This window comes from Mirounga leonina, unplaced genomic scaffold (assembly GCF_011800145.1).
Source record: "Mirounga leonina isolate KUSES-001 unplaced genomic scaffold, KU_Mleo_1.0 Mir_169, whole genome shotgun sequence".
NCBI classification, from domain to species: Eukaryota; Metazoa; Chordata; class Mammalia; order Carnivora; family Phocidae; genus Mirounga; species Mirounga leonina.
This window is the reverse complement of record NW_023270431.1, coordinates 1,539,815-1,611,903: the sequence shown is the minus strand read 5'-3', so window position 1 is coordinate 1,611,903 and position 72,089 is coordinate 1,539,815. Positions and strand designations below refer to the sequence as shown.

At 39.4% G+C, this 72,089-nt stretch overlaps 1 long non-coding RNA gene and 1 pseudogene across 1 annotated transcript; one reads left to right on the top strand and one right to left on the bottom strand.

The window, feature by feature from the left end:
• The first annotated feature begins 34,259 nt into the window (after positions 1-34,259).
• Positions 34,260-60,012, top strand: LOC118017405. The gene is made up of 3 exons (XR_004681143.1): positions 34,260-34,270; positions 47,526-47,659; positions 58,987-60,012. It is a non-coding gene; the product is annotated as an uncharacterized LOC118017405 (long non-coding RNA).
• A 2,460-nt stretch (positions 60,013-62,472) lies between these two features.
• Positions 62,473-72,089, bottom strand: part of LOC118017287 — a 12,584-nt pseudogene continuing 2,967 nt past the window's right edge.

Genomic DNA, 72,089 nt, shown 5'->3' with positions numbered 1-72,089 from the left:
GAGACCTGCAGCCTGACCTGGGCTTTTGCCCAACCGAGGTGACCTCAGAGGAGGCTGATCCATCTGCCTTCTGGTTCCCAGATCATAATTATGCTGCAATTGAAATTGCGCTTCACGGTAACTTGAAATCATCGCTTTCCAGACTGCCTAGAGTCATCTCAGTGTAGATAAGGGCACCATTATGTTGCATCTTGGAAATCTGGCATCACCCATTCTTCTGACATCTTCATATCCTTGCAATTGAGTTATGGTAAGCATTGCTTCAGTGCTGGTGTGTAGGAGACTTTGTATTAAGTCACCTGTGAGCAATCTGTGTTGTAACAAGCCCTCCTGGTGATTTTGAAACATGCTAAGTTTGAGAGTCACTGGTTTAGGTAATTAACAATAACTGCTGGAACAGACAATCCCCAAATCTCAATTGCTTCACACAACAAAGGTTTATTTCTTGCTCACATCACAGTCTAATATGGGTCAGATTGGCTCCGTCTGTCTTGTAGCTAAGACATCTTGAACACCTGGCTTCCAAATTGCTGAGGAAGGGAAAGAGATCTCTAAGATTGCTTGGGAAGAGTTTATGGGCCAGGTTTGGGAGCGGCTTACATCACATCTGCCCACATCCTGTCTGCTAGAGTCTAGTCGAATAATTGCAACATCCTACAAGGAAGGCTGGGAAAGGTAGAGGAGCCCATGGTTATTTGTGAGAGTTAACAATTGGCCACGAGCAAAATCAGAGAAACATTATATTCCTTCCACCAGGCAGATAGGTTGTTCTAATTTCTTGCTTTATTATTATTATTTTTTTTTATAGCATCTGTGAAGCCCTGGGTACTGAACCATGGCCTTGAAAGACATCTTCCTAAATGTATTTGACCCTTCAACAAGGATGAGGTCTCTTCCTTTTTTCCTGAAGCTTTATCTCTGAATCAGTCTGTGGTCAGGCTAGGGCCAGGTAAAACATAGTCATAGACACAGAAATACAAAGACAAATAGACACAGAAATAAAAGAGATGGCTAAAACTGTCCTGAAAGGGAAGATGATTATCTCCCAAACCATACTCTCCCTGCCCTTGATCTCATTTCCCCAGAGGTACCAACCTTGAACCAGGTATGATTCTTCTGGTGAAGAGGCAGAGTCCAGTCTCACAGAAGCTAGGCAGGTGATGTGAACAGATAAAGCAGGGCATAAGTAACAGCTGGAGGACTGCAGAGTGTGGCCAATCGCATAGCATGGGCTCCATCTAAGGGAAGGCTGTTTGCCAGCTCTGGCCAGTTGCCCCTATGCAGGAATGCAATCTCTGTGTTGCTAGGTCTTTCTTACACTCTTTTTTTTGTTGTTTTTAAGAAGAACTAGAAATCTGAATGTTTTGGTTAAGTTTCTTAGTTTTACAAACATTATATGGGACATAAAAAACAAACAAAGAAGGTCTCTTCTGCAGAGTTAGCTTGTCGGCCACCAACTTGGACCGCCTGTGTTACACTGCACATTCAGACCTCTATTTTACATTAACAGCTTACAATCATTGAACAATTATAAACCCTCAAATTTACAACTTAAAATATCTCTGCGTTTTTTCATGTGGAAGCTGATGATTTTGCTAACTTACACTCCCTCTCCTTCCAATTGATTTCTGCTCTCTTAAGTTTTTATTTTTCGTGTTATTGTTAAACTTCATGTTTTCTTCATCCAAGTTGATATCTATTACTCCTTAGCTCCCATTATTAAGATAAAAACATTAGTGCTTCTTCACACCATTTTTCTCCCTTTCCTCCATACCTAGCTCTGTTAAATATGCTGTTATTTTTATGCTGATCAAATTCATACTATTAAATTCTGTATTACCATTATAATTAATTATTTAACCCTTTATCTATACTTTACAATATAGAATTCAGAAGAAATGTTTTCAGTATTATAATTGCAGCAATTATTAATCACCATGGAACTTGGTAGAATGAAGTAATCTTATTTCACTAAACCTGGCCCACTTGACAAATGATGCTCTAAGAGTGAGGTCAGGAGGATCTCTTTCCTGCCACATTGTACCTTTCTTCATATTTGATCCAAGGGCTCCTTATACAGTTCTTTGTTCTTCCATGAATTTCTAATTTTCATTTACTTTTCTTTATTTTTTTTTTTAGAGATTTTATTTATTTATTTGACAGAGACACAGCGAGAGAGGGAACACAAGCAGGGGGAGTGGGAGAGGGAGAAGCAGGCTTCCCGCCTAGCAGGGAGCCCAATGCGGGGCTTGATCCCAGGACCCTGGGATCATGACCTGAGCCGAAGGCAGACGCTTAACGACTGAGCCACCAGGCACCCCTACTTTTCCTTATTAAAAGAGGAAGCATACACCTTTATTTCAGCCCCAGAATGATCCTACGTTTTGGCTATACTGTATGTCAAAGCTAATCCATTTTTTTTCTTGAAAACCTCGTGGTTAGAACCTTCTATATTCATTTCCCAAGTTTCTTCTCACGTGTTGCAGAAATTCCTACTCTGAAGGAATTTCCTCTCACTGTACTTTTGTGTTGGGTGTACTATTTCTGGGGTCCTATGGCTTCTCTTTCTTCAATTCCTTTTTTTGTTGTTCTGAAAAGAATCCACACTTACCTTTTCATAAAAAAAAAAAAAGGTAAGTGAAGACAACTCATTGTGTGTGTGTGTTTTTTAAAGATTTTATTTATTTATTTGACAGAGAGACACAGCGAGAGAGGGAACACAAGCAGGGGGAGTGGGAGAGGGAGAAGCAGGCTTCCCGCGGAGCAGGGAGCCCGACGCGGGGCTCGATCCCAGGACCCTGGGGTCATGACCCGAGCCGAAGGCAGGCGCTTAACGACTGAGCCACCCAGGTACCCCTCATTGTGTGTTTGAAAATATCTTTGTTTCTAGTTCCTGTGGGTGCCTAGATATGAATGCTTCATATCTAGGTGGTACTTGGGCATTTCTTGAGCTCTTACAAATTTGCTCCTTCTTCTCCTCTGCCTTCTCCGTTTTCTTCTGTTTAATGTCTCCCACTTCCATTCCATTCTACTCTCTTTGTTGGGAATTTCTCTTAGATAGGGATATTGAACCTCTTGATTGAGTCTGCATGTCGATTCATTTTTCTTTGGTATATATATAATACAAAGTGTATATGTAATAGAAATATATATAATATATGTAACAACAGGTATATATGGAATATATATTCTTTATAATACAAAGTATATTATGCTAAAGTTATATATTATAAATTAATATGTATGTTTATATTTAAATATATTATAGATGTATACATTTATATATAAAGCTACATATATATTAATCATGTATGTACAGAGGAGCCATTAGACTGAGGAGGCTCTCAGGCCTTGGTAGTCTATGGAACAAATTGAAAACTAAGCCAGAGTCAATGCACTCGAATCTGAGAAAATGAAACTTAAGAATAGCTGATCACAAACTTTCAACTGGGCTTCCCCAAATAAGGCAACAGCTTAAGTGGTAGCCAATCAAATAATTTCTTTGCTTCGCTTCCCATCTTCTCTATAAAAGGCTTTCCCCGCTTGTCAGGAGAGCACTCCTAATTTTCAGTTAGGTGCTGCCTAATTCAAATGGATGTTTGCTCAAATAAAGTATAAATTTTAAAGTGCCTCAGTTTACCTTTTAACATATATATTTAATCATTGGGGCTTTGGCTCTGGGATACAAATTATAATTATTTTGATTTATATTACAGTATTTTAAAAAATTTGCCAGTCATACAGCTAATTTCCAAGAATGCTCATTTTCATAGTGATCTCTTGATGTGCTAGTTTTTTTTGGGGGGGGCAACATATTCTTGAATCTCTCTGAAAGACTGATTACAAGTCTGTTTCGTGAATTATTTGTTTTCTCAGGGGTCACTTGTTCTGTTTGTTCATCTTAGTCCTTCTTCTGACCCTCTGGTTTTCCTCAATTGAGTGGTGTTCTTTGGTTTGTCCACTTAGTGTTGTGAAAAATAGATTCAATTAATGAATATAGTACTAGGGCTGGGTTTTCTCTGCCAGGAATTGTGTGTGTAAAAAACAGCAGATGTATTTTAGAGAAGAAGGGCAGGCAGGCAGACCTTTTCCTCCCCACTCCTGGAAAAAAAAAAAAAATGAGAACGATGCTTCGCTCTAGGGTATTAACTCCCACAGGAGCCCCTAATTCTGTCTTGTCAGGAAGTTAGTTCCTTTAGAAGCATTTACTTGAAAGATGTCTCTAGATTGCCATATGGCTATCTGATCTCAGAGATATTTCTCAACCTCCTCATGCCCTGCTCCACAGAACAAGAGCCTTGTTTCTTAGGTTTCCTTGTCAGTTGGCTGGATTCAGGCAGCAAGAAGCATGGGTAAAAGACTGGGGCGTGGGAAGAAGAGAGGAGCCAGGATATTTCTCACTGTCTCTGTGTCCCCGGCAGCGGTACCCTCTCAGGTAATGTTTGAGGAGCTGGCAGAGATTTCATACCTCTCCTGCCAATCCGTCCTTTCTTCTGTGGTCTCAGCTTCTACTGGGCAGGCTTGCCACGGGGTCAGCTTCTGTAGATGGCTGTAGCTTGGGGCTCTGTTGACACCACCTTGGCCTTTGGTCCCTTTAGCCCTTAGGCATGGTAGAGGTTTACTGCAATTACCAAATCTGAGTTACTGCAATTACCAAATCTGAGTTGCATCACCAGCTCAGGCTCGGGAATTCCCTGTTCTTCCCATTATCAGGATAACCTATTCTCCGTAGCAGTTGATTTCTCTTAGTTTAGAATACCTATAAAGGTTTTTTTCTTCCTTCCTTCCTTTCTTTTTTTCTTTTTTTAAGGTTTTTGTTTTTCTGGTTAGACCCTGACTGATACCATTCCACAGCCCATTCCTTCTCTTGAATCTGCTGATTCTCAGCTTCAAGTTTCTCCAGATCCTCACCTAAGAGGAAGGGTCCTCCCTGAGATACAGCATTCTTCAGTGAGCATACATTCTGTGGAGTATATGGCTTCCTCCACGCTGGGGGTACATTTCCAGGTGACCCCCATCTGCTTTCATTGTTTAATTAGGCCACTACTTCTACTCTCTATTAGCTCCTTTTATGATATCATTACGAACTTACTCTTTTTTAAACACCCTTACACTCAGGCACCTGGGTGGCTCAGTTGTTAAGCATCTGCTTTCGGCTTGGGTCATGGTCCTGGGGTCCTGGAATCCTACTTCTCCCTCTCCCACTCCCCCTGCTTGTGTTCCCGCTCTCGCTGTGTCTCTCTCTGTCAAATAAATAAATAAAATCTTAAAAAAATAAACACCCTTACTCTCATTTCAATGGCATTTTGGGAAAAAAGATGACTGTGTGCTCTCAGTGTATTACCTGGTCATAAGAGGTTTTGGTCAGTTAATTTTGAGGGGTTACTTGTCTTAAAAAAAACAAAACTGGAAACTTGGCAAGAGTGATTTTATTTTTACAAATTTACTTATGTTAGAAACAACAAGATTCAATAATACTTATTTCTGTACTTAAAGGCTAGAGGCTAATTATTTTGAACTAAGCAACATTAGGAAAGAATTTAGGGGAGCATTTTCTGACTTACCCTTTCATCTATGTCCAATTACATCCTCAGATCAGAGGCTCCTCCTATTTGATGTTTCTGTGTATTGGAAACTGCCTCTCTTGAGGTTACATGGTTTAATCGATTATTCTGTGAACACACCAAAACTATTCAATTTGCTAATTTGGTCCTGCAGTGATTTGAGTATGTCTCTTTCATTTAGCGACTCTGTTATGACACAAACATGATTATAATGTAATAAGAAAAGACATTTCCTCTGCACATTTTCTTTAGTTCTAGTTACGTTGAACTGAAAACATCAATCTATTTGGGAAAGAGGAGAAAATTACATAACAACCAGCTAAGGTATGGATACAATCAGCCCTAGTGATTTTATAATGGCCAGAAAATTGTGGTCTAAATTTTTAGGACTGAATCTACTACAAACTGATTAAGAAACTGAGTCCTTAATATTGCATATTTGGAATATCTGGCAAAGTTGTAACATACAGACACTCTAACTGATTTCCGTGCAAGAAAAAAATTTGGATAAGAACGTGTATGGAATGGACAATCACTGGAACATCTGTTCAGTTAACACGGACTCCTTTTTGCTGAGAAATCCACCCCTAGGTGTCTCTAGCTATTCTTTTTTTTTTTGGTGTGTGTATAAGACCTTTGCCACTTTCACTAGTGATTGGCCCAGAGTGGACACCTGACCGTGCTGAGCCAATCAGATTCTCTCTCTAAGCCAACTGCTTCTCAGTCATCTAGTTAGTCTCTAAGCATGGCTAGAGACACACAACATGTAACATGTCCCTGGATGAGCTATCCATCTTTCACCATGTGGAAAGAGAAACAGAAATGACAAAAAGCAATAATGGAAACAGGCAAAGAGAATGGAGGAGATGAGACACCATGGAGAGAGAGAGAGAGAGAGGCATTGCCTAAGAGTTTTTATTTCTGACTCCAATTCCTTTAGAGGTATAAAGTTTGTGAGACCCTGAGATCAGGACCAGTGCTTACTGGACTGTGCCACCCAGGCACCCTGAGACTCTCTTGAATTCTTATAATTAAATCTTTCTGCTTAAGCTGGGTTGAACTGGTCTGCTACTTGCCACCAAAAGAGCCTAAAATACAACAGAGTGCACAGCAGAATGGGTTGCCTGTTTACTGCCAATACATGAAGAGAAGAAATGCAGACTGCTGGTGTAAAGAGAACAAAGTAGCTGCACTTTTTTGCTCTGATTCTTAGTTGGCTTCCACTGATTTTTTTTTCTTTATTAATACGTAAGAAATGCTTCTTCAACAATTTGTATAATAAGTCCTGAGCATGCATCTAATTCCTGAAAGTTGTTTAGAAGATTTACTTCACTTGGTTAAAGTGTTATAAATTTGTGTAATATTTTATGTAATGTAAATAAGTTTTGATAAAAACAGGGATTTTTGATAAAACTCATTAGATAATTCTGAATGAGCTTTGTAGAATCAGCACAATGTCTGGTAAATAATATAGATGCTCATTAAATGTTAGCGCATGTTCCCTTTCATTCTTAAATTAGAAAGTGTTTCATTGATTGAGTGCTTCATTTACTAAGGAAACATTTGAACACCAAAGACTATACTAAGTCCTGGGACTATGGAAGTCTTAACATCAGGAAAGAATCTAGTTAGAACGACAGAGGAGACACATTGAGACAGATGTTTTTAATACTTCCTGCTAAGGACTGCAATAGAAGGATGAATAGACATTTACAGGAGCACAGAGGATGAATAGCTGCTTGGCTGTGAAGGCGATGGTGGCAGATTTGCCAGTTCTGCCCTCAAAAAGAATCCTGTACATTCTATAGTCCCCAGTTTAGTATTTGTAAAATGAGGCTACTAAGAATTTCCTCTTTGGTTTTTGTGATGGTTAAAGGAGATAATAAGAAATTAGTACTCCAGAAGTACAGGTACTACCTGGAGAAGTTGAGGAAAAGCCACAACTGAGAGGTGACACTTGAACTGAGTCAAGTGTTTAGTGAGTCGTGTTTGGTTAGCAGTATACATTTTCCCAGGGAAGAATATTTTAGAAAGAAGAAGCAGTATATATAAGAGTAGCTCCTCTCCAGTTTCTGAGTGAGGTGTTTTCAGGCTGTAGGGAAGAACTTTATGTGACCCAATAGAGAAAGTGTTGGAGAGGAGTGGTCAAAGAGACAGGTTGGGGCTCATTGGGAAGGGCCACCTATGGAGATGGAATTTTATTCCATAGGTGTAAGAAGCCAACAGAGGTTTTTAAGCTGAGCATAGCAATGTGGGAGAGGAAAACTTTTCCCTCTACCTAGCTTAGTTTCATTGGCTGAGGCTTTGTAAATTGGACTAACAAAAGACAGATTAACAAGAGAAAAACAAACAGAAATTTAGTAATGTGTGCATACACATGGAAGTACCTAGTGATGAGTAACTCAAAGGAGTGATTAGAGCTTGGGCTTATATGGCATTTTAACAGAAGAACATTTTTGTAGAAATGACAAGACAAAGGAAAGATAACTGAGTTTCTGGGGTGAGGGGGCAAATTGTGGGAAGGTAAATACATGGGGAAATTAATGGAAAATAAAGGCTAGTTGGTAACATTTGTTATGTAGTTTCGTCTGGTGCCATCTCTGGGCTGATAAGGATCTAGAGTTGTCTCTAGTGATTAACTTCTGTCCTTCCTGGTGGAGAAGAGAGGGGAGACATATTTACAATTTGTGTCCTGCTCTTAGATAAATAGGGGTAGGGTAGAGAGCTTTTGTTGTATCTGCTTTTTCTCAGTTGTCCTCAGCTCAAAATAATCTTTATGCCAAGTGGCATATTTTGTGGTGGCACATTCTGCTACCCTCTAGCAATCAAATTCATTTTTAGGATAATGAACTGCAGGATTTGTGGAGAAAGCACCAGAAAGAAACGGGGGAGAAGTCCAGTTAAGAATTCTCTTAAGATAATAATGCATCTGTTTTCTGTGTTTGTTTCTTAGGGATCATTTATTCTTAAGACTCAGAAGGCTAATAATGATTGCTGTGGAAAAATACTACCTTCCCCAAGTGCTTATGGATTTAAAGATCATCTTAAATACAGAGAAGCAGAAACATGTGAGCTGAAATATGAAGGAGGAGAAATATTAAGTGGTTTTTTTTAATTTGTAGGAAAAATTAAAAATGCAAATGGCTAAAGTGACTTAGAGAATGCAGCTCTTTAAGGATGGTTGAATGGATTTATTGATTGTTTCCTGGTGGAGCCCAGGGCTGAAAGCTATTTAGCCAATCTGAGCAACAGGAATTGTCTTATACTACACAACTATTTGTGTCCTCAACTTTTTCTTTCTGAACTTTATGATAAACTTTAGTCATGTATTTAATTTGGGTAATGGTTATAAAGCCATCAACCATGTGGTCCAGTCTCAGAATGTACCATAGTTAAAGACAAACTCAGAAACTGAAAAGTCATTTCAAAACACTCAAATATCTTTACTTCTGTTTCTAGAACACTACAAAGAGAACATGAGTCCATAGCATTACTTGTTAATCCATCCATATATGAGTGACTTATCTATATTAGTAAATTAGACCAGAATGAACAAAGTATGAGAAAAGAGTTATTCTAGAGAAGAGGGTCAAGGTGAGGTATGGGATAATTTGGCATATGTAAGTTTAGTCTTTGGCCTTATAAACTTTACCTCATTCCATTTTTCATACTGAGTCAATGAGAGTGAAGAGTCTGAGGTATCTGTTATATTTTTTCTCACTTATTTGGATAGAGTGTGATTTTATTTTTCTTAAGCCCTTAGATGGGGAAATAGAGAAAGACAATTTATAAATAAATAATAAAATAGTTAATGTTTATTGAGTGTTTATTAAGGGCCCATCATTTTGTACACATTATCCTGTTTAATCCTCATGGAGATCTTTGACAATATACTGTTATCTCTACTTTATAGATAAAGTAACTGGCTGTAAAATGCTTGAATAATTTGCTCAAGTTGATGGGGTTAGAATTTGAACCCAGGCATTTTTAGTCTAGAGTTTGTAATTTAACAATTGTGTTGAGAAAGTGTTGTAAACGTTTTCTTCCACATTAAGTCCCTGGAATGGGATGAAGGGAAGAGAAAAAGACCATAAAACACATTAAGGTTGTTGTCTTACTCTGTGATACTTCCTCTGAATTGTTAGCTTTTATAAAAATGAGACTAGGGGCGCCTGGGTGGCTCAGTCAGTTAAGCATCTGACTTTGGCTCAGGTCATGATCTCAGGGTCCTGGGATAAAGCCTTGAGTAGGGCTCCTCACTCAGTGGGGAGTCTGTTTGTCCCTCTGTCCCTCCCCCATTCATACTCTATCATTGTCTCTCTCACAAAGATAAAGTAAAAAAAAAAAAAATGAGACAAATTCTTATGAATATGAAGATTGGCTAATCTTAGAAATGACCTTTACTAATGGCTAATAGAATGATTTGGCAATAATAACATCTTCGGGAAGAAATTACTTTAAACACTATTTTTAAATGAACAAGCATTTTTTGAACACCAGCTGTGCCCTGTATTTTGGAATTCAACAAGAAGTGTAAAACTTTGATCTTGTAAACTGGGATAGCATATATAAAGTATGTAACCCATTCCATTGTTTATAGCAGGCCAATTAATGTTGGTTCTCATCCTTGTTCTCCCTGGTGAATTTAAAGTCTAGTTGGGGAAGCATGACTAACATATGTGACATGCACATGAGCTAGTGAAATAGGACTAGTATAGGTGATACAAGCTATACTTCAAATCGAAGTGAATAGTTAGGTAAGACTTCCCAAGAGAAATGGGCACTGAATTGGGATTTCACCATTTGGTAAGATTTACTTAGTTGAGTTGAGAACTTATTTTAGGAAGATGAGATCATTTAAATGTATACAAGATTAAATATGAGTTTAGGGGAACATTGAATGTATTTGATTGGCTGAGTTAGACTCCTTTCTTTAAGAAAAATTCCATAAATTTCTAGCAAATGATAACATTTTAAATCTTTTCACTCACTAATTTGGGTTAAACAGCATAATCACAATAAATGTTTTGGTGGCACATTATCCCAAGTGAATTAAGGATTATGAGTGGAGACATCTGACCCCAAAAGAGCTTTTGAAACAAAACAAAGGTACTTATCAAATGTTTGGTTCTACTCCAAAGAAACCTCAGAATCTAGCTAAAGGAAGTATTTTAAACATGTTTCTTAGGATAACAGCCCAGGTTTTAGGGCTCTTCCAAGTCATTTGAAGAAGGGACTGTCAAGATAAGAACATTATCTTAGAGACTATCTAATCAAGTATTAATTTGCCCTTACAAATATAAACCTTTCCCCTTGTCCTGAAATATTAAATTGGTCATCACATGCAATTTTCACTACTCGATATGTTTATTACTCAGGAAGTCACATACAAATCAGAATGTACAGTTTGAAGCAGTGATTAATGAAACACCAGTACATTATAAAGCAGCAATTGTCTGTAGCCACACATTTTTGTTATTTTACAATCTTGGCATTTCTTGTGTATTTTTAAGGGAATAATTTTATAAAATGAAAGTCTAAATCTTGGGAGTGACTTTTTAGTTTAGAGGAGAAAATTGGATCTTGCTAAAGCTGAGATATATAGTCATTAGTCCTGTTGCAGTACATCTTGAAAAGACAACAGAATTACATTTCAACTTTCATATTGCCATTCTCTATTATGCAAACTTCCAATATTCTGCATGGTGCCTAGTACATTCCAGAAGAGAGAAGAGCCAAAGATGATAACATTTTAATGACATTAGGTCATAGGAATTTATTTTTGACACAATGCACATTGGATGAAATACATAATCTTATTAGAGCTAATTGAAATCCCATGCCAAAAATCGAACTATAGTTCATTGTCTTTAGCTTGTCCAAGTGCCATTTAATACCCAAAATATTTCACAATTAACTTGATTATTTATATATTGTATATTGTGTCTAGTGGGTATCAAATGAAATAATATATATTAAAATGTCCTGTGCATTAAAAAGGATTCTAAAATAAAAGGTTTCCATAATAATAGCTTTGACCAGTGTGTTTTAAAAGAAAAATGTGGTTTACGCCTAATACTTTTTATTGTAAATCTTCCTTTGGCTATCTGGTTGATGACTGATTCCAAATTATTGTCTTTATTGAATCTATTGGTACTGTAACTTTCAGAATAAAAATATGAAATAAAATAGACCTAAAACTAAGATACTTTACTTTTTCCCTCAAAGTGATTTTGAAAGAAAGGTAGACACAATTAAAAATTCAGATAAAAACTGTTTAAAATGTATTTTATCCACATTTAAAGATAATACCTTAAGGTAATTCGTGCCTCATTTTGGTCTCTGTAAACACATGGAACACAATGCTAGGAAATTGTTGGCTCTTGAGTCTCAATGTCATCACTTTTCAGATCCAACTTCTAAAGAATATAATCATTTCTAAGCACAACACAGAGAAAATAGCACTAGTGGTCATGACTATGCACAACAATCAATAGAATTGACACCTTGGTCCTTAGATGGAGACAAGCACACTTTGCTCTGATATATGTCAAATTCTTCTTAGCTCAACTTAAATTGAAGAGCGTATTTCCCAGCACATCTGGGTTTGCCAGATTCCATGCCCAAATTTCTTTAAATCCTGGCAAATAAGCCTATTGATCTTTCTCTTGCTACACCCTCACCCACGGGATTCTTCCAATTCCACACTCTGGCTGAAGTCTTGTTGGCAGAGCATTCTGACCTTTGTGACAAGTCCTGGACATCCTGACCTTAGTGGCCTGACCTCTTGGTCAAGGAACCTCTGACCTTTGGATCCCAGTCTTTCAGGAGAGCTGGGAGACACTTCACCTTTGAAATCTGATACCTGCCAATTTTACAACCACAGGGTGAAGGGCACTGGGCTCTAGGTGGGCAGTGTTTTTGCTTGATTAGCAGATAGCTGTGCCACTCTCTAAGAGGAAGAACAGCTATATTGTTCTGAACGCAATTTCTGACTATTTGAAATTCTCCGTTTATAGGAACTTCTGTCCTTAAATTCAAGGACTTAAAGGGGTGAGCAAACCCAGTGGGAAGTCCTCTTAGAATTGCAGGAGCTCAGATATGCAAAAGTTTTGATCAGCAAATGCTTGAAAAGTGCTTACTCTTCTCCCTGTTGGGATTGGCCAGTAACTCACTTCTAGGCATTCTCAAGTAAAACTGTTTTTCTGGTTGCTTCAAAGTCAGTCAACGAGTGGCTTTTCATCAGCAAGTGTTAGTAACACTCCCCCCCCCCCGCCCCCAAATTGCCAACATGAACTCCTTTAGCAATAGCTCGTTAGCATTTGTAAGGGACAGCCCCCTCGTATCCACTCAGAGTTCCTGGATACGACAGTCTTCTATTTGTTCTTTTTGTCTTCAAATCTCTTCTGCTTCACTAGATCCTATACCCAACTGTGTCTGAAATCTTCAATACTCACTTTCTGTCATTGACTCAAGAGCTGACACTGGGATCCATGTCCCATCTTGGTGACCGCCTGCTCATCATTTCTCACCAGTATTTCTCGGCATTATTATTTTGTCACCACCTTCAATATATTTCAGTGTTACTTACCTGCTCCTGGCATCATTATTTTTACCTCCAGTAAATTTTTTTCTCTGTTCTAGGACTTCCGTTTGCATTACACCTTTACATTTTAATATCACCTTCCTCCAGAAACTCTGCAACTGTTTACTTACACCTGACCCATCCCTTTCCTGTTCATTACATCCTTAACATAAATACATGACTTTTAACTTCATTCATAGGAATATGAAATTTTACTTTATTAGATTTAAGCTATTCTTTAACAATATTAATAACTGCCATTTTCCAAGTCGTACTTCATTTCTTCACATGTCACTTTTTATCATAGCGACAGCTCTCTGATACAGATTTATTTATTTTATAGAGGAGAAAACTGAAGCTTAAGGAAATGCCATAAGGGTATCTGCATAGTAAGGCGCTCAATGTGAACTCAGATTTATCTAAAAGTAGAACATATGTACTTAATTACTCTGTTGTGCTTCTGTCTACTTAAGCACTGAACCCTTATTAAGCATCTAGTAGGGACTAGACTCCACAACTGAATGCTGGAGATAGTAAGAACGCAGTTCCCGCCTGCCCCATGGATATAATTGGGAGCAAAGAGATAAATGGTAAAACATGTGGAAGGAGGTATAGATACAAAGGTGTAGAAGGAAGAAGGGTCTTGATGCTCTTGAGAACACAGGGACCTGGGTCAAGATTAGTCACAGAAGAATTGTGCAAGACTATTGAATCACAGATCTGTACCTCTGAAACAAATAATGCAATATATGTTAAGGAAAAAAAAAAAGAAGAAGAAGAAGGTAGCAGGAGGGGAAGAATGAAGGGGGGGAAATCGGAGGGGGAGACGAACCATGAGAGATGATGGACTCTGAAAACAAACTGAGGGTTCTAGAGGGGAGGGGGGTGGGAGGATGGGTTAGCCTGGTGATGGGTATTAAAGAGGGCACGTTCTGCATGGAACACGGGGTGTTATGTACAAACAATGAATCATGGAACACTACATCAAAAACTAATGATGTAATGTATGGTGATTAACATAACAATAAAAAATTAAAAAAAAAAAAGATTAGTCACAGAGGAGACTTCAGAGGCAGAGAGGCTTTGATTCCAAAGGGCATGTGTAGAGTCTGAGGGGGTTGGACTTTCTCCTCTGACATCTGGTCACCTTTGTAACACATACTTTCTGCATGATTTTTTCTACTGATTAAATTGTGAAGGCTGTGAGGACAGGGTCATTATCAGCTCTATCATTTGTATTCCCACCTGGATGATCCTTCAGGCAGAAAGGGCTCCATCTGGCCAGTGGAGACCTTGGATTCCTTGCTGGTTTTGCTTAGTGTAAACCTGGTACCATCAAGAAGTACTGGGTACACTTATTCGGGGAGGTGTTAGATGGCTCCTGAATGTGCGGCATCCCTGTTCCAAAAGTTAAAGTGACCATCATTCAACCATGGGATGCTTATGGAATCTGTATGAAAGGTGCGATTTACAATAGAAAGTGAGAGAGCCCCAACAGTGTCAGTGTCTTTAAAAGAGAGTGTGAAACTGGAGGGGATGAAACAGGAAGGTATAGGAAGAAATAGAAAGGGAGTGGAGGCAGGGAAAGGCATCATAATCGACACTCACCAGCTTTGCTCCGGTGAGGGGTGCTATTTTTATTACCATTAAAATAAGACCACTCCTCAAAAAAAAAAAAAAAAAAAATCACTCCTCTGCACTCGGTCAGTGTGGGGAAAAAAAAAAGGCTTCAGGAAGGAGGTAATGTAAGTTGAAAAGTGAGAGGAAAATCAGAAAAAAAAAAATCCAGGAGTTGGACCAGTAATTCTGTGAAGGGAAGCTGAACTTGGGTGTGTTTTTAATCTGTGATAGAGACATTATCCCTTCTTGCTAATGAAAGGGATGTGCGTGGTCTTAAAGATTTATAACCATGTAGTTTGGGACCCATGCTGTTTTAACTGCGAGAAGAGATTTCTTAGTGCTGTGTGTTAAAAGACCCCAGAAAAAATGGAATTGTAGCATTCCAGAAAGCACCTGGATCTCACCTGGGATGAAGTCGTCTTTGACATTCCAGTTTCTGGCAGGCTTGATGTAGGAAATGTGGCATTTTGTCCTCTTTTACTCTGGAGTCTCAAAACAGTTCTATGTAGTAATACAAACTTGGGAGATTGAAGCAGAGGGAATCAGTGTGGCTAAAAAGAATAGAGCAAAATGAAATAGCTATGTAGTATTCCTTCAATGACAAAGTGATATACAAAGGTTTGAGATTCAATACACGAAATCATGGAAAGTAAATATTTCAAAGATGCCTGTATGCTGCTCAAGTTCAGATACCTATTCTACTGCTCACTAGCAGTGAGGCCCTGGGAGCAGGGTCAAAACTCTGGCTTCTGTTTCTTCATCGATAAGAGAGGGGTAAACATGGCACCTCCTTCTCGGAGCTCCTTTGAGAATTAAATACGTCACTGTGCATAAAGCAATTGGAACAGTGTTGACACACAGGAGGGCCTCACTAAATGTTAACAATTGCTTTTATTCTTTTTGAGTCTATAAAGCTCTTGCGACAGTATAAAGATTTATAAAAGAGGTGTCATTTGGGTGTATAACACAATTGTTTCCAAGATGATTAAGTTGATAGTTTGAACAGATTTATGTATTTAATTTTTTAGTAGCTGTGCATTGGTATCAGGTGTTTGAATTTTTTCTCTCTCTCTAAGAATATATACGTTCTTCTGCCCCCTTGTCTTACCCTAAGGCAAATGGTAGCACGTATAGAAAGAGAGGAGGGGGTTGACCACTACTATATTAAAATTTAATAAGCACACCCATACACATTCTAAAGTAATATTTCTCAACACATGACACTCTGTTCATCACCCATCTCTTCCCTTCAGCTACTGAATCAGGAAAAACTGGAGAGGCCCAGCAATCTGCTCTTTGAACTTACGACCTCGTGATTCTCATGCACAACAAGGTTTGAGACTCAATGTCCTAGAATCGTCAGTTGAACTAATGCCAAGTAACCAACGTTTTATATGCTCTGTTTCATAATACCTATTTGGTGCTTAATGTATAAACTCCAAATTCCAATTCTTTAGAGTAAATTGTTTTTTTGTTTTTTTGTTTTTTTTTTCTTTTTATAAATCAGACTCTTTTGGTGGCAGGTGGAATGCAAGTGTCCAAACAAGCAGTAAGGCATGTTTATGGGCTCAATCCATATGGGTTCCACCAATCTCATCAGGGATTATGTAATGCTGGTCTCATGATATGGCTATTTTCCTATTAAAGACCGAAAGGAAATGTTTCCTGTAGCTCAGCAGAGGTGGGTCCCGGTGCTGAGCTTAATTTTCTGTGTTTCTGCCTGATTTTGTCTCTGGGCCATGTCCTGTTGAAATGTTCCCAAGATGAATATTTGCCTCAAGGCCTTCCTCTGCTAACACCACAAGTATGCACCTCAGCCCTCCAAATAGGCACAGCACTGTCCACAGAAGCCTTCGACTGCAGAAGGACCTGCCTTTTATGTGTCTCATGAATACGGTCTAACTGTTCCAAGCTCTCCTCTCTGACCTTTGTCTATTTAGTGGCGTTCAGTTGTTTTCCACATTTATTTAAGCTAATGATAGAAGCATTAAGCAAAAGTTGAAAAAAGGGACAAATGGATTCATCATGAAAATGCACTGTGCCATAAAAAAGTCCATACACCAAGATGCTATTCACAGTGGGTAGTAAATTTATGAAACTCATTGCCTCGCAGTATTATATAGGCTATTATATATAAATAGGTTCAAGAAGCTCTACAGCAGGTTATTAAACAAAATTGGGATGCCAAGAGTGGAAGTGGCAGGCTCATCCCTTACCTTCGGGAACACTGTGGAAGTTGCCAGAACATTGCTCAGTGCCTTAGTCACAGAGGTATTTAACTTGGGTGTATGTGTTTCCTGTGGCTGCTATAACAAATGACCCTAAACTTTGTGGCTTAAAACAACAGAAATGTATTCTCTCACACTTCTGGAGGCCAGAAGTCTGAAATCAAAGTATTGGCAGGGTACACTCTCGCCAGGGGCTCCAGGGAAGAATCCATCCCTCTTTCGCTTCTGGTGCTTGCCTTGGTATTCCCATCTCCGCTTCTGTCTTCACAACACATCCTCCTCTGTGTGTCTGTCTTATAAAGATACATGTGATTATATTTATGATCTGGGATAAGCTCTGCCTCTGAGATTCTTAATTGCGCCTTTTGCCATATATGATAATATTCACAGGTCCCGGGGATTAGGATGTGGGCCACTGCAGGGAGACATCCTTATTCTAAGCACTCTAAAGTTTGTCTCGTTCCTCCTGTGTCTCTAGAGTCAGAGGGCTACCCCACTCCACTCATGTGGTTGCCATCACAGGACTGTCACCTTGAACTTTAGGTTATAACCCGCCCCCTTCCTGCATCAGTATGTAGTACTGGTTCTGCTGGATGTGGTGAAGCTGTTGAACGAAAACAAGAGTAACTACACATGTTTGAGAAACACTGGATCTAAAGTAACACTTAATAACACTTCTCAGAGACTTGCTTATACCAGTCCGTCTTTGTGAGGTTCCCAGAAGACAATATAGTCTGCTCTTTTCCCAAATGCTCAACCACAAACTCCCTAGCTAACGTTCCCTAGCATACGCTTTGGGAAACTATGCTTTAAAACTAATGCTCGTGAGAATAACGTTCAATCGAACTTCGTTGCTGTTTTTCTTTTGGGGGCCAGATGTCAGTCTAGGGCCCTCCCGGTCTCATTTAAAGGTTGTGATTTCCTCACCATTATTGGAATTATTGCAAAATGAGCTTAGTTGTTCTTTGACTTAAGTTCTCTCTGGATTTGAGCAGATTTTCTTTCTTTTGAGTTTCCCATGCAAGTCAAGAACTTTCCCTGGAGCCATCCAGCTACTGTAATCTAAACATATACATCGTCCAAGAAAAACCGTATATAGGCTTCTGGGATTTTGCTGGCTCATTCTGGGTAGAGAGCCAGTGCTGCCTGTAAGAAACTCCCGGGTACTCGTTTTGACTCTTTCAAGTCAGGCTGCCAAGTTTACATCTTTTAGAGACAGAGCAGATCTTAAAAAAGAACACTATACCTATTCCCCTAACATCTTTTCACTTTTCTCTTGGAGTCAGGTAAGAGAAGATGATTATTATTTTATCACAATAGGGTTAGTATATTTTTAAGTCTTTGACTTTTCTTTTAAAAAGTTCTTTATAAATGCTTTTATATTTTTTTCACATGGTCATTCAATAAATACTCAGATGTACCAGAACCTGACATTGGTGTGGACTGGGGAACGATATATAAATCTGGATGAGATTCTGCCCCATCCTCAAAGGGACTCTCAGTTTAGTGGAGGGCATGCAGCATGAAGGAAAGGTATATATCATGAAACACACTCAAATAGCAGCATGAGAAATATGTGATAACACTGAAGAGGAGAGAAAATGAATGCTGCTTGGGAATGTTTTGCAAAAGTAACATTGACACTGGGTTTTGAAGCATGAATAGAAGTTTGTTAACTATGGAAAAGTACAATCCGGGGTGCAAAAAAACAATATATTTAGGGGAACAGAGTCTTAGATGGGTCTGGTGTACTTGGGGAGTGGTAAGAAGTATAGAATTACCAGACAGGGTAAAAGGAGAAGTTGAAGAGGTAGGCTAGTGTCTAATTGGGAGCATTCTGATTGCCTTACCAAGAAGCTTAAACATCACTGGGCGGGAAATTGGGAGTCTTTGGAGGGTTTTACACAAAGGAGTGACATGATGAGATTTTGATTTTATAAGGCCAATTCTGAAAGTTAGGACACAGGAAAGATTTTCTTTAAAAAGAATAACCTGCTAGATTACTAGTAAAGAAACTTCATAATACTCTGTTTAAAAGGTGAAGAGGGCTTGAATGAGGGCAGGGGCATTTGAGCTAGAACTAACAGGATTTATTGACCATACGATTGATAGTCCAGTGAATGAGGGAGTAGCTGAAGCCAACTCCAAGACTTCTGTCTCCGTCATTTGGGTGGATGGTGAAGATAATAAACAAGACAGGCAAGGAAAGGAGCTGCTTTGGGATGAATCCTAGGTGGGAGTACATAGACAAGTACTAGGTTGTAAATAGGGAGGGAGATTAATCTGGTCTTTTGTGGTAGAGTATGGATTGACTTCCCTCACCCGGTTTCCATTCCACCCTTTTGCAGTGTGCCTAGCTGTCCTATATCCTACACCATATTAGAATGCAATAGCGCTAAAAATCTACATTTCCCAGACTTCCTTGCAGGTATCCATCAAACGTATACCTTTGAGGTTTGGAAGGTGGAGGTGGACATCCTGTGGTGGCTACTGTTCTCCGGTTACTTTCAGCTGTTTCTACTGGCAAACGTGACCTTTAGTGTTTGTTGCTTCTGTGGCCTCTATAGTAGAGTTGCCAATGTCCAGTCTTTAGCTCGATAGGGTTGAAAGGCAGTGTGGGGACATTCAGTTTGCTGACAGAGGTTGGGGGAGAGGTAACATGGTGGCTCTGGAGCTAACAGCCTCCTGCTTCTCCAATCTCCTGACCATTACAGAGGCATTATCTCCCAGAGAGGTACCCAGAGTCTTATTCTGGAAGTCCATTTAGGGCCCATGCCTCCAGTCTTTCTACAGATCTTCAAGCACCAAGATTTTCTCCTTTTAACCCACCTGGAATGGTTCCAGTTATCTTCATCTGATCTCTAATTCACCTTTCCAGTGGAAAAGTACCTTATAAGAGACTTCTTTAAATGTTGTTCTTATAAAATCATTAAGTATGCTTGACATTATGCATCGCTAACTGCTACGGACGACATACAGTCTTCTCAGTTGTGAGATTATGATGGACATGACCTTGTCTTAAACACCTTTGAGTGCCCAGTGCCTAGAAGAGTGCTTTGCACTTGGTGGTGTCCAATAAGCTCGTTAGGTTTCATTGCATTTAATTGAATTGAACGAACAATTTGTGCTTCTCCTAATTGTGTCATATAGTACAGCTGGCAATCTCCCTGAGTCTGATAGTTGTTTTATATGATAAATTGCCCATATTGTTAGTATCCAAAATACTTTGATCTTAAATTTCTTCAGAATTCTCAAATGCATGCCATCTGGCTTCAGTGACTCATGGAAATTTAATGTCTTGAGTTGTATTCGCCACCTGTTGTTTCTTTTCTTTTATGCTAGTGAATCATCTTTGTTTTCAAAGAAAAGTATTCTTTAGTAAAGATTCTACATCTATCTTGTCAGTGAGGATCACTGATACAGAGAAACAATTCAACTTTCTCTGACCCTTAAATGCTCCTGTCCTCTCCAGTGATGTGATTGCATTTTGAATTTTTTTGGAAGGGCCAGAACTTTCAACCTTCAGACTATTCTTACAGAAGAGCGGTTTTTGCCTTATGGATTTTATCTGAATTTGATTGTTACAGTTTCTCGCATTTCAGCGACATTCGTGTCTGGTATTCTAGGCCAATATTACTGCCTCTTCCATATGTTGTATTTTTTTTTTTTCTTATGGACACTTAATGATTTTATTACTTTCCAAGGCAAGGTGAATTCAAATGTGTCCCCACACATTTCTGTATACTAGAGCAACTAGAGGACATAAGGGGATGGACAGAGGTACTCTTTCCAAAACTTCTAGGAAGTGACTGAAACCCAACTCAAACTGGATAAAAGGTAAGTGGAATACATTAAAAAAAGTACTGAGATAGAGAAGGCTTCAGATATAGTTCAACTGGAGTTCTTATTCCATTTCTTTGTGATTTTCTTGGTTCTCTCCCCTCTGTGTTGGCTTCATCTTTAGGTTTTCTGATAGTTGCAGGACAACTATCAATAACAACAGGAGTTATATGCTGCCGTGTCACATCCAGTGAACAAAATTTCTAAGCTTTGCTTTCATTGGGCCACCCTCTAATAGCGGGGATGAGTCCATCCCTGGAGCGTCTGCATGAGCTGTACTTCATGAGTCTTACCCAATGAAGGACATTTGAAGGAACTTGGGGAAAGACTGTATCTCGTCTTCCTATGACCCAGTTTGGCCATGGTCTGATCTAGACTCCAGGAGGCCAACTGGGCATATTTCCCAGTATCCTCAGGGTCAGAATAACTTCTAATATATATTGTTGCATCATTTTTACTGTATGTATTTTTCCTGTTTCCTCTGTTAACAATGCAAAACCTGAGGGCAGATTTCATCTATTTTATACTTTTATTATGGATGCTTACCAGCTACAAACAACAACAGTCTCTTCACTGCAGGAAGCCAATAAATGTTCATTATCTTTATGTCATTCCAATTATATGGCCTTAGAATAATGCAATTTTTAGATTTTATTTTGTATAATTCTTGCCTTAGGCTTTACCTCTTCGGTCATGTTAACCAGAAATAGGGAACCATCACTAACCACATATTAAGTGCTAGTGCATGCCATGCATTTGGCAGGAACTTGAATGGGGAGTATATAACACATGTAGTATCTCATGAAAATATTTCAAAGCAAACGTAAATGAATGATGCTTATTTCCCAGGTCTGTGCCTCTCCTATCACTTTTGGAATTCTCCTTACTCTCTTTGGTACTCTTCTCAGATTCCCAGTGCTATCGTGTGGATTGCCCCATGTCCTTGCTTTCTACAAGTGCAGCTTACAAGCTCTGGGAGGGCTCCTTCATCTATCTGTTCATCAAACCATTATGGAATATGTAGGAGGATCCTGAGATAACTGAAGCACAGGTCTTGCCTTTGGGACTTTATAGTCTAGCGAAAGGCTTATATACAAATAATAATGTGATGTGTGCCAGGACGCAAACAAGCATTGGCTCGAATCCAAGCTCCAGAACAGGAAAGTCAAGGAAACTTTCCCTGAGACAGTGATGACTATGAATTAAAAAAAAAAAAAAAGTAAAAGTTAGTCAGGTGAAAAAGCATTGCAGTTAAAGGGAACAGCATTTCTGGAAACCATGTGAAAGAACCTAGCTTATAGGGAAATACAGATTATTTTCCGTATCTCGATCATTTAGTGAATGTGTAAAATTGCTAAGAACAGCCTCATTTTCTATGTTCTGATTCCAATGCTGTGGCTAAAGTTTTTGGTGATCCTGAGGTCACTCGTTGACACCAAGGGGAATGATTTCCCTCATGAATATAGGAGGAAGCCATACTCAGAAAAAAGCCTAGGAGTATCTTTCTGCTCAGTAGGAAGAACAATTTTGTCTCCAGAGCCAGGCCTACATCAGAGGAAGCCTATTAAGACAACTCCTTGCCTGGAGTGACTTAAGAGGATTTCTCAGCAAAACATCTTCCCAGTGGGGTCTCCTTCCCTTTTTCTCTGGCCACAAATTCTCAACAGTCAACTCACTAAGTGGTGAGGTCAATCAAAGCGGAGCATCCTCTTCTATAGAAAGTCTTGGTGATAATGCAGCCTTGCCTGAAGAGCACATTAGCCTAGATTAGCTCATTATCTTTGAGATGAACTGCAGAACAATTTCCGTTCAGTGGAAAAAAGAGGATGAGATCACAGGGTACAAAGCTAGGCAGAGCAGAGAGAGGAGCAGTCGGGCCTCCAGGAGGAAAAACACATTCAGAAGTTATCAGTTCTGCTCTCTCTTCTGTGATTGGTTGGGTCCTGAGGTCTTGATTTCTCTTTCCCCACTTCTAGTTCTTTCTCTTTTGTAGCAGACAGAGTAATGCTCCCCCTCCCCAAAGATGTCCACATCTTAATCCCTAGAACTTGTGAGTATGTGACCTTATAGGGCAGAAGAGAGGTCACCGATGTGATTTAAGTTGAGGATCTTCAGACAGAGAGATTATCCTGGATTCTCCAGGTGAGCCCAGTGTAATCATAAGTGTCCTTCTAAGTGAAAGAGGGAGGTAGGAGACTCAGAGATCTGTTGACAGAAATGGAAGGCTGACACAGCCATGATCCAAGAAGCGTGGGCAGACTTTAGAAGCAGAAAAAGGCTCCCCTAGAATCTCTAGAAGGAATGCAGCTCTGCCAACACTGTAATTTTAGCCTAGAAGACCCATTCAGGACTTCTTACCTCCAGAACTGTAAGATAATTAATGTATGTTATAAGCCACCGAGTTTGTGGTGATTTCTTACAGCAGCTGTGGGAAATGAACACATGTCTCTTCTGTTGACATCCATGACCAAGGAAGTCACCCTTCCCCCATCCACTACCATCCCCTCCATCAAATCTGTTCAGGGTCTTTGATTCCGTGGGCTAATGCTGGGATAGTGTCTCAGGGTCAAAACTTTCCCAGAGCCACAAGTCAAATGCAAGTCACATTGCAGGGAAACATGAGACGAACGGAGGACCTGTGGTGATTGGGTCTGTGGCTCACCACCAGCAAAGTGTCAGAAGGAGTCGTGACACCAGAAAAGAACATTAACCAGCTCTTGCAGGAATGGAGGGCTTGGATGGGGCGTGAAGCAGGGATAGCCAAGAACATTTCAGCCTGACTGAGACATGTATTTTTGTTGGGTTCCACAATTTGGAGAACACAGTGATTCAGGTGTGAAAGTATGGTGATCATATCCTTCACTGTTACATCTTTAGATAAATCAACAGAAAATTTAAAAAAAATCAAGAAATGAGAACTTAAAGAAACGATTGTTTTAATGTATACATAGATATTTGGCTTGAAGAGTTTATGGAAGCTCACATTATATCCAAAAATACCTATTAAAAATTTCACACAAACTTCATTTTCCATTTGATAGTGACATGGAGTCAAACTCTATGAAAGGTCGGCTAAAATGACTCAAATTTTGACCATAAATACTATCAAGGAGGATTTTCTTTTGCTTTTTAAAAAAAACTTCTCAGAGATGTACAATAATATAAATCACTTTCTGAGGACATTCATCTTCCTTAGGTCCTTACTATCACCTTAAAAAGTAGCTTGGAAAAGCATTATTGTTACCACTTTGCAGGAAACTGAGGCCCAGAGAGCTTAAGTGACTTGCCTGGAGACACAAATTTGCAGGAAGGAGAAGCTTAAATCGTAACACGTATGATTACCTCACTAAGTCCTCACAGTATGAGATGAAGGAAGTAAATGGTATTTTTTTTTTCATTTTAATATTTGGGAAATTAAAGCCAAATTGGTGAAACAACCTGGTTAGCAAAATGCAGCAACATGAAAGGGTTTATGACTCATTGCCTTTTCATTCCTAAGTACCTGAGATGTCAGTTTTTCTTCCCTCCTAAGAAACAGTTTGTAAGATGTCTTGGCTCCTTCTCTTCTTCTGGAACTAAATCCCAAGTAAAATGCTGACAGAGGATCCAGTGGGGGAGTTCAGTGACCTTTGCTCAGCTGAAAGGCCCACAGAATCACCAAGGAGACAGGTTCTGGGTCAATGCCTGGAGGAACCTTCCCCTTATTAACTGGATTAACGGCTCTGTCCCTTCTTCAAGCAATGATTGGAGTCTCAACAGATGGTGGGAGTCCCGTTGCTGAAGTGGGTTGGGAACACAGTCTAGTGGGGAGGTCTGTTGGAGCAAGGCCAGACGTGTACCGTGAGCCTCACATTTGTTTTGAAAAACTGGAAGGGGAAGATTCTGTTCTTTGATAGGTTGTTCCTTGGGTTACCATGGGTCACATTAAGAAAGAATACCAATTCAGGAAACCAGTTCTCCCTCAAGTCAGCCTCCTCTCTATCCCTGAGAGGTCATGGGTGTGCCCTCTATGCTCCATATCAGCACTTTTCAAAGTGTATTCCTTGGAACGCTGGTTCTGCCAGGTGGCCTGTGAAAGGGAGATCCTGTGGTAAAAGAAGTTAAAAAATGTTACCACTATGACCTCACAGCTTAGACTCCCAAGTGAACAAATTAAAGGCTTTGTTTTACCGGGAAGAAACCTTTCTCAAACTTACTTGGTCATGGAACACGAGCTCTCTCTCATGCCCAGCCCTGCCATAAAACCAAATATAAACATAATATGAGAAACCTTCTCTTAATTTAGCATCAGGGTTTTTTCACCCTATCATATTTTTGTAGGATTTCAGAAGAAAGAGGATAGAGCAGAAAGGAAGAGAGGTGAAGTTCCTACCATTCTGTTGTTGCCTCGAGTAAAAATTAGAAAACATCTTCAGTTCTTGCACGGTAATCTGTAAGATGTGTAATATTTTCCTCAATTTACTGTTTTGGGGATATTGTAGTTATCATTAAACTTTACTGAAGTGACAGAAAATAAAACGAAAACAATTCAAACACCTTAAGAAGATTATTTTTCAGAAATGACCTTAGCAAACAGCATATAATACTTTGCCCATTTAAAAGACCAAATTGTGGTCGTATTTATGTTTTCTTCAAATCTTAGGTGGAGCTTAGAGGCTTAATTTCCTACATTGGGTTGTGTATAGACTTGAGAGAGACAATCAGCATTTTGCAATAGCTGAAAAAAGAGAAGACATCTGAGGGATGAATGATGTGAAAAGCATGAGAATATAGACAGTTTATTTTCTCACAACCTAAATACATTGAGTTACTTTTCAAAGGCTGGTCCCATGGGAGAGGTAAAAATGTATTTACTTAACTGCTATATATGGCATAACATGGAAAATATATTTCTTGGGATACTGAGGTGCCTGCCAAAGATTATCTTCCTATGTCTACTGACTATTAATCAAATCAGTTAGCTTAAAAAATAACTGGTAGTTTAGAATAACAAGTAACTCAGTAAGTTTAATGCTGTCAATTCACATCATTCCATAGTTTCCTCTCATCATGTGCTGGGGGTTAAGGGAGGCACAGTGTGTGAAAAAAGCTTGCGTATCCTTTAGTGTCTTTGAAATATGAACTACTTCATTCACTCGCTATTTAATACCCTCCTTGAATTAATACTGTATAGAACTATACAGCAAACACATCAATATTGACCTTGTGTCATGTTGAAGTATTTACAATAAATCTCTTAAGATACAGACCCAGGAAGTTTGAGGGTAGTGTTTTTGTTCAGGCCTGACCCTCGGAAAGTAATACAGAACATATGAGTTCAAGCTGTTATTTTCAACAAGTGCTCCCCAGTTGCTCACAGCCTGAAATGAGAATCCCATGCCTTTCCTTTTAAGACCCAGCACAGGCTGCTTTCTCCCTAATTCCAGGCTTAGTTCCCATGGCTCTGAAGCATCTAGTCTTTGCGCCAGCCAAAATCCCTAGGACACACATTTCTCCTATCTCCACTTCTGAGGCCCGTGCTTCGGCTCTCCAAACTCACCTCTGACCATCTGAAACCTATTACTATTATTAGAGTTTAAAACATTCGTCCCAGGTCACCAAGCAAGGAATGGGAAAAGATTACAATTCAAAACCTGGCACTACGCCCACAGTCTTCACAACGCCACTGAATTTGTAAAAGGCTGAAAGGGTGGTATGGACAGAGCTGGACTTGAACCTTGGCTCTGGGCTCTGTGGTTCCCAGCGCCGTGACTGGGGGGGGGGGGCGGATATTTGATCCCCATAATCATTAGTTTGCTTATCTGTAAAATGGGAATAATTATAGACCTTCCCTCCTAGATTCCTATAAAGGTGAAATAAGAGGATTTCTTGCACTTGGCTTAGTGCCTGGTCTATAGTGAGGACCTAAGAAACTGCAGCAGTTATTTTTACAACTTTATACTGTAAGATTTCTCCTGCTCTCCCATGTAAATATGTATATCCCCCCCAACCAGATTCTATGAATCAAGAGTCCTGCGTTTTGTCAAATCTGTTTGGAGCATTAAGAAGAGTTCTTGAACTTGCTAAATATATATATTTTTAGTGGATTTATTGGCATTTAATCACCTGTTATTCTGTGTGTTAAGATTTTCTGGTGGCTCATTAAGAACGCTATCATTAAAGCCTTAGATAATCGTTACCTATCCTCTGATGGGATGGACACTTCTCAATAATGTAAACGTTTTAAGTAATCCTCTGGTATTTTGTTAACATTCAGTAAATATTTTTAAATGTATCTTCCTGTGACAAATAGTATAGCCTAAGAGTTTTTATATTTCAACTTTCAATCTTTTTTTTTCATGCCATAGGAAATGTTTGGTTAATATTTTATCTTAGCCGAGCTAGTATGGTGAATTAATTTATTGCTCACATGGATACATACCACATGTACTTTTCTAGGTGTTTCATTCTCATTTAGCTTTAGCTAATGGGCATTTAAAGTCTTGCTGATTTTTCCCCAAAGACCCATAGTCATCTATAACGTTCTTGAATAATTGGGCTTTAAGTGGAAGTTAATAGGGTTGACTACTTCCAGAAATATGCAGAAATATTTTTTGCCAGTTTGAATTTAACACTTGCATCACTCTTAAGATAGCAAGTTTTAAAAGTCTCCCCTCAAAAACTGCAAGTTAATTAATACATGAAACGGAATGACTTCGATTTTTATTAGAAGTTATTTATACAAGTCCTATCTTTATAAAAGTATTATTCAGTATCATTGTAGTTCTTCCATTAAAACACCACCACCTGAAACCTGCAAACTGCTGCCAGAATAAATCAAATGTATCATTAAGACTTTTAAGAAGCCTTATTTGTAGGATATTCTCATTTCAAAGTCTACAGTTGATCTCTGCTCTAGAGCCCTTTCCCTTTAGATCAGCATGTACGTGTTGACATTGTTTAATTGTCTAAGAATTGGCTGACAATCATTTGTAAAATAAAGTCTTTCACATATTCAACTGTTTTTAAATCGAAGTCAGTATCTCCTGCCGTGGTGACCAGCATTTGGTAGAGCGGGATTGGAGTGTCTCCATCATGTAGTTCTTCTCCATTTGGGGAGTGGTTTCAGGGGAAAGTGAAGGGAAGGAATGATGGTGACTGGGAGGGAGAAGGCAGGAGAATACTTCCAACTAGTATCCACCAATTTCACAAGAAATTATATATATATTTATATATTTATATATATAAATATATATAAATATATAAATATATATATATAAATATATAAATATATATATATATATATATATATATATATATATATATAGTTTGTTTTGTTAGGAATAGCCCACCAGGCTCCAAGAGCAAAATATCAGTAACCTCGTATTTGTTACCTCTTACATCATCTCCTCCAATAACCACAGCAACCCTGTGAATTTGGTAAGTTATTATCACCCTCATTTTACAGTTGAAGAAACTAGAACTAGTTAATTTATGAAGATCACACATGATTAAATGGAGTACCCATGACTTTAATAGAGGTCTTTGACTTACTACTTTACTTAGATGCATTTACTACTCTGCATATTGCCTGAGCTTTTCCAAAGAAATGGAAAATAAAATCATTGGCAATTTAATGGATACATCTTTAATAGTATTACTAATTATAATTGTGCTACATGATAATAATGGCATAACAGACAAGCAGTGCACATAAGTGGCTGAAATTAGCATGATTTTTAAACATAGCCACACTTAGTATTTTTGGCAGCTAGGAGGAAGGGAGAAAAGAAGAGAGCAGAGTAAGGAGCTGCTAAGATTTCTTTCTGGATCTGTCACTTGCTCTCTGGATTTGGGAAACTGAAGGCTACAAAATTCATTTTTCCACCTTCCTATCAGAGTCCATTGAAAATAAAGTCTATGCATTGCAATATGAGAAAGAGCATGGGCTCAAATCAAATCCACTTTTGTTTTAGGGCAGTGTAATTTCATTAGAGAGCGGTTTCCTGCCTTCATCACTAACTAGGGTTCTTTCTTTCAAGTAATTCAGCAGCGTTTTTCTCTTCATCCTTAGAGTGAGGATGGTCAGTTTGTTGAGACCAGGACAGAACCAGAGTTGTTCCTAAGATCAAGGTAAGATTTTCTAAGATCTAAGAGAGAGGTAACTTCGACAACCTGACGTCTGAATTTCTGTCTCCACCCACCCTCCCTACACACACATCAGGTCTCCATTTTCTAGACCTCCTAGTGAGAACTAGAGCCCTCATTCTGTTTGAAACACTGCCCTGAAGCGTTCCAAAATTCTTCTGATTCCCCAGTTTTTTTAAAGATTTTATTTGAGAGAAAGAGAAGGGGAGAGAGAGAACGAGCAGGGGGAAAGACAGAGGGAGAAGCAGACTCTCTGCTGAGCAGGGAGCCTGATGTGAGGCTCAATCCCAGGACCCTGAGATCACGACCTGAGCTAAAGGCAGCTGCTTAGCTGACGGAGCTACCTGTGATTCTCCAGTTATCTTAACCTCAAAGAAAACTCCCAGCCCCTTAATATAGACCAGGACTCAGCAAACTTTTTCAGTAAAGGGTTAGATGGTAAATGTTTTCACCTCTGCTGGCCAGTTGGTCTCTGTTGCAACTACTCAAGGTGCAAGTTGTAGTGTGAAAGCAGCCCCAGACAATATGTAAACAAATGAGCACAGCTGTGTTTCAATAAAACTTTATTTACAAAAACAGATGGCGGGCTAGATTTGGCCGAAAGACCATAGTTTTGGTGATGACCTCTGACATAGACCATCTCCCTCATTATACCGTGTTCTCCGGTCAAAGTAACAAAGAGGAGGAAGGTAAAACTGACATGTGGTTCTCATTTAGTCAATATCAGAGCACCCATAACATGCCAAGGCCTGTGCCCCATGCTGTGGATTTAGTGGTGATTAACTCAGACTTGGATCCTGGATTCATGCTGCTTCCCTTCCTTCTTCCAGAGGAAGAACAGTACTATCTCATCACAGGATGGCAATATTCCAAATTTGTAACTCACTTCTTTTGCAACAGTATACATGCTCTGCCAAGAAAGCTCTTGGTAAACTTACAAACTAAACAAAGTTTGCCTATCTACATTCCCTTCTCATTTTTATCTTGTGCCTTATCTCTCATCCCCAGATAGTCAGTGCCTTTGCTCTGTCGCTGTCTTCCCTCCTCTGTCTTTCACACTCTTCCTTCTCCATATTCGTCCTTCCCCACAAAATCATCCTGATCTTTTCAACCCCAACAAGAAGACTTTAGCGTCCTGAACTTAACAAGTTAAATGTATTAATACCACGGTATGAATGAGACAGATTTTCCTGTTTAAAAGGCAAGCTTGTGAGCCCAAATTATACCGCAGCTGGTATGATCAAGTGTGCATCTCCACACTTTGCCTAAGCTGTCAGGGATCAAGTTCTTCTTTTCCTGGCTCAATAGAAATTAACTTGAATCCTGAATAAGGAGAGACTCTGGTGCTGTTTTCAGTTTTCTGGAAGAAGAGAGAAAAGAGAGCAGAAGTGCTTATTAGGGGAGGTGCAGTCAGTTCAAGGCCTACCTTACTGTTCCAGCTGAAACAGAAGGGATGTGACAGATTAATTCAGGCCAGCACACATCTTACTGGGAAGTATGTGCTAATAGGGGAAAGCGGAATTCACTATTTAAATATGTCAAAATACAAAAGTGAATTGTCTCTACCCCCTTGTCATTTCCTCTCTCTTAATTTTCCAAGGATCATCTTTGTCTGGAGATGTAGGTATTCAACTCTGACTCATGTGAAAATTCAAATGTCTTTTGGACTGTAGCCTAGGTCTTGGGCAACTGATGACTCCAGTCATGTTAGATGAAAAATAAAAATTTAAGTGAATACTTATGAGTGAATAGAAAAACATCACAAACAATTTTTGTTCATAGAAAGAGAGGTGAGATTCCGTCTGTCTGTACTAGTCCGAAGAGAAAAGCCAGTGGTTATAGTACTAGATGACAGAGGATAATGACGTATATAAAACAAAAAAGGGAGTCTATAAAAGTCAATCAACTTCTATAGGCTTGTTTGATACACACACACACATACACACACACACATATACAGGGAAGCTTGGAGTAGCTCTACATTTCAGCAAACGCAATAGATATTGGCCTTCAGCCTACTCCATTGCATTTATTTTTCTCAAGGGAGTTGTTTTTATAGCCCAAAGAACTGGTCTAAAAAGAGTTGGGGTTACTTAGGAAGTGGTGATTTACTATTTAGTCCTGGAAGGGCTGAAATGGCTTGGAAGTCTAATCGGTACCTGGCATTACCCGAACGAATTCATCTCTTTTGCTTGATAGGTGTGTTCACTGGACAACAATGAAATTACTGGGCTAATTATGATGTCAGCTGACGCTGGCAGAATAAAGGCATCTTAAAGTTGGATTCAGCCTAGTGAAAGCAAAATGAGGACCATATTGAAAATGGAAAGTAGAAATTCACCAGCATCTTATTTCCCCGAGGTATAGAGTCTCTCATCTGTGCTTCTTTATATCTACGTCATCTTTCTTCTCCATGTGAACCAAAGGTTACTAGGCATTTTTGTGCTATGGATGCCCTTGGCCCTTTGAAGACACCTGTGGGAACCTTCTCAGAAAATGCTTTCAGTTTATAAAATACATTATATAGAATTGGAAAGGAAACCAAATACATTAAAATACCATTATAAAATATTAAGTTTGATTTGATTTTTTAATTTAACACTTTGTAATTTATTAATATATGTACTTCAAAGTGTAGTCACTAAGAAGATATGGCAGCATGTCAGTAATTACCATAATTCCAAAACAGGGATAGATTTTTTTGAGGGTTCCAACATAAAAACATCTGTAATTTCTACTGGAAATAAAATCATAGGTATTGTTAGCACTACTGTAGTTTTGCCTAAATTCATAATATAGTTAGCAGCTGTGAAAACCAATGTAATTTTTTTCCCCTTCCAAGTTCATGAGCTCCCTGAATTCTCTCCCTGGATCAGGGATACCTAGGTTGAGGTTAAAAGGTGCTGCTATTGACTGTCTTCCTTTTTATCTCTGTACAAACTGGGAAGTGATGGGCTAGCTTCAGGGTTGCTAAATCCCACATTCAGAGCCCCAACAACTGTCACATGATTAAGCGTCCCCATGCCAAATCCCTAGAAGAGTCAGTCTGATTGGCCAGGGGCCAGGTATCCATTCCTATTGCCCAAAACAATAGAACGAATGCAAAAGATCCTGTAAAGCAAGCATATCCTTGACCCACTCTTTTGGGGAACAAGGAGAAGGAGAATTCCAAAGGTAGGGTATGTATAAGACAGATACCCCCCAAAAGAAATTTTACAAATATGGATCTAGGATCATTAAAAGCAATTTGAAAATTCCTTAGCCTTACAGATATAATGAGGGCATTCTTCTCCCTCATTGGGAAGAAAAGTTGTCTGTGTACGAATAAAAGTTCAGATATTTTCAAAGTCTGATATAGCACTGTCCAACAGAACTTTCTGTGGGGAAAGAAATGTTCTTTATCTGCACTGTCCAATATGGTAGCCACTAGTCACATATAGTACTGAGCAATTAAATGCAGTTAATGTGATCAAAGAAGTAAACTTTAAATTTCATTTAATTTTAATAAAAATTTAAATTTATATAGCTATACGGGGCCAGGAGATATTATAGTGGACAGCCCAGGTCCAGCCTGTTGAATCTGTATCTGTATCACTTTCCTTGTAACCATGACACGCTAGTCAAACTAGCAAAGAACTACCTTTCTGACATTTGTGATGACCGCCAGCAGCCAGGCATGCACTTATAGTCTATCCATTTCTCTAGGTGGTTCCACGATTCATATACCTAGCTCATATTCCACCTCCTCTGGAAGCCTTTTATTATCAGCCTAGCCTTCTGAAGTCTTAAGGCATCAAATGTTGCATCACTAATTGGGACAAATCAGATGCCACTTTGTACTGATATTTATACTTTTAAAAATGTTTTCAGTTTACCTTCAAGTAGAGTGCATGCTCCTCTGGGGGAAGAAATGATTTCTAATATATCTTTGAATACCTAATCTTGGTATATAGGTTTTCAATGAGACTTTGTTGAAGATGAGATCAGGAGATGATTTAGAGAAGAACATGATGCAAATAAAAACCTAAATCCACTAGAGCAAAGATAACCGAAGGTAGAGAATCATTATGTGGAAACAGATAACTGAAATATGTTAGATCAAAGAGAAACCAAGAAATTATTTGGTGCTATTTTTAGGCAGATAAAGTAGTCTCCTTTCATGAATGAGACAGCCAAGCTCTAATGATGTTGAATAATTTACCTAGGATCATATGCCAATAAAGGATGTAGGGGAAACTGGAACTCAGGTCTCTGGCATTCAGCAATGTCTACAAAGCAGAATGCTAGAAAGATTGGGGAGATCTTAAGAAGCAAGGAAGAGGGGCCAATAGAAGAGGACAGCAGGGGGAAGATTCATGAAGAGAAATGCAAGAGAAGGTTTATGATGGTTGTCCTTGGTCTGTTCAGGTTGCAGAAAGCCTAAGAGGCAATTCCCACAAAATTAAAGGAAATTCAAATATGTGATGGATAAGGAAGTCCTTCTAACTTAAACACATGAATCCAGGTCTAATAACTAGATATGCCTAAGATATCCCTCCATGCTCCATGGTGTCCAGGCCACGTTCTTTCACCTGATAGAGGCTTGGGGTGCATATCTCACTGTGCACTTGCATGCTAAGTGAGGTATGCATGGATGGAAAGCTTTGTCAGAGGAGAAATTATATGACCACATTTCCTATAAGATTTTTATGTGAAAATTGGAGACAGTGTTAGAAAAAAATGATCATAAATGTTAGGTATGTAGTTCAAAAAGGAGAGATCACCCATCCATCTATCTCCTAGGCAATAACAGCGTCATGGAGAGAAGATAAAATTCAACAGTGGCTAAGCAATTGCATAATAGATTCCATATACCCACTGGACTCTTTTATACAACTACCTCAAAGCTATTCTATCAGATCTGATCCATTTGTCTTTTTAGAATAGAGATAGATAGGAGACAGAAGAAGGAAACTCTTAGATGAGTAGATAGATAATAGATGGGTATTTCCATGTTTAGAGAAAGGAGACTCAAAAGTCAAAGAATTGAATTATAGATGCCCTTGATTCGCTAAGAATGTGATATGCTAAGAATATTCTTAATATCCAGGCTAAACAAAGCACTGATTAAAGCATTTAGACTAAAGTTTCGTTACTATGCAAAATGGTTCTCAACCTTTAATTGGGAGAATGTGCTCAGTAATCTTTTTTTTTCTTTCTTTCTTTAAGTAGGCTCCACACCCAGCATGGAGCCTAATACAAGGCTTGAACTCAAGCCCCTGAGATCATGACCTGAGCTGAGATCAAGACCTGAGCTGAGATCAAGAGTAAGATACTTAACCAACTAAGCCACCCAGGTGCCCCTTGCTGAGTGATCTTTTAAAGTAGCTAGTGTTTGGAATGTTCTTACTGAATGCCTATAGCGTTGCCCTAAGACCCCCAAATAGTAATGCTACTTCACATGATGCCAAAGCCAGGGGGTTTTCATGGGTCACAGCCTACTTTTGCCACTTAGTCATAGACTGGGAAATTTTCAAGTCATTTCATAAGCTCTTGGAATATGTGCAATCATCCTTGATGTGGATATATTTGAAAAGCCAGCTATCAAAAGGAAAGAATATTTAGGGACATAATGTTATTATGGATAGACAAGGAATAACTTCATTTACCAAGAGGAGTCATTATTTAAGAGAACCAGCCTATAAATGGAATTGATGGAGAATAATTTCCAATGGAGAGTGAACTTGTGAGTTAGGGAAAGTAAAAATGACATTTTGGCCAATCAAGGTGACCATGCATATGTCTTGCAAACCTGGTGTTGTGCTTTTAGGGTAAATGTTAGCATCACTTTGATAAGAATAATGATTAATAAGCATTATGTGCTTATGATATGCCAAGTCACTTTGCTAAATACTCTTGAGGATGATTCCATTTAATTCTTACCATGACCTTAGTATAGATTATTTCTATTATTTTTATTTTATAGATGAGAATACTGAGATGAGATAACTAGGTAAATTGCCCACAACACATGGGAGAGGATGGAGCTAGGACTTAAAACCAGATAGGCAGACTCTCAGTACCCATACTCTTAGATACCATGCTATAGTTTGTACCCTGAGAGCATCAATTTAATAATCCAATTTTTATCAAGTTTAAATAATATACAAAAGTTTATTAGAGAAAAAAAATTGTGTGAAACTCCTCATTTTGAAAAATAATGACTTCCAAACCTAAAGTCACATTCTATGAAGAAGATGTTATGGACTGAATGTTTGTGTCATCCACCAAATTCATATACTGAAGCTCCAACCCCCACTGTATTTGGAGATGGGGCCTCTAAGGAAATAAATAAGGCTAAATGTGGTCATAAGGGTGGGGCCCTCATCTGATAGGATTAATATCCTTTTTTTTTAAAGATTTTATTTATTTATTTGAGAGAGAGAATGAGAGAGAGAGAGAATGAGAGGGGGAGAGTCAAAGGGAGAAGCAGACTCCCCTCTGATCAGGGAGCCTGATGTGGGACTTAATCCAAGGACTCCAGGATCATGACCTGAGCCAAAGGCAGTCACTTAACCAACTGAGCCACCCAGGCACCCTAGGATTAGTATCCTTAGAAGAAGAAACCAGAGAGCTCTCTCTCTGTGTACATACGCCGAGAGAAGGCCATGGGAAGATGGGGAGAACGTGGTCATGTGCAAGTGAAGAAATCCAATAGGCCAGCATCTTACTCTTGGACCTCTAGCTTCCAGAACTGAGAAAATCAGTTTCTGTTGTTTAAGACACCAGGTTTATGGTATTTTGTTATGGCAGCTGAGCTGACTAAAACAGAAGCTTTAAATGTAAACTCTTCCTTCAAAGGAGTTACATGTGTTTATAACCTATAAAATGATTTTGAAAGATAACTGTTGAGGGGAGCCTGGGTGGCTCAGTCAGTTAAGTGTCTGCCTTCAGCTCAGGTCATGATGTCTGGGTCCTGGGATTGAACCCCGTGTCTGGCTCGCTGTTCAGCAGACAAAACAGTGACAAAAACATCCATAATAAATATAAGGGTCTAATAGAATGTTATAAACTAGGCTGACAAAGGATCTGTTAAGATTTTTTTAAAATCTTAAAAAAGCCTTTGAAATGAAAATCTGAAATTAAAAACTTCATAATTTGGCTACTGTTGATAATGCTGCTATAAACATCAAGGCGCATGTGTCCCTTTGAATCAGTACTTTTGTATCCTTGGGTAAATACCTAGTAGTGCAATTGCTGGATCATAGGGTTAGTCCTATTTTTAACTTTTTGATGAAACTCCATACTGTTTTCCAGAATGAAAAGAGCTCAAATGTCCATCGACTGATGAATGGATAAAAAAGATGTGGTATATATGGTATAGATAGATGGATAGATAGATATAAAACGGGATATTACTCAGCCATAAAAAAAGAATGAAATCTTGCCATTTGCAACGATGTGGATGGAGCTAGACAATATTATGCTAAGCAAAGTAAGTCCATCAAAGACAAATACCATATGAATTCACTTATCTGTGGAATTTAAGAAACCAAACAAATGAACATAGCAGGGGAAAAAGAGAGGCAAACCAAGAAACAGGCTCTTAACTATAGGGAACAAACTGGGGGTTGCTGGAGTGGAGGTGGGCAGGGGGATGGGTTAAATGGGTGATGGGGATTAAGGAGGGCACTTGTGATGAGCACCGGGTGCTGTATGTTAAGTGATGAAGCACTAAATTCTACACCTGAAACTAATATTATACTGTACGTTAACTAACTGAAATTTAAATAAAAATTTGGAAAACAAACAAACAAACACAGAACTCTACCCATCCCCTCCTCCCTTAGAAAATATGTCTTTGATTCCCAGTGTTTGTGATCTTCCATAGGAGAAAGCATGGGCTACCCATTACCAGAAATCTTATGAATAAGAGTTTTGTATTATTCTACCTGCATTCAAAAATTAATTTAGCCAATTATTTGCAAGTAATGAAGAAAAAAGTACACACATAGACTAACCCCACCATTTCTGAATGTTTGAGGTAGAGACCTCCTCTCTTAAAACAAAACATAGCAAACATATAGTTCTTGTGAAGAATGGAGCGTCACATTTAGTTAAAATAGAGGTGAATTCAGATAATAATTTTTAAAGTGTAAATTTCCCTTTCATTTTGCACAGATAAATTAGTGTATATTATGGTATAGTCCACTAGAATATTTGATTTCCTCTTTAAATGGAGATGATGTTGTATATATTATAAGTGGCCATTAGGAGCATCAGAGAAGGTAATCCACGTGAAGCCTTGAGAACGTTCAAGTTCTATTGAAATTCTAAGTTGATTATTATTATTGAGTTGTTTACCCTAAGTGGCTAACACCACATTTTGAATTTAAATCATGTGTGCTTTATTGAAAGGAAGTAATAACCATGTAAATTCAGAAAACAAATGCAACATTTCCTGAATAGTCACACCTGTATTTTTGACAAAGGAGAATACCATTAAGTATCCTTTAGTGACAAAAACATCCATAATAAAAACAAGTTTTGTTAAGGGTCTAATAGAATGTTATAAACTAGGCTGACAAAGGATCTGTTCTACAGGTAGAGTGGATTGTAGATATTTTAATCATTTAATGTGGCAGATTTCTGCAGAAAGGAGATACTTAATTTCCTTTTAACCTGCATATGGCAAGCACCTGCCAATATGGAAGGCACTGTACTGGCTTTTGAGACATTAACAAAAAATGGTTGTATATCTGCTGTTGGGTTGTTTTATATGGTTACATTGGGTGGTAGTGGGGAGGGGCCTGTAGTTAAAAGGTCCCAAGTGATCCACCTGAACTTTGGGATAAAGGGAACAAATTCAGAGAACGAGATGGAGAGCTTTATTAAAAATAATAATGGACTATTATCCTTATATGATTACTTCAGAGACAATGTTGCCAGTTACAGGCCCACTCTGCAAATATATAGTTCATGCAGCAAACAGTGATTTTTGCTTTTTGAGTCTTGATACCCAAAGCACCTGGTATCAATAGTGATGAACTAGTAACCTAACAAATCTCACATGACATAACTTTTTCCTTTTCTTCCTTAATGCTGAGTCTTTTTTTTTTTTTTTAGATTTTTTATTTATTTATCTGAGAGAGAGAATGGGAGATGGAGAGCATGAGAGGGGGAGGATCAGAGGGAGAAGCAGATTCCCCGCTGAGCAGGGAGCCCGATGCGGGACTCGATCCCGGGACTCTAGGATCATGACCTGAGCCGAAGGCAGTTGCTTAACCAACTGAGCCACCCAGGCGCCCCTTAATGCTGAGTCTTGGAGGTGCATTAAATCTGGCTCTTGTGAAATTAAAACTATTCCCGTTTTTATGCAAAAGAGGAAGGAAATTCCTTTCAATAGGAAGAAAAATGAAAGAAGAACAAATTCAAGTATGGTTTTTGCTTAGGTTGTATAAATTCTATATTGTCATCTTTAATTTGCATCCGGATGACATTCTTTGTTTTTAGGATCTCATTGTCAGCAGGTTTGTTTTTCAAGTCTCTTAAGCCTTCAAAGTTTTGACCACTGGCTTTTGTGCATTTTTGCTTTTCAGCTTTGCAGGGAGCGAGCCTGGTTGGGCTGTTCCTTTCACCCGTGCCATGGTTTTCAACATCAGAGTTCAGTTTTCAGTCAAAATGCATTAATTTGCATCAATCCGATCTAAGTGGGAAAATTCACTCTCCAAATGTGGGTAAAATGGGGCACCTGGGTGGCTCAGTGGGTTAAGCCTCCAACTCTTGATTTCGGCTCAGGTCATGTCTCAGGGGTGTGAGATCGAGCCCCACGTGGGCTCTGTGCCTGGTGCAGAGTCTGCTCGAGATTTCTCCCTCTTCCTCTCCCTCTGCCTTTCCCCCCAGCTCGCTCACTCTCTCCTCTAAAATAGATAAGTAAATCATCACATGTGGGTTAAAATAAGATGATAAACTCATGTAATATGTTGATTCCAAGATACGGAGTGCCCTAAATCCATATTTGTAATGGGAACGATCAGTGTCGTTAAGTGAAAGAGTTAATTGCGTAGGGTTCCTATGCCAGAAAAGGGAGAAAAAAAGTTGTGTTTTTTTTTTCATAGCTGTCAATTGAAAATGTGTGGTGTTGTAGCTGAAACATGAATATTTTAAAGTAACAGCAAATGCCTGTAATTCTTCTTGGCCAGAGGTTCCAGGCATGTCCTTTACTGGCAATGAACCACATGCAGGGAGAGTCTATCTCATGGTGCCAAGGAATTAATTATGCTTCTCTTAGATTCTCAGGACGTGACTGCCTTTATTATATGTTCTCTTCCTTCCTTTCGCATGAAGTGGAAGAAACCTCTTTGCCTGCCTTATCAAATTGTTTTGATTTCCCAGGTGCAATTTTTATTTTTTTCTTTGTATTCATGAGTAATGTTTGCAAAATCAAATCAAAGAATAACGATGCTCTAACTTATGCTTCCCTTGCACTTTCGTATTTTTTCCTAGGGTTCATAGTGTGAACATAGCCCTAAGCCCAGGGGGCACTATTCCTAGCAGTGCATTGGAGGAGGGCAGCAGGCTTTCCTTATCAACTATCTTTAGTTTATACAGTCTATACATTAAGGAAAATAAATGCCATTGAGGATGCCTAATGGAACTGTCTGGCGCATGCTACTTAAATATAGTCTGATAAAAAATTAAAACCTATTTATCAAAATGGCAAAACATTTGGTAATTTGGAACACTCTTAATGTCCATTTAAAGTGCAATAGTCAGTAATTTATTCCATTTTGGAGATTTCAAGTTATCAGCATTTAGTACAATTTATAGCTCATTCTTAATTTTGCTATTATTTACTTTAGCAAACGGGGAGTCTTGCTCGGCAAAAAAAAAAAAAGTGCTGATTCTCATCTTGTAAAGTACCTCAGTGTAAAGATTCAGTGTGGAAAACAAAGTGACAGCTTGCTACCGTCAAAGCAGAGTTTTAAACTTGTTTTATGTAAGCTTTTAGATGAGTGGTTCTCATACTTTAGTATCTTGAAGAACCAACCAGGGAGCTTATTAAAAATGAAAATTCCTGGCTGCTAGCCCTAGGGATTCTGATTACAGTGTCTGGAATGGGGCCAAGTAATCTGCACTGATTTTTAACCATCACCCCTAAATGATTCTCTTCCTAGGATATATTTTGAAAAGTACTCATTGAGATAGAAGAATCTGTGCTTTTTGTACATGATGTTATTTTATGTATGAACTACTGATTAGTAGGGATAGTAATCTGAGAATTAATGAAGTTGATTATATCCAACTTTCAGGATATACATGATCTTCCAAAAATTCGGTTTGGGAAACTGTTCCATTTTGTATTAACATTCCAAGTTGTGTCACTAAGACCAAACCAAATTCATCAAATCAATAATTCATTTAAAAGGCTGTGGTATACACTCAAAGCTATAAATATTTAAATGTGTAAGGTGTATTTCCTTCTCTTAGATAACATAATTCATAGGGAAATACAGATAGTGAAACATATCATCAGAAAAATAAATATAACAAGCAGCAAATATTAATATACCTGGAAAGAATAGGCTGATTTATTGAAAGTAATATTCTGTTGTATTCCAAAGACTTTCTTTTTTTTTTTTTAAAGATTTTATTTATTTATTTGACAGAGAGAGAAACAGCGAGAGAGGGAACACAAGCAAGGGGAGTGTGAGAGGGAGAAGCAGGCTTCCCGCGGAGCGAGGAGCCCGATGCGGGGCTCGATCCCAGGACCCTGAGATCATGACCTGAGCCCAAGGCAGACGCTTAACGACTGAGCCACCCAGGTGCCCCTCCAAAGACTTTCTAAAGAATATGGCTTTAGGGAGTACACACAATGCCGAGGTTTTATTCTGGTCATGTATTGCAATAATGTTCATTATTATGGAACAGAAACCAAACCTCACTGTGAATATTTTTTTTTTTTTTACTTGAAGTATAGTCAGCATGTAATATTATATTAGTTTCAGGTGTACAACATAGTGATTTGACAATTTTATTACAAAATGCTCATCACGGTAAGTGTGGTTACCATCTGCTCACTGTGAATATTTTGACTTCGGAACTGAACATATTCTGAATAACATCATTTTATTTTATTTATTTTAAAGATTTTATTTATTTATTTGAGAGAGAGAAAGAGTACGAGCAAGGAGGAGGGACAGAAGGAGAAGCAGACTCTCCGCTGATCAGGGAACATGACATGGGGCTCGATCCCAGGACCCTGGGACCATGACCTGAGCCGAAGGAAGATGCTTAGCCAACTGAGCCACCCAGGCACCCCTTAATAACATCATTTGAAATAATCCCAGTATTTTCCATCAAAGAACTATAGCTATAACTATGAAAGAATAATTTGCACAGTGAAGGAGATAAGCCATGTTCTTCTCATGGGTAAGATTGGAGGACCAATGAGCTTCCTAAAGACCCTTATTCAAGCTTCAATTGATCATAAAGGAATGCAGGGTGTAAACCAGTGGATATTATCATAGATTTGAAATGATGGTCTAAGTAGAAATTACAAGAAGACTTCTCTGTAGTCTAGTATATTCCAGAGGGCATAGGGGAGAATCAACATTGTTACAAGCAAAAACGAAATGTCACGTGTGGTCACACACAAATGACAATGGAAAAAGATCATCTACGTGGGAGCAAACAAAGGCTCTAGGAAAGGAAAGGCCAAAGAGGAAATAAATTCATGCACCATCAAGTTTTAATCATCTCCAGCTCTTGGCAGATTTTGGCAGAGAAAGGTAGTTCTGAGTGATGAGTGAGAAGTTGGAGGAAAGAAGCGACAGGCAGGGGCGCCTGGGTGGCTCAGTTGTTAAGCGTCTGCCTTTGGCTCAGGTCATGATCCCAGGGTCCTGGGATCGAGCTCCACATCCGGCTCCCTGCTCTGTGGGGAGCCTGCTTCTCCCTCTCCCACCCCCCCTACTTGTGTTCCCTCTCTCGTCGGTCTCTCTCTGTCAAATAAATAAAATCTTTAAAAAAAAAAAAAAAAAAAGAAGTGACAGGCAGTTTCTAAGGAATTTTCAGCCCAAGGCATTCGTGGTCCTGAAAGATGATCAGACTATCATAGGGACCTTCCAAGTTTCATGTTTTCTGATGTGCTACCTGAATTTTAAGAACCTAGAGCAGAAGAACAAAGAAAATCAGTTAGGACCTAGTTCTCCATCCATTTTCCAGGTAACAAAACACAGAATCTACCTATTGGTGCTGTTTATGTTTGCCAGTGAACCATTTCAAATATTAAAATGACATCAATACAGGTTTCTGGAGAAGCTCACTGACATTAATCACACTTCCAAAAGTGTAATGCAAACTTCTGAACATATGTCCTATTTGGGAAGTTCTATTTTTCAGTTCGTTTCCACAGAGCTGGAGAAAGGAAACGTAAATTATTGTGGTAGTAGGGGAAGGAAAACAAAACTTAACAAAGACTTATCATGGGCTTCACATTGTGCTACGGACTGTATCTATTATCTCATTTGGTAGGTTAATGATAATTGTGAAGTGTGCTGAAGACACAAGAGATAGTAATGCATGGTTTCTAGACGTTTCCAGGTGTCATAATGAGCGTGCCCTTTCAAGTTACTTTAACAGTTCAACTTACTAATTGTTGAAATTAAAAGTCATTTTCGTACCAACCGACCCCGAGACAAGTCTACAAATACATGCACGTATTCACCCTTGTCCCTTTTTATCTGCACACCTTTCTGGAGAACTATATGACTTTTGTTAAAAGCCTTGGAAAACACAGAAATGATTACTTGGAGTTTTTCTGTAACCGTCCATGTGGCAAAGATGTGAGGAAGGTAAGGGCAAATGATACAACCACACACAATATGGGTTTACTTGGGAAACTTACAAGCCAAAGATTGACAAGGAGTGGTGTACATCTTCTCTCCCCATTCCACAGAGAAGCATGTGGTGACTCCCAGTAGCTCATGTCCTGTTACACCACTTCTTACAGTGTAAGCAGAGAATGGCCCCATCAACCTGGGTTCCCCTGAAAGCATCAAATACTTACGCTTATTTTATTTTTTAACTTAAATTCAATTAATTATCATATAATGTACTATTGGTTTCAGAGGTACAGGCCTGTGATTCATCAGTTGCATGTAACACCCAGTGCTCATTACATCACGTGCCCTCCTTAATGTCCATCACCCAGTTACTTCATCCCTCCCCCCCCTCCCTTCCAGCAACCCTCAGTTTGTTTCCTGTGAGTAAGACTCTCTTATGGTTTGTTTCCCTCTCTGATTTCATCTCGTTTTATTTTTTCCTTTCTTCCCCTATGATCCTGTTTTGTTTCTTCAATTCCACGTATGAGTGAGATCCTATGACACTTGTCTTTCTCTGATTGACTTATTTTTCTCAGCATAATACCTTCTAGTTCCAACCACCAAATACTTATGTTTAAATAGCATATTTGAGAGTCTGAATCCCTGGGGGCAGGAACAAGGGACAGGCAGAGAAATATATGGCAGGAAAAATGACCCAAGATGAGTTATCCAGTTAGCTAGGGCTGTGACTGCTGAGTTGCTCAATACTATGGAATGGCCTGAGAATCCACATGACACATGTCTCGGGATCATCCGCTCAAAGGGGAAAAAAGGGAAATACTAACCCATCAGCTTCTGTCTCCCAGTGGCCAAGGACTGTCATGTACTTTGCAATTCTTGTCACTCAGCTTCTCTTTGTGTCCGAGGAGCTCTAGAATAGGATCAAGGGACACCTATCCCGGCCTGATGGGAGGTATTGTGGGTTGCCTTGGTAGGAAATTCATCAAAGCCCATGGCTGGAATAATCAGTGATGTTTTGGCAAGTTTCTGATATATGCAAATTTCCCTTCAGGTGGAGGACTAAGCATTTTGGACTCAGCCACTAGCAGGGTAATTGCCGGCTGTTACAGCTTAGCTCCCGGAGACCTAAAAACTGATGGAAAGTTGTGACATCTGCTCAGTGGGGGGGATCCACTCATGGAAATTGGGGTTTAAAGTGCAGCCTTTCCTGCTGGAGTGAATGTGGAACCCCAACACAGTATATCCATTGTCAAGTAAAGAAAGGGTGCCCAGGAGTACCTTTGGAATTTCTGCTTGGCACTTCATGGTCAGATCTGGATATTTAGTATGTAAATGCATTCTAAAAATATATTTTTTTTAAATGATGAGCATTTGTTAAAACATGTTTAGGCAAAAATTAGGAATAAAAGGCTGATCTGGTTTACCTGATAATATTTACATCGAACATAATTCTACATTTTACGTTCATGAATGTAAAGGAAAGTTTAAATCAAGGGAAGATTCTCCATATCCTTCTTTGCAGATGGGCCAAAGGGGGCTGTTGGAAGTCTCCCTTCCTCTTAGACATTATAAAGGGTATAGCTGCTTTGAGTTTTTGACATCTCAAATGAGAAGATAATGTCAATTGTGAGCATTTTCTATTTTAGGAATTTTGTTTTGTAAAGAAGATTATCTGTTCCTAATTAATAACACCTTCGATGATTTCTAGGTTTTCCCTGGACTGTGACCATGTACCTGACTTACCTTAACACTGAACAATGTTTTGATGGCTTTGGTTTTGTTTTGCCTTTTTCAAAAGACTCCTATCATCCTTTTCCATTCTTGTACTTCGAATCACTTGGCTTAAAGCCCTTTTTGGTATATTCTTGTGGTGTAAAGTCAGTCCAATTTTTCTTTGTTCAATATATCTTTGTTTAGAATACCTTGTTTCCCACTTATTTTGTTTCCCTTTATCCAATTCTTATGGATAACCAGACTTAATCTAGTCCCTTTTAAACCCCCTTCTGTTAAGCAGCAAATATATAAGGTGATGGAGTCCAAACATTTTATTTAATAGAGGCAGGGTCACTTCTGTTGAATGTCACGTATGGGAGTTACAAAAAGGAGGCATCCATCCTTCCATGTCTTCTTTCAACAAATTGTTGAATCATAATATGCATAGAATGCCATTATTCTGGGGCACCTGGGTGGCTCAGTTGGTTAAGCTTCTCGCCCCTGATTTGGGCTCCGGTCATGATCTCAGGGGCGTGAAATGGAGCTCCGTAGCAGGCTCCGCTCTCAGCAGGGAGTCTGCTTGAGATTCTCTCTCTCTCAACCCCTCCCCGCCTCAAAAATTAAATCAATCTTAAAAAAAGAGAATGCTATTATTCTCTGTGCTGTGGGATATTACTAAATGTAAAAGACGGGGGTCCAGGGAAGTATGCAAACTAACCTTGCTAACACCATTTTGTCAAGGATTTTGGTGTGGGAAATAACCAGTGGGAAAGCAAGTGAGGAAAGAAAAATAAGTAGGAAGACTCTGAACAGATGTTCAACACAGCAGGAGATAACATTTCAGACCCGGGATCCACTTGTAAAAAGAAGGTGTGTAGCTTGCATTTTGAAAAGACAGGAAAAGATTATACTTTGTGGCAAAGACACAACAGGGAGACCTAAATGAGATCACGACTATGTTCCTTGTGGGAGCACAGAGAAGAATTTGGGGTTCGGAAGCCCATTAGTGGACGACATGCCTGGGAGTGGCACTCAGCCCCTGCCTGAGCATTTGTAGCGGGCTGTATTTGTGGCAGTAGCTTATAAAGTTCTGAACTGCCTTTTTCATTTAGCATCGTTTATGTCAAAAATTATTTACACTGAGCTCCCATTTTCTCACATTGTAGAAACCAGCTACTTCTTAGGTTATGGTATTTGTATAAAGACATAAAATTAACTGGCACAACTCATTCTTTAGGATTTCTTCGCTTTTAATTAAACTTAGCATAACTATGTGAAAACCCACAAGAATAAAGTAAAATTCATTTTGCTAGTAAAATGGATTTTCAAATGCTTTCAAGTCCCTTGAGGATTGGAAGTCCAAGAAGACTTGAAGTCCTATCACGCTGTATGCTAGAAAGGGCTGAATACCACATGGGAAGTTTGAAGAGTATTCAGAACCAGCAAAGGAAAGCAGTCAAAAACAAACAAAACAAACAACAACAACAACAACAAAGAAAAACCCTCCCATCCACTCGGCAGTGAGAAAACTATCAGACCCCCATTCAGAGTGCAGTTGTTCGTAGCCATACAGAGATAGAATTCCAGCCCAAAAGGAACTGAGTTCCAAAAGGGATTTTGCAAGAATCCTATCACTTGTGAGCTGGGTCAAGAATCAGGAGGTTGCCGTCTCGGTAAAGAATATGGAAAAATAAGGTCTAGATGAAAGCAAATGGAGAGTCAGCTATTCACATTCTCAGAGGAGAAAGTCCAGAGAACAGGCCAAGAAATGCTTTGGATGTTGGACATGGGAATAAGATGATAATTCGTCAAACTGCTTACTAGGTGGGTGCCTGGGTGGCTCAGTTGGTTAAGCGACTGCCTTCGGCTCAGGTCATGATCCTGGAGTCCCAGGATCGAGTCCCGCGTCGGGCTCCTTGCTCAGCAGGGAGTCTGCTTCTCCCATTGACCCTCCCCCCTCTCATGCTCTCTCTCTCTATCTCATTCTCTCTCAAATAAATAAATAAAATCTTAAAAAAAAAACAAAACTGCTTACTGGGTGATTAGAAAAAAAAAAAGGAAATTCTCTGGCCAAGGGCAAGGAACCTGTCAGACATGTTACCAGGCCAAGGGATGCTATGGGTTATCCACTGCTCTGAGTATATTCTTGACCCACTCCATTTAAATCAGCACCTTCATTCTCTGTGTTGTATTTTATTTATAGCAGTTATCTCTGTTTGAAGATTTTGAGGATATTCACTTACTGATTTGTGGATTCTTTATTTCTTCATCTTTGAATGTGAGTTTTGTACTGGTTATCATATATCTCCAGCCTATGAACAGTGCCTGATACATTGTGGTAGTCCATAACTGTTCAATAAATGAATAAAAAGTGAAATGAAAATTCTGCAGGAACAGTTTTGCCATACCACCATGGTTGCATTATGTACACAAGTGAAAGGTAATGTAAGATGCTAGTGTTGATTAAAGCTCAGATGCTTTCAGCAGATAGAGAACTTGGGAACAGAAGTACTCTGTTCATGGGTGTGCACAGTGAATTTCAATTCATTTTGTTAATATAATAGGATGCGGTGTTAAATATAACTTTGGCATGGGTTTTGAAAAATAACAGCCTTCCTCAGTTGACACATTAGGACTTTTGGTGGTTCTCTTTTTTCTCCCAAAAGAGAATGCAATTACGGTTAGGGCTAAGGTTGAGGAAAAGTTGTCCCACAGTGTTTGACACAAAAGTGTTTGAACTTCATGTCCAATTTTTCAGAAACAGCATGCGTTCTTTCCTTCCCCAGTGCAGTTACCATGGAATTGATATGGTATATTTAAAAACATACAACTTTTCTCCAAAAACTTGGATATTTCTATATGACTCATTTTTAAAACATGTTCAACATGAAGGGATTATTTGGAACTTGAAAGTGTTTTGCATCCAAGCTCCTTTGTTCCATCAGGCCCTTGGATTCCTTCAAGAACTCTCTCTCCCTTTCCCTCCTTGAATTAGAACTGATGTTTTATATCTAATCTCTTCTAGACGAGATATACACTGCATGAGGGCAAGGACATTTTCTAGTTCATTCCCTACCTCACCTTCAGTGATATGGTGAATGCATAACAACAACGACAAATTCCAGATAAATGGAGGAGGCGCTAATGGGCTGTTTCCAGGTATACTTCTATATTTTGGTGCACCTGTAGCATCTGTATTTTGGTGGGGCTCAGAGTCTGTGTCTTGACTGCGTGTTTCGAAATCAGTTTTTATTAGTTGGTTTTGCTGGGGCCATAACCTTTTTTTAAAAATGTAATTTTAATTTGATTCTATGTTTTCAAAGTAAACTATTGCTGAAAAGCTTATAGCAGCGTCTGTCTTTCCCCTAACCACGAGCTTATTCACCACAGAGATCTTCCTTTGGAGATAAGAAATGCCACCTTTCTTAGCTCTTCTGGTACTCAAATCTTTCTTTCTAAATAGTATACAATATTGCTTGATTTTGATTAGTAACTTTATTTTTTTTAAAGATTTTATTTATTTATTTGACAGAGAGAGAGAAAGAGAGCAAGTGAGCAGAAGCAGGAGGAGCAGCAGAGGGAGAGGGAGAAGCAGAGGCAGAGGGAGAAGCAGGCTCCCAGCAGAGCAGGGGGCCCAACTCGGGCTTGATCCCAGGACCCTGGGATCATGACTGGAGTCGAAGGCAGATGCTTAACCAACTGAGCCACCTAGGTGCCCCTGATTATTAACTTTAAACATTATCCAACTCTCTCACAGTTTGGTGGTAAAGCCACATCATTAGCGTGACTAATGCAAACACTATTCATTGTTGAGCCAAGTGGCATGCTGTATTTATACTGCATTCCTATAGAATTTTTCCCCGGAATTAATAACTTTTTTTCTCCTGTTTTCTTAGTTTATCTTGAAATTATAGCTAAGTCATCATATACCTTCTAGTAGCTATGTAAAATATTGCCTCATTCAAATCCCCATGTAGCCAAATCTGTTAATCTATCAATTTCTTTTTCATCTTTATTTCCACTGGAAACTTCTCTCCTGGGTTCTTCTGTCCAGTCTGGAATGGCTCTACTCTGTGAGCAGGCTTCTGCCCAGCTGTCATCTTGGATACTCTGCTGTCTTTGGAGAATTCCTTTCACTCCTCTCCATTTTTGATGTCTCCATTCTGGACTGGTTTCCTGATTATGGGTCTTCCACCTTCTCTGTTTATCCCTGGTTATAGATGGACTCTACCATTAGCCTCTGGAGAAACAGAGTATGAAAGATGAATTTTTTTGAGACACAGTGTTTCTTAAAATCCTTATGTCATTTTTTTTTAAATTTTTTTTTTATTCTTATGTTAATCCCCATACATTACATCATTAGTTTTAGATGAAGTGTTCCATTATTCATTGTTTGTGCACAACACCCAGTGCTCCATGCAGAATGTGCCCCCCTCAATACCCACCACCAGGCTAACCCATCCTCCCACCCCCTTTGTTTTTCAGAGTCCATCGTCTCTCATGGTTCGTCTACCCCTCTGATTTCCCCCGCTTCATTCTTCCCCTCCCGCTACCTTCTTCTTCTTCTTCTTTTTTTTTTCTTAGCATACATTGCATTATTTGTTTCAGAGGTACAGATCTGAGATTCAACAGTCTTGCACAATTCACAGCGCTTACCAGAGCACATACCCTCCCCAGTGTCTATCACCCAGTCACCCCATCCCTCCCACCCCACCCCCCACTCCAACAACCCTCAGTTTGATTCCTGCGATTAAGAATTCCTCATATCAGTGAGATCATATGATACATGTCTTTCTCTTTTTGACTTATTTCACTCAACATAATACCCTCCAGTTCCATCCACGTCGTTGCAAATGGCAAGATCTCATTCCTTTTGATGGCTGCATAATATTCCATTGTATATATATACCACATCTTCTTTATCCATTCATCTGTCGATGGACATCTTGGCTCTTTCCACAGTTTGGCTATTGTGGACATTGCTGCTATAAACATCGGGGTGCACGTACCCCTTCGGATCCCTACTTTTGTATCTTTGGGGTAAATACCCAGTAGTGCAATTGCTGGATCATATGGTAGCTCTATTTTCAACTTTTTGAGGAATCTCCATACAGTTTTCCAGAGTGGCTGCACCAGCTTGCATTCCCACCAACAGTGTAGGAGGGTTCCCCGTTCTCCGCATCCCCGCCAACATCTGTCATTTCCTGACTTGTTAATTTTAGCCATTCTGACTGGTGTGAGGTGGTATCTCATTGAGGTTTTGATTTGGATTTCCCTGATGCTGAGCGATATTGAGCACTTTTTCATGTGTCTGTTAGCCATTTGGATGTCTTCTTTGGAAAAATGTCTGTTCATGTCTTCTGCCCATTTCTTGATTGGATTCTTTGTTCTTTGGGTGTTGAGTTTGATGAGTTCTTTATAGATTTTGGGTACTAGCCCTTTATCTGATATGTCATTTGCAAATATCTTCTCCCATTCTGTCGGTTGTCTTTTGGTTTTGTTGACTGTTTCCTTTGCTTTGCAAAAGCTTTTTATCTTGATGAAGTCCCAATAGTTCATTTTTGCCCTAGCTTCCCTTGCCTTTGGCGATGTTTCTAGGAAGAAGTTGCTTTGGCTGAGGTCAAAGAGGTTGCTGCCTGTGTTCTCCTTTAGGATTTTGATGGACTCCTGTCTCACATTGAGGTCTTTCAACCATTTGGAGTCTATTTTTGTGTGTGGTGTAAGGAAATGGTCCAGTTTCATTCTTCTGCATGTGGCTATCCAATTTTCCCAACACCATTTGTTGAAGAGACTGTCTTTGTTCCATTGGATAGTCTTTCCTGCTTTGTCGAAGATTAGTTGACCATAGAGTTGAGGGTCCATTTCTGGGCTCTCTATTCTGTTCCATTGATCTATGTGTCTGTTTTTGTGCCAGTACCATGCCGTCTTGATGATGACAGCTTTGTAATAGAGCTGGAAGTCCGGAATTGTGATGCCGCCGGCTTTGCTTTTCTTTTTCAATATTCCTCTGGCTATGCGGGGTCTTTTCTGGTTCCATACAAATTTTAGGATTATTTGTTCCATTTCTTTGAAAAAAGTGGATGGTATTTTGATGGGGATTGCATTGAATGTGTAGATTGCTCTAGGTAGCATTGACATCTTCACAATATTTGTTCTTCCAATCCATGAGCATGGAACGTTTTTCCATTTCTTTGTGTCTTCCTCAATTTCTTTCATGAGTATTTTATAGTTTTCTGAGTATAGATCCTTTGTGTCTTTGGTTAGATTTATTCCTAGGTATCTTATGGTTTTGGGTGCAATTGTAAATGGGATGGATTCCTTAATTTCTCTTTCTTCTGTCTTGTTGTTGGTGTATAGGAAAGCCACTGACTTCTGTGCACTGATTTTATATCCTGCCACTTTACTGAATTCCTGTATGAGTTCTAGCAGTTTTGGGGTGGAGTCTTTTGGGTTTTCCACATAAAGTATCATATCATCTGCAAAGAGTGAGAGTTTGACTTCTTCTTTGCCAATTTGGATGCCTTTGATTTCTTTTTGTTGTCTGATTGCTGTGGCTAGGACTTCCAATACTATGTTGAATAGCAGTGGTGATAGTGGACATCCTTGCCGCGTTCCTGACCTTAGGGGGAAAGCTCAGTTTTTCCCCATTGAGAATAATATTTGCTGTAGGTTTTTCATAGATGGCTTTTTGATATTGAGGTATGTACCCTCTATCCCTATACTCTGAAGAGTTTTGATCAAGAAAGGATGCTGTACTTTGTCAAAAGCTTTTTCTGCATCTATTGAGAGGATCATATGATTCTTGTTCTTTCTTTTGTTAATGTATTGTATCACATTGATTGATTTGCGGATGTTTATCCAACCTTGCAGCCCAGGGATAAATCCCACTTGGTCATGGTGAATAATCCTTTTAATGTACTGTTGGATCCTATTGGCTAGTATTTTGGTGAGAATTTTTGCATCCATGTTCATCAGGGATATTGGTCTGTAATTCTCCTTTTTGATGGGGTCTTTGTCTGGTTTTGGGATCAAGGTAATGCTGGCCTCATAAAATGAGTTTGGAAGTTTTCCTTCCATTTCTATTTTTTGGAACAGTTTCAGAAGAATAGGTATTAATTCTTCTTTAAATGTTTGGTAGAATTCCCCTGGGAAGCCATCTGGCCCTGGGCTTTTGTTTTTTGGGAGATTTTTGATGACTGCTTCAATTTCCTTGGTGGTTATAGGTCTGTTCAGGTTTTCTATTTCATCCTGGTTCAGTTTTGGTAGTTGATACATCTCTAGGAATGCATCCATCTTTTCCAGGTTATCTAATTTGCTGGCATAGCGTTGCTCATAATAGGTTCTTATAATTGTTTGTATTTCTTTGGTGTTGGTTGTGATCTCTCCTCTTTCATTCATGATTTTGTTGATTTGGGTCATTTCTCTTCTCTTTTTGATTAAGTCTGGCCAGGGGTTTATCAATCTTGTTAATTCTTTCAAAGAACCAGCTCCTAGTTTCGTTGATCTGTTCTACTGTTCTTTTGGTTTCTATTTCATTGATTTCTGCTCTGATCTTTATGATTTCTCTTCTCCTGCTGGGTTTAGGCTTTATTTGCTGTTCTTTCTCCAGGTCCTTTAGGTGTAGGGTTAGGTTGTGTACTTGAGACCTTTCTTGTTTCTTGAGAAAGGCTTGTATTGCTATATACTTTCCTCTTAGGACTGCCTTTGCTGCATCCCAAAGATTTTGAACAGTTGTGTTTTCATTTTCATTGGTTTCCATGTATTTTTTTAATTCTTCTTTAATTTCTTGGTTGACCCATTCATTCTTCAGTAGGATGCTCCTTAGCCTCCATGTATTTGAGTTCTTTCCGATTTTCCTCTTGTGATTGAGTTCTAGTTTCAAAGCATTGTGGTCTGAAAATAGGCAGGGAATGATCCCAATCTTTTGGTACTGGTTGAGACCTGATTTATGACCTAGGATGTGATCTATTCTGGAGAATGTTCCATGGGCACTAGAGAAGAATGTGTATTCCATTGCTTTGGGGTGGAATGTTCTGAATATGTCTGTGAAGTCCTTTTGGTTCAGTATGTCATTTAAAGTCTTTATTTCCTTGTTGATCTTTTGCTTACACGATCTTTCCATTTCAGTGAGGGGGGTGTTAAAGTCCCCCACTATTATTGTATTGTTGTCGATGTGTTTCTTTGCTTTTGTTATTAATTGCCTTATGTAATTGGCTGCTCCCATGTTAGGGGCATAGATATTTACAATTGTTAGATCTTCTTATTGGATAGATCCTTTAAGTATGATATAGTGTCCTTCCTCATCTCTTATTACAGTCTTTGGTTTAAAATTTAATTTGTCTGATATAAAGATTGCCACCCCAGCTTTCTTTTGGTGTCCATTAGCATGGTAAATGGTTTTCCACCCCTTCACTTTCAATCTGGGGGTGTCTTTGGTTCTAAAATGAGTCTCTTGCAGACAGCATATCGATGGGTCTTGTTTTTTAATCCAGTCTGTTAGCCTGTGTCTTTTGATTGGGGCGTTTAGCCCATTTACATTCAGGGTAACTATTGAAAGATAGGAATTTAGTGCCATTGTATTGCCTGTAAGGTGACTGTTACCATATATTGTCTGTGTTCCTTTCTGGTCTATGTTGCTTTTAGGGTCTCTCTTTGCTTAGAGGACCCCTTTCAAGATTTCTTGTAGGGCTGGTTTTGTGTTTGCAAATTCCTTTAGTTTTTGTTTGTCCTGGAAGCTTTTTATCTCTCCTTCAATTTTCAATGACAGCCTAGCTGGATAGAGTATTCTTGGCTGCATATTTTTCTCATTTAGTGCTCTGAATATATCCTGCCAGTCCTTTCTGGCCTGCCAGGTCTCTGTGGATAGGTCTGTTGCCAATCTAATGTTTCTACCATTGTAGGTTACATGTCTCTTCTCCCGAGCTGCTTTCAGGATTTTCTCTTTGTCTATGAGACTCATAAGTTTTACTATTAGATGTCGGGGAGTTGACCTATTTTTATTGATTTTGAGAGGGGTTCTCTGTGCTTCCTGGATTTTCATGCCTGTTTCTTTCCCCAAATTAGGGAAGTTCTCTGCTATAATTTGCTCCATTATACCTTTTGGCCCTCTCTCTCTTTCTTCTTCTTCTGGGATCCCAACTATTCTAATGTTGTTTCGTCTTATGGTATCGCTTATCTCTCGAATTCTGCCCTCGTGATCCAGTAGCTGTTTATCTCTCTTTTTCTCAGCTTCTTTATTTTCCATCATTTCATCTTCTATATTACTGATTCTCTCTTCTGCCTCATTTATTCTAGCAGTTAGCGCCCCCATTTTTGATTGCACCTCATTAATAGCCTTTTTGATTTCTACTTGGTTGCATTTTAGCTCTTTTACTTCTCCAGAAAGCGTTTCTCTAATAACTTCCATATTTTTTTCAAGCCCAGCTAGTATCTTTAAAGTGATGATTCTGAACTCTAGATCTGACATCGTACTAATGTCCGTATTGAGTAGGTCCCTGGCAGTCGGTACTACCTCTTGTTCTTTTTGTTGCGGTGATTTTTTCCGTCTTGTCATTTTGTGCAGAGGAGAATAGATTAATGAGAGAACAAAATGCTAGCAGAATAACCACGTCCCCAGAAAATATACTCTAAACAAATCAGAAAAGACCTAAAGCAGTGGGATAAGAAAGGGAAAGAGAGAAAAAAGAAAAAGAAAAAAAAAAAAGATAAAGATAAAAACAAAAACAAACAAAATGAAACAACAACAACAAAAGGAAAACCAGAATATGATCAAATATGATCTATATGGTATATAGATCAGTGCCACACACTAGATTTGGGGTGTATTTTGGTCTTTTAGAAGAAAGTGCCTCCCAAAATTTTAAAGAAAGAAAAACTTATATATGTACAAAAATAAGGGTTGATATGATGAAGGGATGGAATATGACTGTAAAAATGGAAATTATAAAAAATGTTATAAAAGGAATTGATAAGAAGTTGTTTGAAAAAAGAAAGAAGAGGATTTAAAAAAAGAAAAAAGAAAAAGAGAAAAAAAAAAGGGAGAGGATGTGATCAGGCAGGGGAATAGAAAGCACCATATACTAGAGATTTAGGGTATATTTTAATCTGTTAGAAGAAACTATCTCAAAATTTTAAAGAGAGAACAACTTATGTATATAAGCCAAAAATATGGGTAACTACTATGAAGGGATAGAATATGACTCTAAAAATGAAAAATAAATTTTTTTTTTTTAAAAAGGGGATTGATAAGATGTTGGTTGAAAAAGGGAAAAAGAAGAATTCAAAAAGAAATAGTAAGACAAAAAGACAGTTAAAAAAATTAACTTTAAAAGACTAAAGAATCATGGGAAAAAAGCCATGAATTCTATGTGCAGTATTCCCCTAGCGCTGGAGTTCTGCCGTTCTCATTGATCGGTAAACTTGGTCTTGGCCGGCTGTTCTCGCTGATCTTCTGGGGAGGGGCCTGTTGCCGTGGTTTCCAAATGTCTCTGCCGGGGGCGGAATTGCCCCGCCCTTGCCCCCTCCGGCTAAGTAATCTGCTCGGGTTTGCTCTCCGGGGCTTTTGTTCCCAGCGAGCTTTCCGTCCAGCTTTGGAGGCGGAGAGTGAAAATGGCGGCCCCCCAATCTCCGCTCCGGAGGAGCCAAGAACTCGGGGCCCCGCTCCTCAGTGCGCCCCCAGAGAAAAGCCGTCAGTCACTCCCGTCTCCCCGGTCTCCGGCTACACTCTGTGCTCACCCGGCCTGCGACCGCGCCTCTATCTCTGGCACCCGACCCCGGGTGGAGTCTCCGAACCCAGCAGATCCCTGCGGTGCCCTCCCGCGCGGCTCCTCCCGGGGGAGGAAGGTGAGTCTCCCCGGATCTGCCGCTTGTGGGGTCCCTGCTGGAGGAGCAGGGGCCCGACTGTGCCGCGGATCACGGTTTATGGCCACCCCGAGCTGAGAGCCCGCGCCTGGGCTCCGCCTCTGCAGCCGGCTTCCCCGCTCCGATACCTGGGAGCTCTGCCACACTCAGGCACCCCCGGTCTTTCTGTGACCCCGAGGGTCCTGAGACCACACTGTCCCGGAGGCTTCCACCCCCCGCTTAGCCACCAGAGGGACGTCCCTCGGCGGAACAGACTTGTAAAAGTTCCGATTCTGTGCTTCGCGGCTCTATCACTTGCCAGAAGCGGCCAATGGAGGCTCCTCCCCCGCCGTCTATCCTTCCGAATATCGCTTCGGATTCACTTCTCCGCACGTCCTACCTTCCAGAAAGTGGTCGCTTTTCTGATGAGAGAGTTGTTGCTCTTCTCTTCTTCGATCTCCTGTTGAGTTTGTAGGTGTTCAGAATGGTTTGATCCCTATCCAGCTGAATTCCTGAGAGGAGACGAAATCCAGGTCTCCTACTCCTCCGCCATCTTGCTCCGCCCCCTTCTTATGTCATTTTTAATATTATATATGGGTGATAGTGTGTTTGGATGGAGACTACTACATTAGATATCATACACATTAAAAATTTGAGGGACGCCTGGGTGGCTCAATGGGTTAAGCATCTGACTCTTGGTTTTGGCTCAGGTCATGATCTCAGGGTCATGAGATCAAGTCCCAAGTGGGGCTCTTCGCTCAGCGGGGAGTCTGCTTGAAAATTCTCACCCTCTGTCCCTCTCCCCACTTGAGTGTGTGATCTCTCTCTCTCTAAAATAAATAAATCAATCTTTAAAAAAATTTGAAATTCATCATGCTGCTATCCTCTAGCATTCTATGTTGCTTTTAGAAAGAAAAAGCAATTTTTATCCCTGGTATTTTGTGTGTACCCTCCTTTTACTCTGGAGGGTCTCTTCTTTATTCCTCCCCTTTTTCATGTATAGCTTCGGGCACTTGATAGTAGATCTTTTCAAAATGGAGACTTACATCCTTCAGAGATGGGAATTTTCTGGTTTTCTCTATGGAACTCCTGTTAGTCAGATGTTGGGCCTCTTTGCTTAATTATTTTTCTTTTATCTTTTCACTCCTACTGGTTATCTCTTTGTATTTTTGATCTTCCATTTTTTTTTGTTGAATTTTTATTCAGGCGATTATCTTTTTATGCTGTAATATCTATTCCTTTTTCCATGAATGTTTCTTTTTATGCATGTTGGTTTTGTTCCACGGGTTCAATACTCCTCTTATCTCTCCAAGGATATTAAGTACAGTGTTTTTTTGCTCCCTGAATTTGTTTTGATTCTTTTCTCATTTTAATTTTAGAAGCTTTCAGTTCTTTGGTTTTGTTTCTAATTAAGATCAAGGCCCTAAAAATTGAATAGGAAGTTCCGTGGGTGTGGGCTGTGTTTCTGCACTGCTGAACCTTCTGTGTTTACCATGACTGACTGGCCAGCTTCTACGTTGTAAAACCCCCAACGCCTGTATTCCTACTGGGGTTTTCTGGGAAGCTGTGCAGTACAGTATATTTTCTGTTACACCTACCAGCAGGAATTAACATGGCTACCAGTTTTCTGGAATTTGGCGAAAAGGGAAGCCTCAGATCCACAGTTTAGTAACCAAACTTTAGCTTAATTCCACTTTTCCCACAGTATGGTACCTTGCTGTACCTTACTGTGCCCCAAGCTGCAGGATGTTGGAAGTGGGGTTAGTCATCTGAAGGTACTCAGAGGGAGTGGGGACCAGAGATGTGGGGCTAATTGCTCCCTAGGTGTTTTTTCAAATACTCTCCTCGATCGCTTCAAATTATTCTTGGTAATTCCAACTCCCAAGGCTTTCTGGGGTTGTTAGGGCCAAATGTGTTCGTAAATCCACATGCAAGATTTTATTCCTTCCACTCCTCTAAGATATTCCTCTATTTACTTCAGTCTTCAAGCATGATGGCTTGGGGTTACAGATATCTACTGATTTTTTAAAAAGATACTCAATTTGCTTGTTTTAATCTATTTAGTTTTTGTTTTTGTTTTCATGGATTTTAGGGGGTTGGATTTTGAGAGGAGACGGGATGAAAATGTCTTGATTCCGCCAACTCAAAATCACAAATTTTGAGGGATCCATTCTCTTTATTATAAAACTTATCAAAATCTATTTTTAAACAGACACAAGACAGAACCAGAGAGGGAGACAAACCATAAGAGACTCTTAATCATAGGAAATAAACTGAGGACTGCTGGAGGGGAGGGATGGTGGGGGGATGTGATAACTGGGTGGTGGACACTGGGGAAGGTTTGTGTTGTAATGAGCACTGGGCATTATGTAACACTGATGAATCACAGACCGGTACCCCTGAAACAAATAATTCATTATATGTTAATTAAAAAAATAAACAGAATAACTATTATTTGGTACTTGGCAAAATTATTGTAAAGTAAATTAGAATATTTCTATTGTTTGCCAAAAGCAAACTTGTCCTACTAGGAAAGTCAAGAAAAAACTAATGTCTAAATATTTGGTGGGTATTGAGTCAATGTAGAGAAAGTTAAATAATCTTTCTGGTTAATGTTATCACATTATCCTGCACTAATGCCAGGTTCCCCTATAAGTAAGTGCCTGCCAAGATAAACAGTATGCTTACATGGGGCAGATAGGCAAATTTCACCATTGGATAGTTCTGGTAAGACACAGAAAGATTTCCTTTTTCTCTATTCTTCATGCAGACTACTGATATCTATCATCAAAACAATACATTTTATAATTATTTGGGTGAGAAGGGAACAAACATTCAGTGCCTACTCTGTATCATGTATAGTACTATGGCTTATTTATTATTATTATTACCTCATTATTCTTTGTCAGATACTTGTTACATTTTATTTTTAATTTTTAAAAAATTTTTTTTAAAGATTTTATTTATTTATTTGACACAGAGAGAGAGAGACAGCTAGAGAGGGAACACAAGCAGGGAGAGTGGGAGAGGGAGTAGCAGGCTTCCCGCCGAGTGGGGAGCCCGCCGTGGGGCTCGATCCCAGGACCCTGGGATCATGACCTGAGCCGAAGGCAGACGCTTAACCAACAGCCATCCAGGTGCCCCATATTTGTTACATTTTAAATTTATGTACTTTTAATGAGCTCTCAAGAAAGTACCTGGTTTCTGGATGAAATGAAAGAGATTCCCATTATTTATTTGACTTATTTCTGGGAAGAGCTTCACCTGTGGCTGGCTACATTCATTTTATGATTTCTATAGTTTTTATTTTTATCATTGATTTTTTCTGGATTTGTTCATAATTCTGCGCATGAGTCTTTTGTTTGCCCATATCATACAATAACTACATACTCAGCATTGTGCAAAATCCCCATTGCTTAAAACAAAACAAAACAAAACAAAACAAAAACAAGGAATCTTTGTATTTGAAGGCGTCTTATAAGAGGTGGTCAGAGTTCAAAACTAAGCAGAAGCCCTCACTCAATTTTGATGAAAAGCCAAAAAACCCATTTTTTTCTAAATTGCAACATGAAAACACACACATACAAATATACAACAACAAAGATACATGTTTCTAATCACTTCCCATTCTCCTACTTCCTGAACAGAGCTGCAGGGACAATGATGAGTTCTGAGGCTGGATGCTGCTCTGTACTTTGCACCTGCTGCTGAGGTGAGCCAGCCTGGCCAGAAGAGAAGGTAGGACCGATTCCGAAGTGTTAGTCCTTAGCCAATGACTAAAGTCGCAGACCCTCAGGGTGAGCTGGAGCCCCAGATGCACGTTAGATGTTCATCTCTGCGTTAAAAAAAGATTTTGTGAAAATAGCGGCTGGTCCTGAGCCCAGCAAACATGGAGAGCAAGAATGATAAGTTATCCATTTCTAGCGACTTTATAAATATAGGACTTGCTTACCACAGACTGCTGACCTTGAATTCCCTTCTTATGAGTATGTTTGCAATTCTGAAAGTGGCCTCACAAGGCTGGAGGACTACTCACAGGGTGGCTATTAATAAACAGTGCTCTAAAAGTTACAGTAGTCCAAAGCGTGCAGACAGGTGTTTCATTTCAGTACAGTCATGAACAGCCGAAGAGGTCAGGTGCTTAACATCCATGGCTTTGTCTGAACGTGGTGGGGTATGTGTGCATGTCCCTGTGAGCGCACATACTCGTGTCCACATGCACAACCCATGCACACATACTTTGAGAGTATTCACTTCGATGTGCATTTTGTAGTAAGCAACGCTCATTTAAGAGTATGGTACAACCGAAACCAAGACTTGGTTTCCAAAGTCATTCTCGTTTTCCTATGTTTTCAGCAATGTCATGATGATGCCGAATAAAATAATGTTAGACCAATGTATTTTTGTTTATGATGTTAAGGAGATCAAGACTGGTTGTCTCATGGGAAACAACATTCAGATTGCCTATTTAGACTGAGTTTATCTCAAAATGTAGGAAAAATAATACAAACTCAGTTTACCTCCTAAAGAAAGTTGGTCAATAGCATTTTCATACATAGAGAGTGGTTTTTCAATATTTATAAAGCAGTTGCCTGAATCGTACATGTTTCATAATCAAATAGAGACAGAGGACCAAACACTTTGACATAATGCAAATAATAGCAGTAAGGATAAATTGATGAGTTTTGTTTTTCATCCCGAGTTCATGTCTGGATTTATAACATTGCTTTCCATTTTATTTTTCATTTCTTTTGTCTCTGTTTTTTCCTCTTCTTTCTCCTGCCCACCATTGCCTCTCAGTCCTATTATGTAATTAAATTATAACGTGAAGAGCATCTTCAAGAAATTATATCCTATGGCCTTTCTTAAGGTAATTCAAACTTTTCCTTGGCCAAAAAAGAATTATATGCTAAATTTATGTATGTTCCCAGAGACAGGGAGAAACTATTTTTTCTCTGTCCCCTTCATGAGACATTTAAACGAGTGGGTAACAGGTGCTACATGCCAGGAACACACTGTACCCTGAATATTTTTGTAAGAAGCTGTTCGCTCTGGGGAAAGCATTTCATTTCTAAGTCCTAGCGAGCACCACCTGTGCTTGGTCAGTCACTGGCGGGATGGATACACACTTGGTGATGAATAGGGATTTTATTGGACTGTGGATAGAATTGTTTTTTCAAATACTTGGTGGAGGGGGGGCTGATAAATTACACCTACCACGTTGGATAACCACTGCATGTCCTTTGGGACAAGATATCACACACGCACTTTGAACAGCAGGAACAATGCAAGATTGAACAGTGTGCTAAACTCGTGTCTTATTCTCATCTGAAAAAAACAGTCTTCTTGGGCGCCTGGGTGGCTCAGTTGGTTAAGCGACTGCCTTCGGCTCAGGTCATGATCCTGGAGTCCCTGGATGGAGTCCCGCATCGGGCTCCCTGCTCGGCAGGGAGTCTGCTTCTCCCTCTGACCCTCCTCCCTCTCACGCTCTCTGTCTCTCATTCTCTCTCTCTCAAATAAATAAATAAAATCTTAAAAAACAAAACGGGGCACCTGGGTGGCTCATTCGGTTAAGCGACTGCCTTCGGCTCAGGTCATGATCCTGGAGTCCTGGGATCGAGTCCCGCATCGGGCTCCCTGCTCGGCGGGGAGTCTGCTTCTCCCTCGGACCCTCCTCCCTCTCATGCTCTCTGTCTCTCATTCTCTCTGTCTCAAATAAATAAATAAAATCTTAAAAAAAAATGTTTAAAACAGTCTTCTTTTACTCTTATGAAATATAAAAGTGGGCTATGCCGAAATGATGATACTCATGTAGGAAAAGAAAATAAAATTTGAGATAGAAAGAAGGAAATATTGTTTAATAGGATCAAGGGGGCAAACCTACATGTTCTTGCATTAACCTCAGAATTAGAAGATAACATCTCATGGACTTGGCTTAATAAAGGCAATTTACACAGCACTATCGATAAGAAAAGAGCCCCAGAGACAATATTTGTAAGCCATAAATTACTAATACATATGTACTTATGATGAATAAGTTATTTTGCAATATGATGAGCATGATCTTGCTTTAAAAAGAAAAATAAAATCCAGGTTTCTGAAGGAGGATTAACTCCATCAGCCCCTTCGGATATATATTTTTTCTTAAGTCATTTTCATTGTCTTGAGTTTTAAGTATGCTAATGGTTAAAACTAATATGCTCATCCATAGACAGAATTATCGTAACTCCCCCAGGCCGAGGTGGACTGTGATTTATGCTGGTACTTGATGAATTTCCTAAGCCTGGCAAGGCCCTGTTCTCCTGCTCCACACTCTCATCCTCCCACCACCCTAGGTATGTGAATCACTCTCCAGCTCCAAAAAGCGTGATTCTGGGTTTATCAATTTTGAGATCAAATTATTTTGCAAGAATAACTCTACTGAACTCCACCTGTGATTTAGTGCTCTCTGTATCTACATGCTAGCTTTAAAAAAAAAATTATTCCAGATGAGCACCACACAGATTTTGACTTGGAAATTATTGGGGAAAACTTGATGGTATGGGGGAGTTTCTTTTAGTGACAGCGGGTTCATACGTAATACCAGTGGTTGCTGAGATCTAAAACCAGAACACCCCAGGCCTGACCGCAATATTATTTCAGCTTATATTTTAAGATGTGTATTTCCAGTAGCCTAGAGTATATTTCTACTTAAATGTTTCATCGTATCTAACATTAAATCCTTCTCCCTCTTTACTTAGACCTGTTTTCTTGCTTACGTATTCCACTTTGTCAAGGATGTTTTTATCCTTCTAGTTTTCAGGGCAAGAGGCCAGGAATATGGGTATCATCTCTGCCGCTTCTTGCCAACATTCTCTATGTCTCACCTTCTATTAAGCCTCACATTCTCATCTTTTTCAAAGATTAACTTGGATGTACTCCCCCGTGTGCATGCAGTTAGCTTCTAAGCTCCACTGGGCTTTCAAAGCCCACCAGCTGTCCACCTCCAATCCCCAGCACACATTCTCTGCTTTCAAGGGGCCTCTCTTCACTGTCATTACACTTTATGAAGGCTTATCCTGCTTCTGGAGCTTTCTTTATTCTTTTCTTCTTGCCTGAAATGTCCTCCTGGTTCCCAGATCTGACCATTTCGTTTTTTCTTCTTTTTTCTTCTTTTTAAGAGAGAGCTTGTGTTTAATGGGAAGTCTTAGTACACTCTAACACCAGGCACAGCCTGAAGTCGAGGCAGTGGGGATGGGTAAGTGACTACCCTGGAGCCTTACATGGCGAAGAGGATGAGGAAGGTGCCCATCAAACAGAAGGGCCCCATGGCCTCAGACAGGGCAAAGCCCAGGATGGCGTAGGAGAAGAGCTGCGGCTTGAGAGATGGATTCCAGGCAGAGCCGGCGATCAAGCTGCCAAACACTGTTCCAATGCCAGGCCCTGAACCAGCCACACCAACTGTGGGAGCCCCAGCACCAATAAACTTGGCTGCTGTGTCAGTGTCCCGGGAGACAACACTGGTCTGGGTTTTGGGCCCCCTGGAGTGGGGAGCACCTGTAGGGTGGCTGTTCAGGTGGGATCTCTGGTCTACTCAAGAGGGAGGCAGACACAGGCCTGATTAGATCCCTGGTATGATGGCGGATCAGAGCTGGAGGCGTGAGTGGAGCCCTGGTGACCTGCACCTTCTGGGTCTGCACTTCCACCACCCCACTGCCCCTGCTCCCACCCTGGAGCTTGCTGGGCTCAAGGTGACCCTGACAACTTCCTTTTGTTATCAATTCCTTTTTGACTCAACCTAAACACTGTGGTTTAATCACTTAAATGCCCTTTTACCAGCACCCTCAATTTCTTTCTTATTTTGTCTTTTTTTTAGGCATTATCCACCCCAACGACCCCCATGGCAATATGCAACCAAAGATTAATCTACCCATTCTTTTTCTTTATAATCATTCTTTCTCTTTACTAGTTGTCCTTTGTGCTGAACATTGACATTCATGGAAATGGGGCTGAAGAGTACAACCACACCTTTATTCTAAGCCGACGGGCCCTCCAGACCACTGGGTAATTATTTCTCTTGTATCTGGTTACAGTTCTTTTATATTTCTTGTTGTTACTGTGCAGATTTTTTACATCCCTCTTCATACTGCTCATTCCATTTGCATCTCTCTGACCCCTAGCAGTTGACTCTGCTTGATTCTTCAAACAAAAGAGTGACTGTTACAAACAGCTCCCCTTTCTCCCTGGCACCCTGGCCTGACCATGGAATCCATCCTTATCCATCTTCCCTCCTGTCTCAGAGCAAGGTACCCCTTTGCCCTCTCTCTCTGACGTTCTTCCCCATACTCTAGGATCTTGGTCATCTTTTTATAGACATTCTACATTTCTTTTTCTTTTTCTTTTTTTCCCTGAGTCCTTCCTCCAGACTATATTGATGTGTTCAAGTCTCCCTCACCCTCAAAAATGTTTTATCTTATTTCTACAATCTGGCTTCCTCTCTCATTACCCTACTGAGATTGTTCTCTCTCTAGCCACAAATGACCTTCTAATGGCCAAATCACATTTTGTTCTCACATTACTGGATTTTTTTCTGTAGAAGCTGATGCTTGATATTATGTCTCCCATGGATTCTAGGTACTATTGTCTCTTGGTTTCTATTGCGGTACTGGCCTTCTTCCTTTCCCTTTGCCCCACCCATTGCATTGTAGGGTTTGTTTCCTCAATGTAAGGGATATTCTCCTTGACGCCCATTTATTTTCTTTAGAATCCCATCTTTATCCCAAATTGTATCTTATATTCCAAATGGTATTTCCATATGCAGCTGATTCCCCAATCTCTATATCCAGGCCTCTCCCCATGTCATTTCCTTCAGTCCACTAGAACTTGGACTAAAAAAATTTTTTTTGCCTCATATCATTACCCTATTTAAATATCCCTGGTGTCTATAGGATTAAGGTCAAACTCAAGTGGGGTGTAAAGCCCATCAGTATCTGAGCTCTCATCTTCTACTGTATACTATTCTCCAGCCATACTGAAATTCTTACCATAATCTTTCCTTCTGCTGTATTTGTGTAATTAGCTTCTTCCCTTCACCTTAGCTCAAACTCTGAAACAAGTTTCATGACCATGTATAAGACTGTATATCCCAGATCTTGAGAAAAACTAAGAGCTGACTTTTTTGAGATTATTTTGTTGGTGTCCTGGGGCAAGGCCATGCCCTAAGAATATCAGCATTTTTTTCCCCCCTAGAGAAAAAAAAAAAGTGATCATTGTCAAACATCCTGAAAACTTCAATATGGAGTAAGCAATAAGGTGCATCTTTGAACTGAGTACTGGAGAAAAGTTTTACTTTCTCAGGCCTGGCAACTTCCAGGAGTGGGATTGACCTGGCATTCTAGTGTGAGAGGATTTGGGTGAATGTGGTTTATTGGGGAGAAACTGGAAAGGACACAGGAAAAGCAGGATTTGTGAACAGGAAAAGCTGAGCAAAGAAAGGTATGATTTCAAGTGAAGTGCAAGCCTGGACTTGATCCTGTGGGTAAAATGCACCTCAGACACTGTCCTTCCTGGAGGCAAGGGATCTGGAATTATGTCTACTTACAGCAGCAACCAGTCATTGGCTGCATGCTGGATGAGAGTGGTAGCACTGAGGACTTGTAAATTCCAGATACTTCCAGTTCTGCTTCCGTAGCCAAAGAACAGTTGTCTGAGAAAGCTGCAGGTGCAGGTGGTTAGGAGTAGAAAGCAGGGTTGTGGATGTACATATAGAACTGGCAACAGAAACATGGAGGAACACAAATAATCTCCAGTATACCTGGTTATAGAGAAGCAGAAAAGGAGCTAATAATCACAGAGCTCGTCCTTTCTGCTGTCGGCAGCAGGAGTAGCAGAAAGAGAAATGGCAGCTTTTGGAGCAAGTATCTTTTAAGGTTCCTGGACTCCAATATGTGTAGGGAGGTATGTGTGTGTTGGGGAGGGGGTGCTTCCCACACACAAGATACCAAGCAATTCTTGGATGCTAGAAATGACGTCCAAGAATTTAAGTCAATTCTGACACTATCTACTCAGACATAGCATCAGATTTCACAGGTTAAAAGTTCAGTCCTACAAGACCACCCCCTCTCTCCACATCAAATGCCAGTCACAAGCCCCAGGCTGTTACTTGTGCTTCTGACCAACTGGCTACAGATTGGATGTTCCAGTGACTTCCTCCTTAGGTTCCATTAATTTGCCAGAGTCATTCACAGAACTCAGGGAAACAAATTTACCAGTTCATTAAAGGATAGGATACAGAATACAAATCAGCAGCCAGGTGAAAAAATATACAAGATGAGGTCCTGAACAAAGGGTCTTCTATCTTCTGGAGCTTGGGAACCCCAAGAGTGGAGGCTCTCCGAAAAAGAAAATGAAAAAAAAAAAAAAAAGAAGACCAAAAAACTGAACTCTTGGGTATTTATGGAGGCTTCATTATATAGTCAGGATTGACTAAATCATTAGTCATTGACTGATTCAACTTCTAACTCTTCTTTCTTCCCGGGGGGTTGGGAGGTTGGGGATGATGGAAAGTTCCAACCCTCTAATCATATGGTTAGTCCTCCTCACAACTAGCCCCCCACCTTGGGTGGGGTCTGAAAGTCACCTTCATTTGTAACAAGACCCCCATTTCACCTTTATGGCTCTGAAATGTTTTCAGTAACTGTGGCTGAAGACCAAATATACCTGAGAAATATATTTTTTGGTCACCAGATTACCATTATAAATATAATGGTCATAAATCATCATATTGCAAACCATCTTCTGGAAGGTAGCAAAGTCTCCTGGCCACTTGTGGCCATGCTCAGTCCCCCTAACAAGTGAGGGGATGTATAGGACCTTGACTCCTTGGTCCCAAGTAGAGGAAGTGCTGTGTTCACTGACAGGCCAGTGTGCTCAACAGAACAGAGACTTTCTGAATGTCATTAGCAGCAGAGCAAGAGCACTGGGACAAAATGAGCAGGTCTGAGATGAATGCCCCTGCAGAGTCATTTCAAAATGCATGCAGAACATTATCATGGGAAACTCAAAAATACTAAGATATGGGAAAGACACTTTGAGAGAGATCAGTCAGTAGAATCTCTGAAACCAGTTAAAGTTTAGGCTACATTCTTTTAAAGTCCTGGTGACAGACTAGGATCACTGGGCTTTAAACCGCCAACAGCTGTGGGTAGTTAATCCACCAATGATCCAGGAGATGGAGCAATAATAACTCATCTTCTCCTTGGGCTTTAAGACCCAGGAACAATGTCCCAATTTGAATGAACTCTTTCCTATCTTCCCCTAGCCTCAGTTTCTCCCTCCCCCTTGCATAAAGAGCATTCAGCTACTTTTTTTTAAAAAAAAGATTTATTTATTTATTTCAGTGAGAGAGAGAGAGAGAGAGAGAGAGAGAAAGAGAGAACATGAAGGGGGGAGAGGCAGAGGAAGAGGGAGAGAGAAACTCAAGCAGACTCTGAGCTGAGCAGGGAGCCAGATACGGGACTTGATCTCATGACCCTGAGATCAGACCTAAGCCCAAACCAAGAGTCAGATTCTTAACTGTACCACGCAGGCGCCCCTCAGCTACTTTTATCACAAAATTTGCTGCACCCTACTATGTCGGTCTGTGTCTGTCTGACCCAATACATTCCTTCAGGAAAGGACCTATTACTCATTGCTGATCCCCAATATTTAGCAGAATATGTGGCAAATATTACAGTCTTAATAAATTTTAGTTGAGTGTGTAAAGTATCTAAACCCATGTTTTTCATCCTTTTGGGTGGCAAAAAAATCAATAAGGGCCTGATGCAAGCTATGAAACTTCTTCCCATAAAAATGCACACAAATAGAGAATTTTGTATACACTAATCTGGAAGAAATGTTTCAAACAGAAAAGAAAAATTAACAGGTACTAGGGGAACCCATGTCCTTTGAACTCAAGCCCAATAGAGATCCTCCACAATTTTTGAAATCCTGGTATGTTTTCTTACAGTAAACCAATGGAAAACTTAAAATCAGTGCAAGCATTAAGGATTTAGGCGCTCGCTCCTAGATTACATGCACAAGCTACTTTGAAGGAAGTTGATAGGCATTGCAATTAGTGTGTAGTGAAGCATTGATGGGAGCCAAGCAAGAAAACAGGAGAAGAAAATTAACAGAACTTTTAATGAACAGAGAAAACAGGCATAACAGGCACACTTGACCCTGAAAATGAATAGTGGGGGGTGACAGTATTTTCCCTCAGTTTTATGTCACACTCTAGGCCACCATTTAACTACTGAATGAGTCATATCTAAGATACCTTAGCAGATGGAGGCAAACCCTCCTTCTTTATAGATTCAATCTTTTCCATGTGCCCCTGGGAGCCCCACATCCCCATTTCACTCCTCTAGGCTTAAAATGTTTTTACTTTCTAGGTATTAGCTGCAGAGCCAATGAGATTGACATCATTTATCTAAGTAAGGAAATAACTTCCAATATTTGTGTTCAATGCGTTCATATTGCCAATTTTTGAGTCATCGGGTGCTCTGTTGTGTTTCTGTCTTTGATTAAAGTGTAATGAGATATTTTGCATATGTTAAGTTCTGGCAAATAATTATCGATTAGGTGATTGTTGATTGAAAGCAGATTTAATGAAAGAGGTATCAATTTATATACTTTCTTTTTCTTTCTTTCTTTCTTTCTTTCTTTCTTTCTTTCTTTCTTTCTTTCTTTCTTTCTTTCTTTCTTTCTTTTTTTAAAGAATTTATTTATTTATTTGACAGAGAGAGTGAGAGAGCACAAGCAGGGGGAGCAGGAGAAGGAAAGCGAGAAGCAGGCTCCCCACTGAGCAGGGAGCCTGATGCGGGGCTTGATCCTGTGTCTCTGGGATCATGACCTGAGCCAAAGGCAGACACTTAACCATCTGAGCCACCCAGGTGCCCCTATACTTTATTTCTACTTTTGAGGTATCTTAAGTCTTATTATCTCTGTTATTTTTCTCAACAGATCACCCTGTAGTTTCCCTCTGCAATCTGAGATTTTAACCTGTAGTTTAAGATGAACCCTCAGCTAAATGCTTGAGGGGTAATTAGATGCCAGATAGAAGCAAATTTCAGTAAACAATTATTTAAAAGTAAATTGAAAATATAAGCTACCAAATAATAACCATACTTCTCCTGGCCACAGAAACTTATTCCTTCTGTTTCACCATGTCCCTAAAATTTCTAAATGTATGGAAAGAGCTGAAAGTAAAAAATATTCAGATGGGCAATAAAAATAGGTTTGGAAGTTTCATTAAACTCATCCATAAGGATGAATTGAATCAAAATCAATTTCTTACTAACAATTGTCATTTAATTGTTGTTAATGTTGTGCTTTTTCATATATATTTGTTTGAAGTATAATAAAAATTTAAATTTCTGATTGTTTATGATAAAGTAGTACATTTCCTTGATTTAAGGACTCAAATGTTTCTGAAATTGGGATGCATTTTACCATCTATATGGATGTGTAAATGTGAAAGTTGTATTTAAATTGATGGTGTATTGTTGAGTTGATGAAATCTTAGAATGGAGGAGATATGGTAAAATAAGACTGTTTAGTCTTCCAAAAACATTTCTCAGAGATGGGTACCTTTAACTGATAGTCCACGGCTTCTACATTCTTGATCCACTTTCCTCTTTCATCTCCCATCAGAAGTAATTGGGGCACCTGGGTGGATCTGTCAGTTAAGCGTCTGTCTTCGGCTCAGGTCATGATCCTAGGGTCCTGGGATTGAGCCCCACATCAAGCTCCCTGCTCAGCAGGAATCCTGCTTCTCCCTCTCCCTCTGCCCCTCCCTGCTGCTCATGCTCTCTCTCTCTCCATCAAATAAATAAATAAAATCTTAAAAAAAAGAAAAAGAACTAATTTATTCAGGGACAATTAAGCAAGGCTTTCTGAGAATGGGTTAAGATTGAGATATATTTGGCTTTCTAATCCTGTAAGAAACACATGCATTATCAATGAATCAATGCTAGGAGATGTTCCTTTGTCACTGATTTATAAATTTGCTTTAGGAAACCACCTTCACATCTGGCAATGTTGCCAAATGGAGTCAGAAGGAAGCACTCAAATAAAACTTAAAACTTTCAAACAAGATCAAGACCAGAAAGCTTTGTTTTACCACCTGGTCACACTTTCCCCCCAAACATAAATCTATTTGTGTTAGAATTGGCCAAAGGGTTTGTCTCATTAAACTGTATTCAAGGGAAAGTATTTTATCAGTGATGAAAAATAAAATGTTATGTCAAAGTTACTTAAAAGGTGATGGGTGGATTGAAAGTCATTTCATGAAACAATGTGAAAAATGAAAAAGCTCTCTTTGATCCTAGTTCATAATTGAAGGTTATTTCCATTTCCTAGGTAGTTATTTTGGCAATTAAATCAACTCAAAAGTTTTATCTCTAAAAAAAATTAATTGTATGTTGAAAAAGTGAATTGGGATAATGTACTCTGTAAAGGTTAAAAGAGGTTATTCCAAATGTTATTTCAGTAACATTAGATTTGTTATCATATGCAGAGAAGTTTAAGGTATTAAAAAAGTATAAGATGCTAAAAATGTTCTCTGTATGGAAAAAATACTTTTTAGTTTTATTAGTAACAATTGTTCTGAGTGAATAAATTTATTACTCCAAACTGCTAATTTAAATTGGTGTTTGTGAGGATGATACTAGTCTATGCTGCTATGTATCACATTGCTTATAAATCTCTCTTGATTTATAAATTCCTCAGGGTACTGATATTTCATATTTTTAATGCTTTACTGAAGTATAGCTGACATAAAATAAATTGCATATATTTAAAATTCACCAATTGATAAATTGTGCCACAACGTGATGATGCTCTGTTCACTTTTTTCCCAGTCTTTTCTTGTCTCTCTCTGCTTCATTTTGAATAGTTTCTATTGCTGTGTCTCCAAGTTCACTAGTCTTTTCTTCTGTAGCATCTAATCTGCAGTAAAACCGTATTTTTCATCTCACACATTGTAGTTTTCTAGAGAACATCTCTAGACATTCACTTTGGGTCTTTTTTTTTTTTTAAGATTTTATTTATTTATTTGACAGAGAGAGAGACAACGAGAGAGAGAACACAAGCAGGGGGAGTGGGAGAGGGAGAAGCAGGCTTCCTGCAGAGCAGGGAGCCCGATGCGGGGCTCGATCCCAGGACCGTGGGATCATGACCTGAGCCGAAGGCAGACGCTTAATGACTTAGTCACCCAGGCGCCCCTCACTTTGGGTCTTTTTAAAATATTTTTTTGCCCTCACTTAACGTTTTGAACTATGGAATACAATCCTAATTGTTTAAATACCTGTATAAGTTAATTCTAACATCTTTAGCAGTTCTGGGTCAGTTCAATTGAATTCATTATGGATTGTATTTTCTTGCTTCTTTCTGTGCTAATCATCTTTGATTGGTTGCAGACATTTTGGATTTTATCTTATATGATACTGGTTATTTTTGTATTCCTATAAATGTTCTTGAGTTTTGTGCTGGGGCATATTTAAGTTCCTTGGAAATGGCTTGACTTTGTCAGGTCTTGCTTTTAAGAATCTTTAGGTAGAACCAGAGTAATGTTTACTAGGACTAATTATTCCCCACTAGTGAGGAAAGTGTTCTCTGAGCTACCCAGTACCCTGTGAATTATGAGGTTTCCCAGTATGGCTGATGGGGAGATGTGCCAATCCAGGCCCCATGTGAGCACCAGACACCGTTCTAGATGATTTTTCCCAGCCTCAGGTAGCTTCCTCGCATGCCTGTGCTGATCAATACTATGCTGAATGCAACTTTAGAGGAACCCTCTGCAGACTTCTGTTTTTTTTTCTTGATACATCTCTATCCTCTCTGGTCCTATGGCTAGTGAACTTGGGCTGCCTTGGTCCCTCCAGACTTTATCCCTCTGCCAGGTTCCTCCTGGGTCCCCTCCCCTATTCAGCAGCCTGAGAACTCTCCCAAAGCAGCATGCTAGGGCCTATTGTGGGGCTTACCTCTCCAGGATCACTTCCTTTGTTTCCTGATGTCCAGGGTCTTAGAAACCATTGTCAGTTCAAATATTTTGTCCCCTTCTTCTTCTCCTTTGGTTGTTTTGGGTAGGAGAGTGAATTCAGTCCTTGTTATTTCATCTTAGCCAGGGATAGAAATCTATATGTCCATATCACACATACACATACATACACACACACACACGTATATATGAATTCATATATATATGAATGACTTACTATGTTTTAATCCAAGCAAATATCAACTATCTGGAATTTTTAGGGGAAAGTACTATTATAGACTTTCTAATCCTGTAGAAAATATTATCATGTATTATCTGGTCTTGATAATGTTCAAGTTTTGTTTGAATGTTTTAGTATGACTCCATGTGGCAATATTGCAAAGCATGAAGGTGGTTTACTATATTATGATATATAAAATCACTACTTTTTGTCTGTGCCAAGCCCCTATCCAGAGTGATGGGATAAAAATTGGTGTATTATTTTGACCAGAAGAACTGTAGTGATTTTGAAATTTTTTCAGAGTTTCTTTCCTATCCTCTCAATCACCTTTTTGTTCAATTCTCTTCTTCAAAGGTATTGAGTCTCCTTTATAATAATTTGTTATAGCTATAAAGGAGAATTTGTTAAACCTTGCCCATTTTAGGACACAGTTTCCATGGGTCATCAACAGACTTTTTCTAAGAACGTAAGGACTACGGGAAGGGAAAAAAAAAAGTTATTGAAAATAAATT